This window comes from Pan troglodytes, chromosome 6 (genome assembly GCF_028858775.2).
Source record: "Pan troglodytes isolate AG18354 chromosome 6, NHGRI_mPanTro3-v2.0_pri, whole genome shotgun sequence".
NCBI classification, from domain to species: Eukaryota; Metazoa; Chordata; class Mammalia; order Primates; family Hominidae; genus Pan; species Pan troglodytes.
In genome coordinates, this window is record NC_072404.2 from 147,379,608 (window position 1) to 147,451,696 (window position 72,089).

Sequence of the window (72,089 nt, forward strand, 5' to 3'; positions counted from 1 at the left end):
GTACTTACTGGACTTTGTGTACTACCTGCACAAAGTGATCCCCCACCATGGCTGTGTGGACAGTGGGTCTGGCAGGAGCAAGGCTGAGAGCCAGAAGAGGAAGCTCCAGAGCTTCAGGTTATTAAGGTCCAGGGAGTAGCCCAGGAAGAGGAAGTTGAAGCCTTGGTGACCAGAAGTAGAGCATTAAGTCAGAGACTATCAGGAGGGAGATGCAATGGGCAATGGAGAAGCTTCAGGCCTAGGGAGCTCTGTGTTTCCCTGACCCTGGTGGGGATCAGGGTTGGCCCAGGGCTTTGGGAGGGCTTCAGCCTGAAATGAGGATTTAATTTTGCCATTTATTTTTACCATAAAATGATACATGTTCACTGTGGGAAAAAGCAGGCAAGGCAAAGGAAGTTAGCCTTATCTCACTGCCCAGAGAATAACACTGCTAATGTTTTCAGATGTTTTCAAAGTAAATCTATTTAATTTTTTCCACTAATAATATAACATTTTGTTACATATGATGACTCAATCTGTAGGCATGAGTATTGAGTCACTGGAAAGACCTATTCCATTTATTATATTCATAAATTAAAACCCAGTTTAAAAATTTATTTTCTAGAAATTAAGAACCATGGGGTAAAACAGAGTTCCTTTTATATGCAGTTGGCCCTGCATGTCTGTAGATTCTACATCCGTGGATTCAACCAACCTTAGATTGAAATAGTTGGAAAAAATAATTAAAAATACATTTTGAAAAATAATACAATTAAAATAATTATGAAATAACTACTTAGTATTAACATTGTATTATGTATGTAAGTAATCTAGAGATTACTTAAAGTATATGGGAGGATGTGTATAGGTTATACACAAATACTATGACCTTTTATATAAGAGTAAATTTTGGTATTGATGGGTGTAAATTTTGGTATTGATGAGCATCCTAGAACCAATTCCCTTTGGATACTGAGAAAGGACTGCATAAGAAAAATAATGAAAATTGAGTCATAGATTTCTTGTGCAGTAAAAAACCAATTTAAACAAAGGAGAAAATGACCGAAGGGCATAAATGATGCATGAATAATCAGAAATACCTTATTCTTGAATAGAAAAATATAATATTACAAAAATATCAAGAAAAAGAAAAACTGAAAAAAATGGATATTTTAAAAAAGAAAAATATTAAAGTTTAAATGACCAAACTGAAAAGAGAAAGAAATAACTCTACAAAACCAACACAAGAACAATTTATCATTATGGTTTATTTCCTTCTATTTTTTTGTGTGTGTATTTTTAAATTAATTTAAAAAATTGATACATAATGATTGTATGTCTTTCTGGGGTACTTGTGATATTTTGATACATGCATACAATGTGAGTGTAGTGATCAAATCAGGGTAATTGGAATATCCATGACCTTAAACATTTGTTGTTTATTTGTGTTGGGAACATATATGTATATATTTATAGGAATGTAAAAGATTACAGTATAAATATGTCCTCAGCTTGTTATATAATCTTCATACATATAATTTTAATGGCTTAAATATATTCTATAAAGTAGATTTATCACGTTTTGTTTATTATCCAATGTTAGATTTTAATGTAGTTTTATCATCATTGATTTCTTTTGCTTGTTCCTAGACTTCATATGAAAGGAATCCAATAAACACATTCTTTTTGTCTAGATTTTATTTTTGTATGACACAATGTTATTAAGATTGATCCGTATTTTTATATGTATCACTGGTTTATTCCTTTCTTTGGCTGAGTAGTTTTCTGTTTTATAAATATACCAGTTTATCCATTCTCCTGTTGATGAACATTTGAGTTGTTTCAAATTTTAGGCTCTTACAAATAAAGCTGTTATAAACATCCATATACAATTGACAAATATTTTCTATTTTTTTTGTGACATACGTTTTCATTTTTCTGGGGTAAATACCTAGACATGTAATATCTGGGACAGAGGATAGATGTATGTTAGTTTTATATGAATATCCAGACTTGTGCATTTTACATGTCAATCAGAGATATATAAGAGTTTCAGTTGCTTCATATCTTTGCCAAAAGTTGAAATTGCCAATATGTTTTATTTTAGTCATTCTAGTAGGAGGGAAATCATATCATATATATATGTGTTTTTTCCGGATGGCCAATAATGTTGAACCCCTTTTAAACTTGCTTTTTATATACTTATTGGATATTCCCTTTAAAAAATTATAAAACATGCTTTAAAATTGAGTTGTGTTTGTCTTTTTGCTATAAACTTTCAAGAGTTTATATATTCTGGATACAATTTCTTTTTCAGATATGTGGAGAATATTATTTCCCAGCTGGTGGCTTGCCTATTCACTTTATCAATATTGTCTTTGATGAGAAGAAATTTTTAACTTTTATGTACTCTCATTTACCAATTTTTCAATCTTAAGATTATTCCTTTTTGTGTCCTAGGGAATCTTTGCAGCCCTAAAGTTGGAAAGATGTTTTTCTGTGCTTTCTTTTAGAGGCTTTATATTTCTAGCTTCTATATTTAGGTTTTCGTCAAATCTCAAATTGATTTTCATGTGGAGAGTGAGGTAAGGATCGAAGATCTTTTTATCTTTGTGAATATTCAGCAGTTTCAGCACAATTTGTTCAAAAGATAATTCTTTCCCCTTCAAATTGACCTGGCAACTTGATTGAAAATTAACTGACTGAATATATCTTGCTCCAGTTTTGAACTTTCTGTTCTATTCAGTTTATCTATTTGTCTATCATTATGCCAATACCACACACAGTACCATTGTTTCTTTGTTGACTTTCTGTCTTGATGACCTGTCTAGTGCTGCCAGTGGAGTATTAAAGACCCCCGACATTATTGTGTTGCTGTCTATCTCATTTCTTAGGTCTAATAGTAATTGTTTTATAAATTTGGGAGCTCCAGTGTTAGGTGCATATATATTTAGGATTGTGATATTTTCCTGTTGGACTAGTCCTTTTATCATTATATAATGTCCCTGTTTGTCTTTTTGAACTGCTGTTGCTTTAAAGTTTGTTTTGTCTGATAAAAGAATAGCTACTCCTGCTCACTTTTGGTGTCCGTTTGCATGGAATATCTTTTTCCACCCCTTTACCTTAAATTTATGTGAGTCTTTATGTGTTGGGTGAGTCTCCTGAAGACAGCAGAAATGTGGTTGGTGAATTCTTATCCATTCTGCCATTCTGTATCTTTTAAGTGGAGCATTTAGGCTATTTACATTCAATGTTAGTATTGAAATGTGAAGTATTATTCTATTCATTGTGCTATTTGTTGCCTTAATACCTTTTTTTCATTGTGTTATTGTAATATAGGTCCTGTGAGATTTATGCTTTAAGGAGGTTCTATTTTGTTGTATTTTGAGGATTTGTTTTAAGATTTTGAGGATTTGTTTTAAGATTTAGAGCTCATTTTAGCAGTTCCTATAGTGCTGGCTTGGTAGTGGCAAATTCTCTCAGCATTTGTTTGTCTGGAAAAGTCTGTATCTTTCCTTCATTTATGAAGCTTAGTTTTGTTGGATACAAAATTCTTGGTGGATAATTATTTTGTTTAAGGAGGCTAAAAGTCAGACCCCAATCCCTTCTAAGCTTGTAGGGTTTCTGCTGAGAAATCTGCTGTTAATCTAATAGGTTTTCCTTCATAGATTACCTGATGCTTTTGCCTCACAGCTCTTAAGATTCTTTCCTTGTCTTGACTTTAGATAACCTGATGACTATGTGCCTATGCAATGTTGTTTTTGTGATGAATTTCCCAGGTGTTCTTTGAGCTTCTTGTATTTGGATGTCTAGATCTCTGGCAAGGCTGGGGAAGTTTTCCTTGATTATTCCCTCAATATGTTTTCCAAACTTTTAGATTTCTCTTCTTCTTTGGAAACATCAATTATTCTTAGATTTGGGCATTTAACATAGTCCCAAACTTCTTGGCGGCTTTGTTCATTTTTTAAGATTCTTTTTTCTTTGCCTTTGACGGATTAGGTTAATTCAAAAGCCTTGTCTTTGAGCTCTGAAGTTCTTTCCTCTCCTTGTTTGATTCTGTTGCTGAGACTTTCCAGTACATTTTGCATTTATCTAAGTGTGTTCTTGCTTTCCAGAAGTTGTGATTGTTTTTTATTTATGCTATCTATTTCACTGAAGATTTTTCCTTTTATATCCTGTATCATGTTTTTTATTTCTTTAAGTTGGAGTTCACCTTTCTCTGGCGCATCCTTGATTAGCTTAATAATTGACCTTCTGAATTCTTTTTTTGGCAATTCAGAGATTTCATCTTGGTTTGGATCCATCGCTGGTGAGCTAGTGTGATGTTTTGAGGGTGTTAAGGACCTTATTTTGTCATATTACCAGAATCGTTTCTCTGGTTCCATCTCATTCGGGTATACTAGGTCAGAGGGAAGATCTGGGACTCAAGGGCTGCTGTTCAGATTCTTTTGTCCCATGGGGGTGGTGCCTTGATGTGGTGTTCTTCCCCTACCTCTGGGAATGGGGCTTCCTGAGAGCAAAACTGGAATGATTGTTTTTGCTCTTCTGGATCTAGCCACCCAGTGGAGCTACTGGGCTCTTGGCTGGTACTGGGTAGTATGCATAAAGAGGCCTGCGTTGTGATCCATCTTCAGGTCTTTCAGCCACGGATACCAGCACCTACTCCAGTGGAGGTAGCATGGAAGTGAAGTGGATTCTTTGAGGGTCATTGGTTGTATTTTTGTTCAGTGCACTGGTTTTGTGTTGGTTGGCCTCCAGCCAGGAGGTGGCACTTTTAAGAGCACATCAGCTGCAGTACTACAGGGAGAATGCAAACTTTCCCTAGGAATGCCTGGTTAAGTATTCAGGTTTATTAGGCAGTAGACAGGGCCATAGAGCTCCCAAGAGATTATGACCTTTGTTCTTGGCTACCACGGTGGGTAGACAAAGACCAACAGGTGGGGGCAGTGATAGGTGTGTCTAAGCTCACACTCTCCTTGGGCAGGGCTTGCTGCAGCTGCTGTGGGGGATGTGAGTATGGTTCCCAGGCCAATAGAATGATGTTCCCAGGGGAATTATGGCTGCCTCTGCTGAGTCATACACGTCACCAGGAAAATGAGGGAAAGTTGGCAGTCACAAGCCTCACCCAACTCCCATGCAGCCCACAGTCTTAAAGGCCAGTCTCACTCCCACCGTGCCCCCACAACAGCACCAAGTCTATTTCCAGGCAGCCGGTGACCAGGGTTGAGAACTTGTCCCAGACCACAATCCTCCCTACTGAGAAAGCAAGCCAACTCAGTTTTCTGGTGTCTCAGGGAGCCTGCAGTGGTAATCCAGTTCCTTCAAAGGGTCTGTGGATTCTCTCAGCTTTCCTGGTATATTCCTGAGGTAGTTCTTGGAGTGAAAGTTTACAATGTGAGTCTCTGCATGCTGCTCTATCCATCTGAGCAGGAGCAGCTGGCCTTTTACAGTGAGCTTAAACACTTTATAAATGTGATTACATAGTGCCAATTACACTAGTTTTATGATAAATCTTGAAATAAGGTAATGTAATTCCTCCACCTTGTTTATCTTGGTCAATATTGTTTGGCTATTCTAAACTCTTTGCATATCCACACAAATATTGAAACTAACTTGTCAATTTCTACAAAAATGCTTGCTGATATTTGGATTAGGATTGTTGTAAATTTATAGATCAGTTTTGGAAAAATAAACATTTAACAACATTGAGTCATTCAATCAATAAACATGATGTATCTTGCCATTTAGTTATTAACAGATCTTTAACTTCTTTTAGCAATGTTTTTTACTTTCAGTGTAGAGGTCTGGCCCATCTTTCATTAGATTGATTCCTAAGTATTTGATATTATAAATAATATTGTAATTATTTGCTATTTTAAATAATATTTTAAATTATATTTTCTAATAATTCACTGACAGTATTCATTGACAGTATAAAAATACAGCTAATTTTTGTATATTGATATCTTATCCTGTAATCTTAATACATTTACCATTAATTACTTATAATATTTTTATAGATTTCTGAAGGTTCTCTACATACAAATCATGTGGTTTGTAAATAAAGATAGCTTTACTTCTTCCTTTCCAATTTGTCTGATTTTCTTCCTTTTTCTTATCTTATTGTATTGGCTAGGAGCTCAATATAATGTTTTGTAGAAGTAGTAAGAGTGGATATTGGTGCCTTGCTCCTAATCTTACTTCATTATTAAGTAGGATATTTGTTGTTAGCTTTTTTGTTGTCTTTTATGAGAGTGAGGAAGTGGTGTTCTTGGGAACCACTTCCTAGAAAAAATCCTAGATATTGAAAACAATGCTCAAAAATATTACATTTTGTCAGATGCTTTTTCTGCATCTATTGATATAAATACATAAATTTTCTTTTATATTCTGTTAATTTTGTGAATTACATCGATTATATTTTGTATGTCTAAAAAAACCTTGCATTCTCGGGACAAATCTTAGTTGTTCATGATGTATTATTCTTTTATACATATATGGATTTGATGCAGAAATATTTTGTTAAGGACCATCAGGTTTATGCTTATGAAAGACATTGTTCTGTAATCTTTTATCGTAATATCTTTTTTAGGATTCGGTTTCAAGGTTCAGATTGCCTTATAAAACAAATAGGGAAGTGTTTCCTCTGCCTCTATTTGAAAAAGTGCCACATGAAACAAGTGGAGTGCATTCTCCTCCTCTATTTTTAAAAAAGTTTGTTTTAGAGAGTGACATTATTATTCTTTAAATGCTTGATATAATTCATTAGCAAAGCTATTTGGGAGTGAACTTTTCTTTGGTGTAAATTTTTTCAGAATTACAAATTCAATTTATAAAAATAAGTTTGAGACTATTTAGATTTTCTATTTTATCTTGTTTCAATTTTGAAAAGTTTTAATTTTTTCAAGAAATTTGTCCACTTTATATCAGTTGTGAAATTTATTGACTTTGAAGTGTTCATAATTATTTCTTATTTTCCTTTTAATATTGAAAGGATTTGCAGTGAAAGTATTTTTTTTTCCATTCCTGAGCCTTCATGTTCTCTCTTTTTATTTATTGATTAGATTTTGGTATAGGTTTATTCATTAATTTTTTCAGACACTAATTATGACTCTACTAATTTACTCTGTCATTTGTTCATTTACTCATACTTTGATTTCTACTCTTATTTTTATTATTTGCTTTTTTCTACTTTGGATTCATTTTGTTCTCCTTTATCAATCTTCTCAAGGTAGAAGCTTAGATAATTGAATTTTTTTATTTTTTATTTTTTTGCTTTTCTAGTATAGGTATTAAATGCTATAAATTTCCATTAAAATATTGTTTAAATTGCATTTTACAAATTTTAATGTGTTGTGTTTGTATTACCATTCAATTAAGTATATTTCTAATTTCTTTTGTGATCTTTTATAGGCCCATGAATATTTTAGAAATGTGTTTTTTAACTTCAAAATATTTTGAGATTTTCTAAATATCCTAGTGTTATTGATTTTAAACTTTATATTTTTGTGGTCACATAATATACTTTGTGTGTTTATATTATTTGAAGTGTATTCAGAGTTGTTTATGGCCCAGAATATGATTTATCTGTGTGTTTATTTCATAGGCAATTGAACAAAATCTTTCTGAAATGTTTGGGTGCAGTGTTCTATAAACATCAAATTGTTTTAAAGTCTGCATCCTTACTGACATTTCTGTGTACTCATTCTATAAATTACTGAGACAGATGTTAAAGTCTCTGTTGCTGTGGATTTCCTCTGTTTCTCCTTTAACTAGTCTCATTTTCTGCTTCTGTTATTTTGATGCTCCGTTATTAGGTGTATAGACATTCTTGATTGTTATCTTGATGAATTTAGCCTTGTATTGTAACAAGATGTCCCAATTATCTTCAATAATACTACCCTTCGTTTTGAAAACTACTTTCTGTATTATCAGTATAGTCACATTATGTTTAGCATTTGTGTGGTATATTTTTTCCATCCTTTTTTTTTTAATCTCTTCTGCATCTTTATGTTTAAAGTATCTTTCTTATAAATGGTTATAGTTGGGTTTTGTTTCTGTATACAGCCAGATAATCTCTGCCTTTAAATTAGAACAGTTTATTTACATTTAATATGATTATTAATATGATTGGATTTAGTTCTACCATCTTGATTTTGGTTTTCTATGTATCCCATCTATTTTTTTTCCTCCCTCCTTTTCTGTATCCTTGTAAGTGATTAAGTATTTCATTAGCTTTTTTTTTTTTTTTTTTTTTGGATGGAGTCTTGCTCTGTCTCACAGGCTGGAGTGCAATGGTACAATCATGGCTCACTGCAGCCTTGACTGCCAGGGCTCAAGCGATCCTCCCACTCAGCATCCTGAGTAGCTGGAACCACAGGTACTCCACCATGCCTGGCTAATTTAAAAAAAATATTATTTGTAGAGACAAGGTCTCACTACATTGCCCAGGCTGGTCTCAAACTCCTGGGCTCAAGCAATTCTTTTGCCTCAGCCTCTGAAAGTGTTGGGATTACAGGACGAGCCACTGCACCCAACAGCCTTTTAACTATACCTATTTTTGTTATGAAATTTCTCTATAGATGATTCTGTGAATCATTTGTTTAGCAACGTGTTTTAAAATAATAACTACTTCACGAACAAGGTAAGAACACTACAATAGTATCATTATATTTATCTCACTCCCCTCCTCTATGCTCCTGTTGTCATATATTTTATTGCTACATATGCTCCAAACTCTATAATTCATTGTTATAATTGTTTTAAACAATTAATGTTTTTTAAAAAATTAATAACATGGCCATTTAATGTTTTAAATAGTTTCCATCTCTGTTAAAACTCCCCATTTTCCACACATATTGTACGTCTTTTCCCCAGACTCTTATGCATTTAAAAAATGGACAATTATCTTCTTTTGAGAATTGTCTATTCATGTCCTTACCCAATTTTTGATGAGTTTGTTTTTTTCTTGCTAATTTGTTCTGAATTTGTTTTAGATTCTGGATATTAGTCCTTTGTCAGATGTGTAGATTGTGAAGATTTTCTCTCACTCTGTGGGTTGTCTGTTTACTCTGTTGACTGTTCCTTTTGCCATGCAAAAACTCTTTAGTTTAATTAAGTCCCACTTATCTTTGTTTTTATTGCATTTGCTTCTGGGTTCTTGGTCATGAAATCCTTGCCTAAGCCAACGTCTGGAAGGGTTTTTCAGATGTTATCTTCTAGAATTTTTATAGTATCAGGTCTTAGACTTAAGTCCTTGATCCATCTTGAGTTGATTTTTACATAAGGTGAGAGATGAGGATCCAGTTTCATTCTCCTACATGTAGCTAGCCAATTATCCCAGCACCAGTTGTTGAATAGGGTGTCCTTTCCCCACTTTATGTTTTTGTTTGCTTTGTGGAAGATCAGTTGGCTGTAAGCACTTGGGTTTATTTCTGAGTTCTCTATTCTGTTACATTGGTGTATGTGCCTATTTTTATACCAGTACCATGCTGTTTTGGTGACAATGGCCTCATAGTATAGTTTGAAATCAGGTAATGTGATGCCTCCAGATTTGTTGTTTTTGCTTAGTCTCACCCCTTTGGCTATGTGGGCTCTTTTTTGGTTCCATATGAATTTTAGGATTGTTTTTCCTAGTTCTGTGAAGAATGATGGTATTTTGATGGGAATTGCATTGAATTTGTAGATTGCTCTTGGCAGTATGGCCATTTTCACAATATTGATTCCACCCATCCATGACCACGAGATGTGTTTCTATTTGTTTGTGTCATCTATGATTTCTTTCAGCAGTGTTTTGTAATTTTCCTTGTAGAAGTCTTTCACCTTTTTGGTTAGGTATATTCCTAAGTATTTTATTTTATTTGCAGCTATTGTAAAAGTGCTTGAGTTCTTGATTCGATTCTCAGCTTGGTCACTGTTGGTGTATAGCAGAGCTGCTGATTTGTGTACATTAATTTTGTATCCTGAAGCTTTGCTGAATTCATTTGTCAGTTCTGGGAGCTTTTTGGAGGAGTCTTTAGGGTTTTCTGGTTGTACAATTATATCATCAGCAAACAGCAACAATTTGACTTCCTCTTTTCTTACTCTTGTCTGATTGCTCTGGCTAGCATTCCCAGTACTATGTTGAATAGAAGTGGTGAGAGTGGGCATCCTTGTCTTGTTCCAGTTCTCAGACAGAATGCTTTCAACTTTTTCCCATTCAGTATTATGTTGGCTGTGGGTTTGTCATAGATGGCTTTTATTACCTTATGTCCCTTGTATGCTGATTTTGCTGAGGGTTTTAACCATAAAGGGATGCTGGATTTTGTCAAATGCTTTTTCTGCATCTATTGAGATGATCATGTGATTTTTACTTTTAATTGTGTTTATGTGGTGTATCACGTTTGTTGACTTGCATACGTTAAAACATCCCTGCATCTCTGCTATGAAACCCACTTGATTATGGTGGATTATCTTTTTGATATGTTGTTGGATTCGGTTAGCTAGTATTTTGTTAAGGATTTTTGCATCTATGTTCATCAGGGATATTAGTCTGTAGTTTTCTTGTTTGTTAGAAGATATGCAAATGGCCAAAAAACATGTGATAAAATGCTCGACATCACTAATGATCAAGGAAATGCAAATCAAAACCACAATGTGATACCACCTTACTCCTACAAGAATGGCCATAATACAAAAAAAAAAAAAAAAAAAGATGTTGGTGTGGATACAGTGAAAAGGGAACATTTCTACACTGCTGGTGGGAATGTAAACTAGTACAACAACAGTGCGGATATCCCTTAAAGAACTAAAAGTAGAACTACCATTTATCCAGCAATCCCACTACTAGGTATCTACCCAGAGGAAAAGAAGTCATTATACAAAAAGATGCTTGCACATGCATGTTTATAGCAGCACAATTTGCAATTGCAAAAATGTGGAACCAACCCAAATGCCCATCAAACATTGAGTGGATAAAGAAAGTGTGCTATGTATATACTATGGAATACTACTCAGCCATAAAAAGGAATGAATTAATGGCATTTGCAGCAACCTGGATGGGATTGGAGACTATTATTCTAAGTGAAATAACTTAGGAATGGAAAACCAAACATTATATTTTCTCACTCATAAGTGGGAGCTAAGCTATGAGGATGCAAAGGCGTACATAGTGGACTTTGGGGACTCAGAGGGAAATGGTAGGAAGGGAGTGAGGGATAAAAGGCTACAAATTGGGTTCAGTGTATACTGCTCAGGTGATGGGTGCACCAAAATTTCACAAATCACCACTAGAGAACTTACTCATGTAACCAAATACCACCTGTGTCCCAAAAACCTGTGGAAATAAAAAAAATTTTTAAAATAAAAATGGACAACTAAAAATGGTGTGTATATATACACACACATACATATGGTGTACAATATGATGTTTTGAAATATGTATACATTTGTGAAATGGCTAAATCAAGCTAATTAACATATGGATTATTTCATACGCGTACCCTATCTTATGGTGAAAACACTTAAAATCTACTTTCTTAACAATTTTCAAAAATACAGTACACTGTTATTAACTATAGTTACCATCTTGTACAATAGATCTCAAACTTATTCCTCCTGCCTCACTAGAATTTTGTGTCTTTTGACTAACATCACCTTAAATCCCCCTAACTCTCACCAACTTCCACCACAGCCTCTGGTCACCACCATTCTACTATATTAATATGAGTTTGACTTTTTTAGATTCTTCATATAAGTGAATTCTTTAATATATTTAATGTATTCTATTTATCATATAGTTGCTGTCTAGATAAAGCTAACATCTGGGTCTCTATTTACTGTTCCTCTCTTGACCATGTGCCACATTTTTTCTTGCTATCTTATGATGTTTTAATTCTTTATGTTGGGCAATGTGTGTAAAAGTACAGTAGTGTCTGAAGTAAATAATGTTTGCCCACAGAAAAGGTTATGTTGGCCAGGAGTGGTGGCTCATGCCTGTAATGCCAGCATTTTGGGAGGCTGAGGTGGGTGGATCACCTGAGGTCAGAAGTTAGAGACCAGCCTGTCCAACATGGGGAAACCCTGCCTCTACTAAAAATACAAAAAATTAGCTGAGTGTGGTGGCACATGCCTGTAGTCTCAGCTACTCAGGAGGCTGAGATGAGAGAATTGCTTGAACCTGGGAGGTGGAGGTTGCAGGGTTGCAGTGAGATGAAATCGCGCCACTGCATTCCAGCCTGGGTGACAGAGTTAGACTCCACCTCAAAAAAAAAAAAAAAAAAAAAGTTATGTCCCTTTGATCAGACTACTAGCATAAAAGACTGACACCAGGTGTTGTGGCTCATAACTGTAATCCTACCACTTCGGGAGGCCGAGGCAAGCAGATCACCTGAGGCCATGAGTTCAAGACCAGCCTGGCCAACATGGTGAAACCCCGTCTCTACTGAAAATACAAAAATTAGCTGGGCATGGTGGCATGTGCCTGTAATCCCAGCTACCTGGAAGGCAGAGGCTGCAGTGAGCTGAGATCCTACCATTGCACTCCAGCCTGGGCGACAGAGCGAGACAGTCTCAAAAAAAAAAAAAAAAAAAGAATCTGAGTCAATGAAAGGTTATATTTGAGCAAGGTTTGATCCAGTTTGATCCAATTCACCACTGGCTTCGAATGTTTTGAGAATGGTATCAGGACTATCCTTTCATCAGGTCTTGGGATCTGAGCATTAGTGAGACTTAAAAAAACAAAACAAAAATCCTTTTGATACTTTATAGCCCTGTTGCCAGCTTTCTGAACCATGGGAGGGTTTTCTTTCTTTCTGCTTTGCAGACAACTGCCAGCTTGGGTTTGGGGTCCTGCTCCTGGGTTTTTGCAACTTGGGAGACCTCTCTCCACCCTTGGGCCCTGGTTTCAGTCTTAGGAAGGCCACTGTGCTGCACTTATGTCCCTTAAGGGATTTTTCTCAGCTCTCCTTTCCTGTACCCAGCCTTTGGCAAACCACTGTCTCTCACTTGGGGAAGGTCCTCTGTACCCCCAAGATGATTTTCTCAGTTCTCCTGCCTTGCCTTTAGACTTTGGCCTATTGCCCCTTTGCACTTGAGGAAGAACTGTGAGAAAGCATTGGCATGTAGCAGGAGTAGACTGGCTCTGTTGCTAGGGCTTTTGGGGATTCTAATCGGTTCCTTTCCTTCCTTCCTTTCCCTCCCTCCCTCCTTTATTTCTGTCTTTCCTTCTGTCTTTCTTCCTTTTCTTTTCTTTCTCTTCTTTCTTTCCTGATGGAGTCTTGCTCTATTGCCCAGGCTGGAGTGCAGTGGTGTAATCTTGACTCACTGCAACTTCCGCCTCCTGGATTCAAGTGATTACCCTGCCTCAGCCTCCCCAGTAGCTGGGACTACAGGTGCGTGCCACCATGCCCAGCTAATTTTGTATTTTTAGTAGAGATGGGGTTTCGCCATGTTGGCCAGGCTGGTCTTGAACTCCTGACCTCCAGTGATCCACCTGCCTCAGCCTCCCATAGTGCTGGGATTACAGACATGAGCCACCATGCCTGGCCTTTACCTGTGGCTTTCTACATCCTAAGCAGAAACAGAAGCCCCAGAGGTGTTATTTTTAAGTTTATGGCAATGTATTAGGTTGGTGCAAAAGTAACTGTGGTTTTTGCCATTTAAAAGTAATGGCAAAACTGCAATTACTTTTGCACCAACCTAATAATGGAGGAAAATGATACCTTGGTGTTTTAATTTACGTTCTTATTCTCTGGGAACCAAACATCGCAAATCTTTTTTTGCTAGTTACAGCACTTCTTTTGTAGGTATATTTTGCCCATTGATATTTTAGAGTCCTAACTTTTTTTCTGAGCAATATATATTAGATGTTAAATATTAAACATAGTGCCTATTTGTTATGTTTGCAGAAACTTTTTTTATTTGCTGTTTGGTTCTGTATTTTACTTTTTTTGTAGTCAAACCTATAGAATTTACTCTTTCTTTTTATGCCTTGCATTTTTTCTAAACTTGTAAAGTTCCTTTTTTTTTTTTTTGAGATGAAGTCTTCCTCTGTCTCCCAGGCTGGAGTGCAGTGGTGTGATCTTGGCTCACCGCAACCTCTGTCTCCCAGGTTCAAGTGATTCTCCTGTCTCAGCCTCCTGAGTAGCTGGGACTACAGGCTGGCGCCACATGCCCGACTAATTTTTGTGTTTTTTGGTGGAGACGGGTTTACACCATGTTGTCCAGGCTGGTCTCAAACTCTTGACCTCAAGTGATCCGCCCATCTCGGCCTCCCAGAGTGCTGGGATTACAGGCATGAGCCACTGTGCCCGGCCTAAAGTTCTTTTTCCTCTAAAGGTTGGGAGAATATCCAATTCTATTTCTTTCTGAGATTTTGATGTTTCGAAAGAAAACATTTAACTTCCACCCAACTGGAATTTATTTCAGTGCATACATGAAGTGAGATTTTGAAATTACTGTTTCTTCAAATTGGTAGTTAATTGTCCTAACACCATTTATTGGGTAATCCTTTCCTTCCCTCATTGAGCTGTAATGAATCCTACATCTTTGTACATAATCAGGTCCACTTCAGTGCCATCTGTTCTATTACAGTGATCTCTGGTCCTGGACAGATACAGATGTATTTTTGAAACTGCAAAACCACAGAGCTAAATGTAGACTTGACACAGCCTCCTCTGGGCCCAGGAGTCATTGTGAAAGCATCTTAAAGCAGTTATTTAACTTTTATTTATTATTGATTCTATTATTTGATGGTTTAATTCATAAATCTCCCCTCTCCCAGTTAAAGCTCTTTGAGGGCTGTAATTGTCCTTGACAGTGTTAAACTCTTCCTGAGCCCCATCCTCCTTGAAAACAGCAATGGCTAAGTCCCCTCTTCCCTTTGTGTTCTGGAAATGGCTTACTGAAAAGAACAAACATTCCCAATGTTTCTCAGTTCTCCTGCCTTGCCTTTAGACTTTGGCCTATTGCCCCTTTGCACTTGAGGAAGAACTGTGAGAAAGCATTGGCATGTAGCAGGAGTAGACTGGCTCTGTTGCTAGGGCTTTTGGGGATTCTAATCGGTTCCTTTCCTTCCTTCCTTTCCCTCCCTCCCTCCTTTATTTCTGTCTTTCCTTCTGTCTTTCTTCCTTTTCTTTTCTTTCTCTTCTTTCTTTCCTGATGGAGTCTTGCTCTATTGCCCAGGCTGGAGTGCAGTGGTGTAATCAAGATCCAAGTATCCATGTATCCAAGATTCATGGATAACCCCCTCACTTACCTATGAACGGCCCAGACACAGACCCTGGTCTCAACATGAACAGCTGGACTATTGATTCCTACTGATAAATCTGAACAAAATACCCACTAACTTGTCTTGGTCAAACTTTAGTTATGTTTCTCCTCTCCCCACAGGCCACTGAACCTTGACCCAGAGAAATAGCCCCACTTCAGGATCCCTCCTGAAAATAGGGCAACAACAAAGAAAAAGTCTTACTTCAACTGTCTGATAATGCCATCATACCCGTTCTTGTTTACTCCTCCTTATAAAAGTTAAACCTCGGCCAAGGTGGGCAGATCACAAGGTCAGGAGTTCAAGACCAGTCTGGCCAATATGGTGAAACCCTGTCTCTATTAAAAATAAAAAATACAAAATTTAGCTGGGCGTGGTGGTGTGCACCTGTGTAGTCCCAGCTACTCGGGAGGCTGAGGCAGGAGAATCGCTTGAACCCAGGAGGTGGAAGTTGCAGTGAGCTGAGATAGTGCCACTGCCCTCCAGCCTGGGCAACAGAGCAAGACTTCATCTCAAAAAAAAAAAAAAAAAAAAGCTAAGCCTCTTTCTGCCTGAAGCTTTTAAGGTCAGACAGTTCTCCCTGTGACCATAGTCTCCTTCCCTCTATCGTAAGAGTCTTTTCATTTCATGTTATTATTTACCGCTTGAGAAAAGATAGTGTCTTCCTGCTCACCACTATGTCCTCAGCATCTAAGCAATTCCTGGAACAGTCAGTGATTAATAATGGCTCAATGAATGGTTCATGCTAGTGTTTTTAAAAATTGTATTGAAAGAAAAAAATGAAATAGTTCAGAATGGTGTGAAATAAAGTATAAAATCTCCCTTACCCTTAAGTTGTATTCTTTGGAAGTCACCACTATTCATATTTCTTTCATATCCTCTAAGAAGTTTTCTATGCTTATGTGGAAAAAGATATGTGTGTGTGTGTGTGTGTGTGTGTGTATTGCAGATGCAATTATTTACACTTAAATATTCTTTAACTTTGTCTTTTATTTATCAATCATATGTATTCATATATGTTGAATGATGCCTTCTCTATCAGTATATATACAGTTAGCTCATTCTGCCTAATAACAGCATAGTATTCCATTGTGTGGGTGTGCCATAATTTATTTAAGTTATTTTGTTCCAGGTTTTTGATATTATAAACAACACTGCTGTAAATATCCTATGTATATATTTTAATCCACCTGTGTAAATATGAGTACAAGGATACATTCCTATAGTAGAAATATTTAAGAATTTCACATTTTGGTAGATTATCAACTTATCTTTTAAAGAGAGTGCATCAAATTATATTTCTACCAAAAAATGAAGAGAACAAATTTTTCTCTAAATTCTGGTCATAATTGGATACTAATTTGCCTTTATTATAGATGAAAAATGGAATGTAGCTACTAACATAGTTTACATTTCTTTAATTGTGTAAGATTGAGCATCTTGGTTATTGGCCAATACTTATTAGATTTTTTTCTTATTGATTTTAAAGAGCTCTTTTTATATCAAATAAATTAGTTTGCCTGTCATATATGTTGCAAATATTTTACTCATTTGTCTTCTGATTTTGTAAATGCTATTTTTTGCCATAATTTTTTTTGTATTTTTATACAGTAAATTCTATTAATCTTTTCTTGTATATCTTCTACATTACTTTCAATTCAATGTATTGGCAGAGCATACTTTACTTAAGATCAACATTTATACATATTTAAGTTGTTTTAAATTTTTAAATTATTTTAAATAATACTGGCAGGTACGTATTCATATTCATGGCTGATTATTTCTTTTGGGCAAATTCTTGAGAGTATTGATTTGGAGTCAAAAGGTATGAAGGTTTTAAACATTTGATAGGTATTGCCAAATCAAGGCCACCAATTTTTATCCCCATCTGGGTCCACTTATCTACTAGGTCAGTAGAAATACCTTAAAAAAAAATTCCAGAAGAGTTAAATGCAGGAGCTGGAAAAGGGATGGGGAGCAGGAATATGGGGAGCCCATGGCAGAAGGGCACTTTAAGAAGATTTATGGTAGCATTTTTATCACTTAGCTTTTACTCCTTCTGGCATAGTTTGCTGGAGGGGTTTATCTGGTATCCTTGAAGCTTTGGAAGTTGGGGTGGGGATTAATTAGAACCTTACCTTATAGTTGGGTTTGTACACAACTGTGGAGACTCTCATATCAGGCAGCAATGAGAGACCCTTTTTACTCCATTTTCCCTTCCCTCCCCTTCCCTCCCTTCCCTTCCTTCCCCTCCCTTCCCTCCCTCCCTTCCCTCAATTCCCTTCCGTTCCCCTCCTGTCCCCTCCCTTCCCCTCCCTTCCCCTCCGTTCCCCTCACCTCCTCTCCCTTCCCCTCCCCCTTCCCCTCCCCCTTCCCCTCCCCCTTCCCCTCCCCCTTCCCCTCCCTCCCTTCCCCTCCCCCTTCCCCTCCCTCCCTTCCCCTCCCCCTCCCTCCCTTCCCCTCCCCTTCCCCTCCCTTTCTTCCCCTCCCCCCTCCCTCCCTCCCCCTCCTTCCCTCCCTCCCTCCCTCCCTCCCCCTCCCTCCCCCTCCCTCCCCCTCCCTCCCCTCCCTCCCTCTCCCTCCCCCTCCCTCCCCTCCCTCCCCCCTCCCTCCCTCCCCTCCCTCCCCCTCCCTCCCCCTCCCTCCCCCCTCCCTCCCTCCCCTCCCTCCCTCCCCCTCCCTCCCCCCTCCCCTCCCTCCCCTCCCTCCCTCCCCCTCCCCCCTCCCCCCTCCTCCTTCCTCCCCCCTCCCTCCTCCCCCTCCCTTCCTCCCCCTCCCTCCTCCCTCCCTCCTTCCTCCTCCCTCCCCCCTTCCTCCTCCCTCCCCCTTCCTCCCCCTCCCTCCTTCCTCCCCCCTCACTCCCATCCTCCCCCCTCCTTCCTCCCCCCTCCCTCCTTCCTCCCCCTTCCTTCCTTCCTCCCCCTTCCTTCCTTTCCCCCTCCCTCCCTTCCTCCCCCTCTCCTCCTTCCCCCTCCCTCCCTCCCTTCCCCTCCCCTCCTTCCCCCTCCCTCCCCCTCCTTCCCTCCCCCTCCCTCCCCTCCTTCCTTCCTCCCCTCTCCCTCCCTCCTTCCTTCCCCCCTCCCCCTCCTTCCTTCCTTCTTTCCTTCCTTCCCTCCTCCCTCCCCCTCTTTCCTTCCTTCCTTCCTTCTTTCCTTTCTTCCCTCCTCCCTCCCCCTTCTTCCTCCCTCCCTTCCCCTTCTTCCTCCCTCCCTTCCCCTTCTTCTTCCCTCCCTCCCCCTTCTTTCTTCCTCCCTCCCCCTTCTTTCTTCCTCCCTCCCTATTCTTTCTTCCTCCCTCCCCTTTCTTTCTTCCTCCCTCCCCCTTCTGTCTTCCTCTCTCTCCTTCCTTCCTGTCTCTTCTTCCTCCCCCCTCTTCTTCCTCCCTCTTCTTCCTCCCTCCCTCCCTCTCTCTTTCTTTCTTTGACAGACTCTCACTTGGTCCCTTAGGCTGGAGTGCAGTGGTTTGATCATAGCTCACTTCAGCCTCGAACTCCTGGGGTCAAGTGATTCCCCCTGCCCCATCCCTCCCAGCTGAGACTACACGCATGTACCACCATGCCTCGCTAGTTTTTAAATTTTTGTTTTTTTTTTTGGTAGAGGCAGGGTCTTGCTTTGGTATCTAAGCTAGTCTCAAATTCCTGGGCTCAAGCAATCCTCCTGCCTCGGCTTGCCAAAGTGTTGGGATTATGGGTGTGAGCCACCACATTCAGCCCCAAATTTCTTTAGTGAACACATATTGCTTTCATTATTTTAAAAAAAAAAAGGGCTGGCATGGTGGCTCACGCCCGTAATCCTAGTACTTTGGGAGGCCAAGGTGGGCAGATCACTTGAGGTCAGGAGTTTGAGATCAGCCTGGCCAACATGGCGAAACCCCATCTCTACAAAAAATACAAAAATTAGTCAGTTGTGGTGGCGCACCTGTAATTCCAGCTACTCAGGAGGCTAAGGCTCAAGAATCACTTGAATCTGGTGGGTGGAAGTTGCAGTGAGCTGAGATTGCACCACTGCGCTCCAGCCTGGGTGATGGAATGAGACTTTCTCAAACAAAAACAAAAACAACAACAAAAAACAGTTATTTAAAAAATTTCAAAAGGTTAGAACAAAGAATACAAATCAAGAAGGAGACAGTTTCTATCCAGATTTGAAGACATATATGGTGCACAGATAAGGCAAGCACAGCTCCACGAAAGTCCAAGATAAGTCAACCGTCTGAAGTAGATGATTTTTTAAAAATGCTTTCTTAGATGCACTTAGGGATTATAGTATCCAAATTAAGATGGGTTAACATTCTACCAAATTAAAGCCAACGGGTAGAAATTTAAAATGTAGCAGATTCAGGTTCACAATGATAAGAAAATTGCTGATATTTAATTAACTATCTTAACTCTGTCTTTAGAGAAATCAGTGGTTCCTCATAAAGGCCCAGCTGCCCTGTCCAGTGCCCTGAGAACTCACCAGACATTTTGTCTCTGGTTTTCCTAAAGTTCCAGTTCTCAGTTGTCTGTGGGATCAATAGGTGTCCCCACTCCAGCCCTCCCTTTCTCAATAGAGACTAGCCAGTCTTGTTTTGGAGACAGTGTGGGGTGTGGACAGTCTGTTGCCAAGACAGCAGGACAGAAGGCTGATGTGGTGGGGAGGTGGGAGAGAAGTAGGCATTCATGACTGGAATGAATTCTGTTTTGGCTCTCAGACAGCTGGGCACAACACAGTCTTCTCTGGCCAGCTGGAGAGTGAAAGCAGTCCCTGATCAGGCAGAGGCTAGTAGGGGACCCCAGGTAGGAATGGACATAGTCTTGCCAAAAAGATAGTTTGGTAGGGGCCAGGTTCTGTGCCCATTCCCATCTGCCCTGCCATGTTCCGTGCCTGCATTGCCGATGGTCAGAACTTCTGGGCAAAGAGTTGGCCTTTAAAATTCCTGACCCTCCTAAGCATCTGGCTGAGAGGCCAACAGACTGGGGTTTAGGATTTCTTATTTCTGGTTCCCATTGTCAGAGCTGCCCCAGACTTCCTGAGTGATGTGGCTGGGTCCCTTGGCAAGGCTAGCCTCAGTTTCCCTGAAGTGAATGAACAGATGAGAAGGTGAAAGATCTGAGGTGAGTTAACATCTGGGAAGGATCAGATGTGGCAGATTAAAAATGGGCACTGAGCGGGGAGAAAGCCAGAAAGCACAAAATTAGAGTTAGTGCATGAGAGAAGGAGATTAAACAGAAAAGGAAAAATCGCCAGCAGCTTTGGATTTACCCAGCCGGAGTTTCTCCGCTGGGCAAGGAAAGCTTAAGTAATCCAAATTAATTTCTAGTTAAAGGCAGAGCTCAGAGAGCAATCAAACAGGTGACCACAGCTGGCACCAAATTTCGCTGGGAGATAAACCACTAATGCTAAAAATAAGCCGTGTGTGCTGAGGAAGGGACTGTTTGAAATCTGCCAACTGTCAGTGCAAGCGAAGGTTAGAACACTTCAGTCATTCAACACACTTACAGCAAGTACCTCCTCTATGCTAGGCACTGGGCTTCCAGTTTGAGTCAGAGGAATGGTCCCTGCCTTAGAGTTACTCACAGTATAGTGCAGAAGATGCAGAGACAGAGGATATTGCAGGATCATGGGATAAGGAATCTGATAACAATATCCAAGAGGGTAGTGAAGGAAGCAGGGTAAAAGAAGAGTTAGTATGGGAAGTTAGGAAAGACTTTCTGCAGAATCAGACCCTTTAGCTAAACTCGAAGGACCAGGAAGAGTTATCAAGCTGATGAAGAGAGGAGGAAGGGGACTCTGGAGGCAGTTGCAATAGCATCTGTGATAACATGAAGTGAAAGGGAGCTTGCACATGCTCTGAGGAAATACCAGCAGTCCTGTGTGGCTGTGGCATGGGACACACTTGGGCTAAGGTTGTCGGTGGGGATGGAGGAAAGGAGATGGATTTGAAGGAAACCAAGCAATGAAAACCATAGACTTGGGGATTGACTGTTTCAGTGTGGTGTGTCACATGCCCGACATGGTGATCAAGTGGGGCCGTCCTCAGAGATGAGGAGTAGAGGAGGAAAAATTAGGGCTTAGGCTGCATGGAAGGGACAATTTAACACCTGTAGGGATTGACATCCAGATACCAGGCAGGGTAGAGCCTCTCCCTTTTCTCTCTTGCTGGTAACTCCCGTCTCCATGAGTGGGCACCATCTGTGTCCGGCCAAGACTCCCATTTGGGGCTCTACTCACCTCTATTCTAAGCGGTAGCATCCCTCCTGTTGGACTTACAGGATGGGCTGCCTGGTGGTATTTGAAGAAATCTGATTTCATGCTGTAAGGAGTCTTGTTTCTAGTGGCCTGGCCTTTTAAATTTTTCAAAATTTTAATTTAATTTTATTTTGTTATTTTTTAGAGACAGGGTCTTGCTCTGCCTCCCAAGCTACAGTGCAGTGGTACAATCGTGGCTCACTGCAACCTCAAACTCCTGGGCTCAAGCAATCCTCCTGCCTCAGTCTCTCAAGTAGCTGGGACTACAGGTGCACACTGCTACAACTGACTGATTTTTTTTTTTTTGGAGAGACAGAGTGTCATTACATTGCGTAGGCTGGTCTCAAACTTCTAGCATCAAGCCATCCTCCTGCTTTGGCCTGGATTACAGGTGTGAGGGGATTACAGGTATGAGCCACCGCACCTGGCCCACTGGTATGATCTGTGACAGCTATTTTCAAGTGCTAGTCTTTAGGTGGATGAATGGTACAGCAGTTTTCAAACTGTGTTCCTCAGCGACCTGGGTTTCTGGGTTTAGAGAGTGCTCAGAAGAGGACTGAGGGTAGAGAAAGATGAGGATGGAGGAGGTGGGGGCAGAGTGGAGATGCAGGATAGGCTCTGGCCCTTCAGAGAACCCACTGCTAAGGCTCTTTTAAAAAGTTGTTTTAAAGAAAAAGACATTTGTGGATAAGTGATGACTAGGCCTAAGAGATCTTTATAACCTGGTAAGGAATCTAGCATGAAATTTTCAGCAGAGGGGGCTGGGAAGGGAGGGACAAGTTGGGATGAATCCACTGAGAAACGAGTTAAGGAGCTTAACGCACTGCAAACCAGCAGCCAGAGCGGGTCTGGTTTATGTGAAGTACTCGGAGGGGCAGAAGAGGAATTAACTATAGGGCTGTGTAGAGCTGGGGTAGGGAAAATAGAGAAATAACTTAATGTAGAGATGGCAAACCAAAGTCTGCATATGGAAACTGGAACCACAGATATGTTTTATTTGACTATCACATTTTTTTTTTAATTTTGAATTATTTGCCAGCATTTAAAATGCAGGAGACATAACCAAGAATTTTGATTTCAGACTTCTGAAAAAATAAATCCAGACCTGACCACACGGGACTGATGTTCCCACAAGGCAGCAGTCAGCTGGAGCTGACTTTCAGGCAGGCACGAGCTTTCTGGGGTGCCCCTCTCATTTCCCCTGCACCTGCTTTGCTCACCGATGGTACTTAACTGGGTGCTGGCAGCTTCTGAGTCAAGGCACCTCCCATGAGTCAAGCAAACCAGGGGTCTGGGGCTCACTCCTTTCCTAACCCTGAAAACTTTTGCAGCACAAAATGATTGTTTTCTTTCCCTTTCCTGCCCCAAACACTTTTACTTAAACTGAATTCCTAACTATTCCTTCTACCATCCTCCTTGCTACCAGATGCATGGATGTAGTTGGCCATTCTGGGTTAGGAAGCCAGCCATGGGCCACTATACAGGTGACTGTAAAACTGCAGCTATGACTAATGTCATGAAAGTGAAGTTAGCTAGAGCTCATGGCAGACAGCCTTGCCCTAGTCAAGAAGACGAGGGCAGGTTTCTCTGCGATCTGATGGATGAGAAAGTGTTAGCAATGTAAAGACGGAAATAAGGAGTGATGCAGGTAGAGGCAAAGACAAGGTAGAGAGATACTAGGGAGAGAGGATGAAGATAGATGAGTGGGATGCAATGGAATTAGCCCAGGAGAAAGATACTAGTAGGGATTAGAACAATGGCAGGGGCTGGATTTAAGGGAATTTCAGGAAGTGAATAGATAGCACCAAGGGATGGAAGAGTGAGAAGGAATGGGGAGAGGGCTGTGAAGTCATGTGCCCTTGGTTTCTGGCTTCTGTCACTGGGCCGAGTTGGTGGCATTCATGGAGATGTGCAGACCTAGGAAAGCATGTGCAAGGAGTGATCATGAGTCCATCCTTTCTGAGTTTGAGGAGACTTGGCAGCAGCTAAGAGGAGTTGACAAATAGACAGTTGGATACACAAGTCTAGAGCTCAGAGAAGACAGCTCTCTAAAAAGAGCTGTCTGCTAAAAATTCACTGGTCTGATGGTTGGCCACATACTGAGTACTTTGTACTCTCTGGTCTGAACAACTGCATCATCAATTCTTTCATTGATTAATTCAACAATTATTGATTAGACACCAGCGACCATGGCAGCAGATCCAGGTAGTCTGCTAGGTGCTGGCTCTATAGCAGTGAATAAACAGGTGCTATTCCTCCCGTCAAGGAACCAAGACAATGAGCTTTGCAGAAAGCGGGGACGTGATTTGATTCTCTCATCTCTACCTTCCTGCTTTATTGAATGGGTTATTAAAGGTGGGTTGGGTCTTTTACCTATTTCCCCCTCCCATGGATTGTGGTAAACAATTTAGAGCAGATTTACTTGTGTTTTCAGACTTCACAGCTACCTTTAGATAAGATTTCAAAACTGTCTGCTGTTACTACTTTGATAGTGATCCACTTAGTATATTCATCTCTAGACTTTGAATCTGGAGCTCTAAATTCTCTGAGACCAGGAACCAGACCTTGAATGCCTTCCTGCTTAAAGTGTTAGAGCTGATCTCTTAGGCCCTGAATGAAGTATTTCAAATACTCTGAAACTTATCCTTTGTCAATACTCATAGCCAGAAGAAAGTAAATTAATCATGAACATCGATTTGCTCATCTGTCTCTTTCTCTATACTTTAAATATCTTGAGGGAGAGACCATTTATTCAACCTTGTATCTTCAGTTTCTAGTAAAGTGCATGGCACACAATAGGAAATTAATGAATATATATGCCGAACGAATAAATGAACATGGGGCATCTTTTAATGATTTTCTTGTTCTCTAGTTAATTCTTATTTAACCTTGTGTGTTTTTTTTTCTCATCTCCTCAACTCTGAATTAAGTTGCTATAGGTAAGAACTTTGGTGGTTCCGTGATGTTGGGCTCGCACTGGATGCTCACTACATATTTGTTGATTGATTGCTTAGAGTTAGAAAGACTTTGACCCTCTACTCTGTCTTCTTCTGCTGTAATGACATCATCAGTTAGTTTTTACCATTTTCCCAGCTTGCAGTAGCAAACCAAGTCACTTAAATACTACATCTAGGGACTATAGTGAAACTTTGGATTGGAGGGCTCTGAAGCAGAGATGCTTAGAACACTTTTGCTCCCACAGATAAGCACTTTCTCTCTCTCTTTTCAGCATCTTAGGAGCTAGGTACTATTATTATTCTTAATTTACAATATGAGATAACTGAAGCACAAGAGGTTGGGCAACTTGCCCAATCAGAATCGCCTGGAACCTAGGACTTTTCCTGAACTCTGTTGCAGATTGCATTGTGATTTAGAGATGGGCTGTGGCCCCACAGTCTGCTTTAGCAAGCCCTCAAGGAGATTCTGATGCAGGTGGCACCATGAGTCACTGTGCCATCATTGACATGGAAAACAATTACCTGGAGACTTAGACTGACTGTGTCTCATCTCATCGCCATGTTCCTTTCACTACCCCTGAGGGATGAGGGATATGACACTTTCCCACTCAATGTCTCTCAAGTCCTATAAACCTAGAACAAAGCTATACTGAGGGTACCTCCAACAGGTTTTGACACGAGTCCCTCTGATAAATTGGGAAACTGCTAAAAACCTCATAAACAAGGGCTTCAATCACCCTGCATCAGCCTAGTGAATGAGATTATCTTTTCCTCTCCATATAACCACCTTAGAAATAAAATAAATGAAATTGAAAGAGGAAATTGTGGCCAAGTGCTGAGGCAGGTGGAACACCTGACATCAGGAGTTCAAGACCAGCCTGACCAACATGGTGAAACCCTGTCTCTACTAAAAAATACAAAAATTAGCTGAGCATGGTGTTGGGCGCCTGTAATCCCAGCTACTCGGGAGGCTGAGGCAGGAGAATCGCTTGAACCTGGGAGGCAGAGGTTGCGGTGAGCTCGGATTGCACCATTGCACTCCAGCCTGGGCAACAGAGCAAGACTCCATCTCAAAAAAAAAAAAAAAAAGGAAATCGTGAAAGGAGCCCACTTCCACTCAGATAGGGTGGTGTGCAGAGGTTAGAATTCATGAGGACCGTATGATGATATGCTGGTCCAGGTGACCAGGAAAGAGGGTTGGAGGAAAGGCATCTCAGTCCTATTAGAGGTCTAGGGTCCTGTCCCAGTGGGAGAAATCACAGGGCCTTTGGAGAGAAAGAGCTCAGACCCCAGTGCTAAATAGACCTGGCTCAAGTTCTGGCTCATTGGCCGTATGGCCCTAGGCCAGTGACTTAACACCTCTAGCCTCAGTTTCTTTATCTCTAAAATGAGAATAATAATACTTACTCTGCTGTATAGTGTATGGATTAGAGACAACAAGGTCACCTTGCTCAACATAGAGTCAGCCCTGAACCTATTAGCAAGGTCTGAGGTTTCCAAGGGTTTTCAAGGGCATGGCTGGGAAGAAGTTGGCATTCAGCCTTCCCATCACCTAGCATCGAAAATCCTCCTTGGGAAGCCCAGGGGAGAGTTCTGGCTCAAACACTGACTCACCAAGTGGGAATAAATACTTATGAGAGTCAGGCAATCTCCCCAGATTTCTTCCCTACCCTTTGGCTCTACTCCCCTCTTTTCATAGTTGACATTTAACGATATTCTGCGGAGAGGGGCTCAGCATTTAAAAAGATTCAATGGAAGGATCCAGAAGCGGGGAACCTGGGAGAACTTTTTAGCTGATGTTAAAAGTGCAAGATGAAAAGTGCTTTAGAGCCTGAAATTGAGTAACTATTGAGATTTGCTTCTGAGCCTGTGATTTGGTGTTGGCATATTTATAGGAGACCCTGGACTATTGAAGGGTGTGCAGGCTGGGCCACTTGCCAAGAAAACCCTGGCTCAGTTCCTTCTGGAGCCTGCCAAGTTTTTCTGCCCTAGGTTGTAGCCTTGAAGCTGAGGGACATTCAGAGGCCCCAAGATATCCCTAGGAAAAGAATGTCAAAAGCAATAGCAACGACTATCTAGCAAAGCATTGTGATAAGTGCATTATCTTATCTTCACAGCCATCCTATGAATTAGATAGTATGGTGGTATCTTATATTAATTAAACAGCACTGGGAAGCAGAGTGCATAATAATGAGTCCTGATTTTTACTCACTGTGTAAACTTGGCAAGTTATTACCCTCTCAAAGCCTCGGTTTCCTCACCTGAAAAATGGGGATAGATGTATCTATCTCATAAAATTATTTATTTGAGATTTTCCAGATAAAGCAGGTAGCCAATATCAAGCATATGGTATAACACTCAGTAAATATTAGGCATTGTTATCTCTATTTTATAGATGCAGACACTGAAGCTTTAATGAAGTCAGTGGTGTGCCCAAAGTCACCTAGGCAGGGAGAGCAGGAGCCAGAACTCAAACTCAAGTATGTTTGACTGTGATGCCTTTGTTCTTAATCACTGGGTATGCTGCCTGAGCTGAAAAATTTCTGCAGGAGGTTTTGCTCAGTGGGAATTATAGCAGAGGTTTGGATTATGGTCTCTTTTTAAATTCTTAAAGAAGCAAGAACATCTAGACTAGAAGCATGGAGGAGAGAGGGTGCTGGGGCAGCCAGGCTGTGCTAGGAGAGTGGCTGTCCATGAGGATGTGTTTTCAGTGTTGGGCATGGCTGTTCTCTGCTCTGGGTTGTTCTAGGTGGGCAGCCACCCAGAGAGGATGTGTTGTCAGTGTACTCCCTTCATTTTGACTTGCTCCATAACCATAATCTTAGGAAAGGGTGTCAGAAAGGACTAGATTTAGTATCACTGTATTGGAATGTGGAATTTCCAGTTTCAGGTGAAAGAGGCTATACCGGAAGGAGGTACTTTTTCTCTGTCCATCAGCCTGCCTTGCTCTTTCTCCTTTCCCTCTTCTACTCTCTCTCTCTTTCTCTCTCTTCCTGCCTCTTATTCTTGCTGTTTCTCAGAATGCCTATGAAAAAACCAGCTAGTCCACAGCCTGGTGTTAGATGCCAATTCTTGGAGCAGTGGATTGCAACTAGATCTGTGCTTCTCAAACTCTCTTGGATGATGGGACATAGTTTTTCTTTTTTTTTTTTTTATTACTATTATACTTTAAGTTTTAGGGTACATGTGCACAATGTGCAGATTAGTTACATATGTATACGTGTGCCATGCTGGTGTGCTGCACCCATTAACTCATCAATTAGCATTAGGTATATCTCCTAAAGCTATCCCTCCCCCCTCCCCCCACCCCACAACAGTCCCCAGAGTGTGATGTTCCCCTTCCTGTGTCCATGTGTTCTCATTGTTCAATTCCTACCTATGAGTGAGAATATGCAGTGTTTGGTTTTTTGTCCTTGTGATAGTTTACTGAGAATGATGATTTCCAATTTCATCCATGTCCCTACAAAGAACATGAACTCATTATTTTTTATGGCTGCATAGTATTCCATCGTATATATGTGCCACATTTTCTTAATCCAGTCTATCATTGTTGGACATTTGGGTTGGTTCCAAGTCTTTGCTATTGTGAATAGTGCCACAATAAACATATGTGTGCATGTGTCTTTATAGCAGCATGATTTATAGTCCTTTGGGTATATACCCAGTAATGGGATGGCTGGGTCAAATGGTATTTCTAGTTCTAGATCCCTGAGGAATCGCCACACTGACTTCCACAATGGTTGAACTAGTTTACAGTCCCACCAACAGTGTAAAAGTGTTCCTATTTCTCCACATCCTCTCCAGCACCTGTTGTTTCCTGACTTTTTAATGATTGCCATTTTAACTGGTGTGAGATGGTATCTCATTGTGGTTTTGATTTGCATTTCTCTGATGGCCAGTGATGATGAGCATTTTTTCATGTGTTTTTTGGCTGCATAAATGCCTTCTTTTGAGAAGTGTCTGTTCATGTCCTTTGCCCACTTTTTGATGGGGTTGTTTGTTTTTTTCTTGTAAATTTGTTTGAGTTCATTGTAGATTCTGGATATTAGCCCTTTGTCAGATGAGTAGATTGCAAAAATTTTCTCCCATTTTGTAGGTAGCCTGTTCACTCTGATGGTAGTTTCTTTTGCTGTGCAGAAGCTCTTTAGTTTAATTAGATCCCATTTGTCAATTTTGGCTTTTGTTGCCATTGTTTTTGGTGTTTTAGACATGAAGTCCTTGCCCATGCCTATGTCCTGAATGGTATTGCCTAGGTTTTCTTCTAGGGTTTTTATGGTTTTAGGTCTAACATTTAAGTCTTTAATCCATCTCGAATTAATTTTTGTATAAAGTGTAAGGAAGGGATCCAGTTTCAGCTTTCTACATATGGCTAGCCAGTTTTCCCAGCACCATTTATTAAATAGGGAATCCTTTCCCCATTTCTTGTTTTTCTCAGTTTTGTCAAAGATCAGATAGTTGTAGATATGCGGCGTTATTTCTGAGGACTCTGTTCTGTTCTGTTCCATTGATCTGTATCTCTGTTTTGGTACCAGTGCCATGCTGTTTTGGTTACTGTAGCCTTGTAGTATAGTTTGAAGTCAGGTAGCGTGATGCCTCCAGCTTTGTTCTTCTGGCTTAGGATTGACTTGGTGATGCGGGCTCTTTTTTGGTTCCATATAAACTTTAAAGTAGTTTTTTCCAATACTGTGAAGAAAGTCATTGGTAGCTTGATGGGGATGGCATTGAATCTATAAATTACCTTGGGCAGTATGGCCATTTTCACGATATTGATTATTCCTACCCATGAGCATGGAATGTTCTTCCATTTCTTTGTATCCTCTTTTATTTCATTGAGCAGTGGTTTGTAGTTCTCCTTAAATAGGTCCTTCACATCCCTTGTAAGTTGGATTCCTAGGTATTTTATTCTCTTTGAAGCAATTGTGAATGGGAGTTCACTCATGATTTGGCTCTCTGTTTGTCTGTTATTGGTGTATAAGAATGCTTGTGATTTTTGTACATCGATTTTGTATCCTGAGACTTTGCTGAAGTTGCTTATCAGCTTAAGGAGATTTTGGGCTGAGACAATGGGGTTTTCTAGATATACAATCATGTCATCTGCAAACAGGGACAATTTGACTTCTTCTTTTCCTAATTGAATACCCTTTATTTCCTTCTCCTGCCTAATTGCCCTGGCTAGAATTTCCAACACTATGTTGAATAGGAGTGGTGAGAGAGGGCATCCCTGTCTTGTGCCAGTTTTCAAAGGGAATGTTTCCAGTTTTTGCCCATTCAGTATGATATTGGCTGTGGGTTTGTCATAGATAGCTCTTATTATTTTGAGATAAGTCCCATCAATACCTGATTTATTGAGAGTTTTTAGCATGAAGGGTTGTTGAATTTTGTCAAAGGCCTTTTCTGCATCTATTGAGGGAGGAAAACAAAAAAAGGCAGGGGTTGCAATCCTAGTCTCTGATAAAACAGACTTTAAACCAACAAAGATCAAAAGAGACAAAGAAGGCCATTACATAATGGTAAAGGGATCAATTCAACAAGAAGAGCTAACTATCCTAAATATATATGCACCCAATACAGGAGCACCCAGATTCATAAAGCAAGTCCTGAGTGACCTACAAAGAGACTTAGACTCCCACACAATAATAATGGGAGACTTTAACACCCCACTGTCAACATTAGATAGATCAACGAGACAGAAAGTTAACAAGGATACCCAGGAATTGAACTCAGCTCTGCACCAAGCGGACCTAATAGACATCTACAGAACTCTCCACCCCAAATCAACAGAATATACATTTTTTCAGCACCACACCACACCTATTCCAAAATTGACCACATTGTTTGAAGTAAAGCTCTCCTCAGCAAATGTAAAAGAACAGAAATTATAACAAACTGTCTCTCAGACCACTGTGCAATCAAACTAGAACTCAGGATTAAGAAACTCACTCAAAACTGCTCAACTACATGGAAACTGAACAACCTGCTCCTGAATGACTACTGGGTACATAACGAAATAAAGGCAGAAATAAAGATGTTCTTTGAAACGAACGAGAACAAAGACACAACATACCAGAATCTCTGGGACACATTCAAAGCAGTGTGTAGAGGGAAATTTATAGCACTAGATGCCCACAAGAATTTTTCTTTTACAATTTGTTGTTGAATGAGTTTTAAAATAAAATATCTGTTTATGTGTTATAGAATATTTTAATAAAATACATATTTCTGTTAAAAATGTATTCTTTAGAATATATTTGTGGGGAAATAAAAATATAAGCATGCAAAGCCCCTTTTTTATTATTAGGATAAACACATTTGATTGCCCTGTCAGATTACTATACAAGTTTCAAAATGCTTACTATTAATTTCATCACTGACCTCACTGTGGACCAGTAACAGGCAATTTGCAAATGGGCTCTGATACACACATTGAGTAGCACTGGTCCTGATAATCTGGGGTGGGAGTGGCAGTGTGGACCCTTTAGCTCGAGGAGATCAAGAGCCCCCCATCCACAGACTCACACACAGCAGTTTCAGCAAAGGACATGACCCTTTTAATGGCCATGCCTTGTCAATGATGGGAATGACGTGACTGACATGGCGCAGAGGGTATGTGTAAGAGCTACCCCAACCCCACCTGGCTCTGCAGAGTGCATTCCATGCTGCAGTGGCAGCTTCCATGTGGTTCTACTGCAAGCCCTAGACTGGAGTTTGACAGACACCCAAGAGCTCCCATAAATAATTGCCTTTGAAGCTTAGGCTCTGGGAAGAGGACTCGGAGTCAGCTTCTTATCTCTGTCTCTGATTGGCAGAACTGTCTGAGGCACACTGGGGGGTTATTTGGAAAGGGAAGCAGAGGAAAGCCGTGGGCCCACTCCACGCAAGCCTGCCTGTAATGGACCTGGGAAGTATGATAGCATATCAGATCTTCTCTCCCCTTAACCTTGTCAGCCTGCCTTCTAGCACAGACAGTGCCAGCCGTTGACAAGAGGAGGGGAGGATGATGGGAAATTCCTCTCTGGCAACAGCAAATCTGTTATGGGGGCCCTGAGGGACCGGAGCTTGCTCTGCCATCATATTTCTCAGCACCTTGAATCAAAATTGCCCAGCATGGGTCTCTACCCATCCACCCGTCCTGCACCCACTCCCAGGTGCATTGACCATGCTCATTCTTTTACCGTAATCACCATGTTTAAAATAGCTTTGGCCTGATTTCTGAAAAATCTGGTGCAAGGAGAGAGAGAGCGAGCGAGCGAGAGCAAGAGAGTGCCTTGTGGCAATGGGTGGTTGTGTCTGCCTCCCTGGAGGCCACATATGCACCTGCCACTCGGCCTGCACCTTTCTCTCTTCTGTCTCAATGCCCTGCATCCACTTTGCATAGCCCATTATTTTCCTGGGAAGCTTCATCCAGCTCACAGTGTATTTCTGGCATAACTGATGACTGACAGGTCCTAACTCAATTAGTAAAACACAGCTTATGACTCACTCCTGAGTTGCCCCAGGTAGGGCCATTCAGAGTCCTGAATGAGTCCAAAATGCTTTACGCTCTAAGCTTTTGGGAACAAAAGATACATCTCCCACTGAGAGGAAAGGGTCTTTTATAAGTGGGATGCTTACTATCTGCTTCACATTCCAGCCAATGCTGGAAAGCAGGTGGGGCCAGGGAGGGAAGAGCGACAGGCTCCTGACACCAGGGAAGGGCTGCTTCTGGCCCCCATGTAGCTCTTCTGAGTATCTTTTCTGTTTCCCACTTTTATTCACAAACAACATCCCTTGTGACTCTTTTCCCTGAAACCGAGAAATGACAAGGATTGAGCAAGTGGGAGTCAACAGTCTCGAGTAGAGATGGAACAGGAAGGGACATTTTGTCCTTTCAAAGTATTCAAAGCTGAAAAAGTCAAGGCTGTGGCTGCAATGCAGTCATGCCAGCTGGAGTCCCCTAGGACCTGTCAGCAGGCTCAATCTGGAAACCACTTTTTTTCCCAAGGTAGTACGGTGCATCTACAAGAGCACTGCTTTGCAATCCGATGGAATTGGGCCTAAAACCTCTCTGTGCTTTCAAATACCTCTTTTTAGGAGGTTTTCAAGTCTTTCCCGATAATCTCATTCATTTATTACCTGTAGTCTTGTGATTTTGGCAAGTCAGGAAATATCACTATTTTTTGTTTTATAGACAGGGGAGAGAGGCTTCCTATTAATCTCTTAGCATCAACCCAAATCACAGTTCTTTAGGAACATCATTGAGTCAGGGGTTAATCACCTAGAAAATCTTCTTCACAAAGCCATCCTGGAGTTTGCAAATACCCAGGAATAGGCTGAGGAATAATTGCAGGTAGCTGGCTCCACAAATAGTTTTTAAATGTGATTGGAAGGCACTCTGTGGTTGTAGCCATGCAATATAAATGCTAAGTAACAATGATGGGGTCCATGGAAATGACGAGAACTCTTTGCCCCCCCATGGCCTCTGGACTAAAACAACCAAACCCTGAAAACTACTTCTGCATGCCATTTATGTGTGGGTGGCCCCCACCTCTCTGTGCTCATGAAAAATGTTATTTCCTTGGGGGATGAGAGGGTGGATCTAGTGAAAGGAAAGAAGGCCACTTGACTTCATTTCAGGGGTCCCCAGACCCATCTTCTTTTTCCTTTGCCCAAGGGAAAGGATGTGCCTCCACTCCTCTTTTTGCCTTTTTTTTTTTTTTTTTAAAACTCCTAAGACTGGTCTGGCCTGACTTGGAAGGGGACCTGGCTAGCAAATTGCTTGTCCTGCCTGGGACCTTCCTTTATGGTAAACTGGGGCCAAGTTGCCTCCAAGGGGAATTCTAGTCTCTTTGCTCTGCCCGGGGAGATCCAATAGTCAAGAGACACACATCAAAACTTTACACAGTGGGGAAATGGTGGACCCTGGGCAAGTTGGACAAAAAACAGCAGCAGCCAAAGAGGAAGACAAGGTCCAGGGGAAGGAAGTTGGAATGGGATATGTAAAGAAAGGGGACCACTGAGAGCCACTTCCTCCCTGGCCCCCAGTCCCTTGTACTCTCTTTCCTTTGCCTACATTCACACTGTAAGTGGTACCCACAGACTCAGGTGAGGTCCCTCAGGATGTCTCACAGGGTGGGGAACCTGCTGTCCTTTGGAATGGGGGGTTTCTTAGGCTATTTCCTTCCATGAAGGGGATGAGGCAGGGACACTTTGCTGGGAATTTTGTAGGACACCATTCTCCATCTCCATTTTCTACAGCATCTTTATAGATAAAAACAATTATTGTTGCATATTTATCATGAACAATTATAATTAACCTAGACAGCAACGAAAGTCATGTTATTGATGGCACTCTCTTTCCACCTCCCTACTTTTAAGGAAAAATTGGCAAATATAGAAAAACCCAAATAATAAAACAAAAATCCCCTATAACTCCATCAGTCAGAAATAACTATGGTTAGCATTTTGATGTAAAAATTATTTCACCTTTTTTCCCCTCTGAAAAATATATTTTTTAGCAAAAATGGATATCCTGCAGTAATATAACCTCCTTGCACATAACAATATCCATAAACATTTTCCAGTGTCATTAGTTTTCTACAGCATCCTTTTTATGTTTGCAATGAATTTCATCATGATTATAGCATAATTTATTTAATAATAGAAAACACTTATAAAACACTTCCTATGGGCTACATTTTACACACATCATCTAATTTATTCCTAGCCACATTTCTATGAGGTAAATACTGTTATTATCATCCACTTTCTATAGGTAAGAAAACAGGTTTGGAGGCAATGTTTTGCTCAAGGTCACATAGACAGTGAGTAGAGGAGCTGGAATTTGAAACTGACCCTGCTGTTTCTGGCTCTGGAGCCCCTGAGATTCCGTGCTGTGCAGCCACCTCAGCCAAGTGCCCATTGCTGTCATTTAGGTGGCTGCCAGTGTTTAAATAGTACAAACAGAGCTGTGAAGAACATCATTATAGCTATATGTTTTGCATACCCCATTGTTACTTTCAAGGATAAATTTCTAGAAATGAGGCCGTGAGGTCAATGCAAATGCACATTTTTTTCTGGATCAAGAGGATTTGTTTGGGGCAGAGCAGACAGACCTGGGTGGAGCCAGTTCAGAGGCACTGAGGGCCAGGCAGACCCTGCTGTACCATCCCCTCCCCACTGCACCCACTTTTCCTGCCCAGCCACAGGGTTTCATCAATTTGAATTCTCACCTCCAATCTTGAGAGTGATCATTTCCCACACCCTCACAAACACTGAGAACCCTCATTTTAAAAATCATTGACTCATTCTTAGGTGGAAAAATGACATTTTTATTTGCAAATTTTACATTGCTAATAATTTTAATAAATTTAAAATTGCTAATTTTAAATTTGTTAACAGGCCAGCTATATTTCTTCTTTGCTGACTTTCCCGTCCATGTCCTTGGGATAGGGCATGGTTTTAACATGCCAGAGCTCTTCTTGCTTCCATTCCCTTGCTGGAATGAAGGAATGTGTGGATGGATTACATTTCCTGCAGTCTCTCCTGCGAGGTCTTCAATAAAGAAACTGATGATAGCTTTCCCTTCTGCCTTACTGACCAGGCAAGACTTTTGTTAACTGAAGTTCTAATTTGACTTATTCTGGAATGTAATCCTTGCTAGGATTGGTCTGTGCTAAAGCTCTGGCTAGAAATGGCAGACACAGGAGCTGTCTATGCGATCTTGAGTTCCCAGGAAAAATAACGCTAGCTAGCATTTATTGAGTACTTGCTATATGCACATTGTTTTTGTCCTCACCACATGGTTTTCCTCATCTTCATTTTAGAAAGGAGTAGAATGAGGCTCAGGGAAGCTAGGCCACTTGTACCAGGTCACACAGCTAGTAGGTGGCAGGAGAAGAGTATCTTTTATACCATGCTGTCCATCAAGGTAAATTTTTAAGGGGTTTATGAACCTTATTTTTTCTCTCTTCTTCATTGACAATTCTTGTTTATTTCATGACCATAAAAAATTAGTTGAAACTTAGGAAATTGTCACGCCAGATTTTATATTGAGGAAGTGTTGGAATAATGATTTCTAACCTGTCTTCCAGTTGCTTGCTTCTGTGATTCAAATGTTCCTCCTTTAGGAACCAAAAGAAGTCCATGTTGGACTCAGGCTGTCTCTAGCCAGTCCTCATTGCTGAGAGAATGACTGGGTCTACTTCCCCAGCCAGCCTGGTTTGAACACCCGCTTCTCTACTAAGATCCATGGATTCAAGAAGACTGCTGGTGGGCTGTCTGGTGTCATGTCAGGCACCATTCTCCAGAGAACAGCAAGCAGGAATGGAGAGAAGAGACAGATTGTTTATGATGAGGGAAAATAGAGATCCTCAGCAGGATTGCCTAGGGCGGGAACAAAAGAAAATGAGAACGAATCAGAATACCTTAACCCTTCAACAAAGATGAGAAGTGTGGGAGTGAAGATTTCACAGCAGGGTAGCATCATAAAAACTCTTTTGTGAGAGTCTAAAGGAAAGATTTAGTAATTCCCAGGTTTAGGACAAGCCCCTGCAGGTTTCTAGACTGTCTTTGGATCCTTGGGATGTCAAAGTGACATGGTGGCACCTCCTGGGGACCTTTGTAAATACATGGGAGCATCTTGATTTCCAGATGACTTAAAGGGTGCATCTGGTTTTTAGTGAGTGGCAGCCGGGCTTGCTAGCCCTGCTATACTATGTGGGGTAAACAATACTCTTCCTAGCTCCAAATGCCAATGGTGTCCCATTAAGAACACTGGATGATATTTCAGGATTCTTCCATTGCTAAAAATCTAATATTCTATTATTCCATTCTGGCTGTGATAGTCTATTTTCTTTAGAAACATTGTGAGAAAAAAAATGTATTATCTCAATAGATGCAGAAAAATGGTTGGATAAAACTCAATACTCAGTCATAATTAAAAAAATCTTTTAGCAAATTAAGAATAAGCCCTCAACCTAATAATGGCCATCTATTACTTATAGCAAATATTATAATTAATTATAAAATATTGAAAACATTCACTTAAAGGAAGAAAGACAAGAATGCCCACTATCAATCATGCCACATGTCAACATTGTGCTTAAGGTTCTAACAAATGCAATTGAACACAAAAATACATAAGAAAGCTAAAGATGCAATTATTATTTGTACAATACTTGATTTTCAATTAAAAAATGACTTGTGGAAAAGCTATCAATATTTTTAAAATTTAGTTTTGTGAGATAGAAGATCAACATATCTAGACTTATAACACTCCACACATCAGTATTAACCATATTAGAAAGCTTAAATTAAAAGAGATGTGTTAACAATAGCCAAAAAATCCCTAAATGTTACCTGTGAATAATTAGAATAAAGTAAGTATAAGAGTTTAATGTAATAAGAATTGAATAACTAGAGGGTTAGACCATATTTGTGGATGGCAAGATCTTATTATAAATACATTAATTCTCCCAAAATTAGGTTATAAATTCAATGTCAATATACTAAAAATTGCCACACAATTTTCATACTTGACAAATTGATTCTAAAATTCATATAAATGTACCGTCAAAATAATTCTGAAAAATAAGATAGATTTGCCTTCCTGAATATAAAGGCATATTATTAAGCCATAATAATTAAATCAATGTAGTATTGCTGTAGGAATAAACAATTAGATCCATAGAACATAATAGAGGGTCCAAATACAGATCCAAGCATATGTGGGTCTTTGATATTTGATAAAGGAGGCATTACAAAATGGTAGGGAAGAAAGTTATCCAGTTCTTCTGTGGCAGCAGAACTCAAATTTCTGGTGTCCAGGCCAAAGAGTCTTGGTTTCTAAGCAGCAACTTTGGTGTTTCTATGAGAACAATCCTGTCATGTATTGAAGTATTTTTCTAATCAAAACATCCCTGACAATGTTGTTCCAGCCTACTTCTCTGGCCTTCCCAGAATTTTTATAGGCCGTCTTTATTAGTCTGTTCTCTCACTACTATAAGGAAATACCTGAGACTGTGTAATTTATAAGGAAAGAGATTTAATTGACTCACAGTTCAACATGGCTACAGAGGCCTCAGGAAACATACTACCAATGTACATACATACAATGTTTTCTTTCACAGTGCGGCAGAAAGGAGAAGAAATGAGAGCTGAGTGAAGGGGAAAGCCCTGTGTAAAGCCATCAGATCTCATGAGAACTTATTCACTATCACGAGAATAGCACGGAGGAAACTGCCCTCATGATTCAAGCAGCTTCTACCTTCCTTCCACCAGGTCCCTCCCATGACACATGGGAATTATGGGAACTGTAATTCAAGATGAGATTTGAGTGGGGACACAGCCAAACCAAATAACCATCCAAGATCATTTAATTAAGCCTTTTTTTTTTTTTTTTTTTTTGCTTAAACAAGCTGTAGTGGATTCTGTTGTCTGCAATCTAAAGGAATTTAAAATGGACATATGATTCCATGTCCAGATATTAATGCTAACATGTGTTCAAACTGCCAGATACAAGAATATCCATAGTAAACTTGATTGCAATGCTGAAAAACGAGAAATAAACATGTCCAGTAAATAATGAAATGAATTGTGAAATAGTCATATAATTGAATATTATTCAGCAAGTAAAATGAATTAACTAGATCTGTGTGTATCATCATGAATAGAAGCATAATATTGAGTGAAAAATGTAAGTTGCAGGATGCTGTGCTCAATACTATCCCATTCATGGAAATAACACACAACTTAATACTATTATATGTGTATATGTATTGTATTTTATATAATATAAAAAATAAGATTTTAAAAAAATGCACACTGAATTAATGATAGTAGTAGTACCTTGGAAGAGAGGATAGAAAATGGAATTGAAAATGATAAGAGAAGAAGCTTCCATTTTATCTAGAGATTCTATTTATTTTATATTACAAAATAAGGCACAAATTAGTTTGGGGTGTTGAGTGCATAACATTTATTATTCTTCGTACTTTTCTATATTTTTAAACCAAAGAAGGAGGAGGAGGAGGAGGAGGAAGAAACAAAAGAAAAGAGTGAAGGAAAGAGGGAAGAAAGAATAATACCTAAAGTTTCTATTGTTTCTTACAGATAAATAAGCTCAAGGTACATTTCTCCTTGAAATCAGTCACACACACACACACACACACACACCAAGAGACACTCATAACATGATTTTAAAAGCTAATTAATTATTTAAAAATTATTATCATTAGATAATGAGAACTGTGTTTCCTTTTTATGCATTACCTGCTAGGAAATGCAGCTAAATTTTAGCCTTGGCAGTGATAATTAACTCATTTCAAGTGCTTGATAATCTCTATTTGTCTGATCCTTTTGTATGTGCTTTTTTCCCCTCCATTATCCTATTTCATACACTATCTCATTTCATAGCCATTTCAAATGAACTTGGGAAGTAATCAGGGAACAAATCCTTAACTTAAAATAGCTACTTTATTCTCTAATTCTAACGTTTCTGAACTTGAATAGTAAAACAGGAGGGTGTCATTGGTATAATCTTAAAAACTGGGTTCTGGCACGTAGTTTGGTATACCTGCTCTTAAAACATCTTTGCTTTGTACCTTGGAGCTTGCTTGGGCATTAGAAGAGAGTAGGTGCAGGGTGGGGAAACAGTGGGAGGCAGGTAGATGCTTGCCCTCCACTATTGGGCACTGTGGATTTTATTTGGGTGGCAGCATGTTTTGTTTGCAATAAGATGCTATTATGCACAATAGCTTGCCCAATAGAGCTCAGAATTAGGTATCAAGGCTCTTAGCAGAACCTGCTTCTGGGCCTGATTCCACCACTGATTTGTTCTATGACATTGGTCAATGAACACAATAACGTCCATTAAAAAAAATGGGCTTTGAGGTCATATATATTTGGCAGGATGTCTTAGTCCATTTTGTGATGCTATAACAGAATACCACAGATGGGGTAATTTACAATGAACAGAAATTTATTGGGTCAGATTTCTAGAGGCTGGGAAGTCCAAGATCAACAGTCTGGAACCTGATGATGGGGAGGAACCCATCATTTTACAAGGAACCCACTCCTGTGATAAGGACCACACTCCCACAATAATGGCTTTAATTCATTCATGGGCAGAGCCATCATGGCCTAATTGCCTCTCATTAGGCCCCACCTCAAACCCTGTTGTACCAGAATTAAGTTTCAAATGCATATTTTTATTTTTTTTAGGCTGAGTCTCTGTCGCCAGGCTGAAGTGCAGTGGCGCGATCTCAGCTCACTGCAACCTCTGCCTCCTGGGTTCAAGCGATTCCCTGCCCCAGCCTCCTGAGTAGCTGAGACCACAGGTACGTCCACCACATCCAGCTAAGTTTTGTATTTTTAGTAGAGCTGGGTTTCACTATGCTGACCAGGCTGGTCTTGAACTCCTGACCTTGTGATCCACCCTTTTCAGCCTCCCAAAGTGCTGGGATTACAGGCATGAGCCACCGCACCGGGTCATCGAATGGATACATTTTGGGGAACACATTAAAACCATGACAGTTAGAATCTGAGTATTGCCATGACGACTTAGGTGACAGTGGACAAGTTATCCTTTCTAACCCCTAATTTCTTAATTTACAACTAGAGATACTATTTCTCATAAAATGTATGTGAGGATTAAATGACATTGCTTGTCCTGTGCACAGTGCCTGGCAATATTGGAGACCGGGTAAATACTAGCTCCTATTTTGCCTTTCACTTTTACTATGCCTACCAGATAGCATAGCTGTAAGGATAAGATATAATAAAGGCATGCAAACAATCTTTGAAGGAAAGGCAGATAACTATTTTAAAATGCAAAGCATTATTATTATGGTGAATAGTTTCTGCTTCCAAAGCAAATTTTATCAGTAATTTTAGTTTATTTGTGTTATGGATGCTGACTTCTTCTTTGACCTCAGAAACGACTGCACAGAAAATATGGTGTGATTATCTGTTGTTCTTTCAGAATTTTCTTCCAGAAATTCTGAATTTGCCAACATAGACTTGGGTTCAAACTCTGGGAAGCTTCTACTTTCTTGCATCCTATCTATCCTGGCCCCACCCTACCTGTTGAGCCAGGCATTCTTCCTCTCTTGACTTTGAAACCCACTCACTGCTGATATGACTACCTAACTAGAGATTTGCCAAATTTTATTTATTTATTTATTTATTTTTGCCCAGAAACTAAGAAGAGAACTTAAATAGGATCCACGCACATTTTCCAGAATGTCAGTGAGGTGCTAAGAGAGTTTCCACTGGAGGATGTTCAAATCAGGCTTGTGAAGAGTCTTGATGCTCTTCTTTTTCTCACAGCTGCAAGTTGAGGGGAACCAACATGTTTTTTCTCCCTGCGGTAGGACTGTCCCCAAAAGAAAGCCATACAATGAGTCAGCCCCCAAGGAAAAGCTGATTCCCTCTGACATAGCTCATTCTCAGGCCTACCTGGCAACATCAGATTCCTGAGAGTGGTTTGTGAGTCAGTGCTACAATATTACTACCGCATTTCCCAAATAAAGAACCAATACTCTTTCTCACATATACACACCACCACTCCCACTGCCAACACCACTATCACCACCACCAAGACCAGCCAGCTCCAACCAAGTCTTAAAATCTAATTCGTTTCCTGAACAGGTGGGCTTATGACATTGTTTCCCAGGGACTGTCTCCAGATGATAGTTATGTAGAGTAGGAGAGAAACATATTTAGAGCAAAAAAGGGAAAGAGGGGAAGATTTTAGGGTATCTATTTCCCAAGTTTTTGTCTGGTTCCTAGAGAGGGTATAAGCAAAGTTAAGGGAACCTTGCATTAGATTGCACTAAGTTATATTGTGGGGAAAAAAATCTCAGTGGTTTGCACATAACAGTTTATTTTCTCTAAGTCAACGACTGCCCATTTCCAAGGCTACTTCCTTCTGTAAGGTGACTTGAGAATGCTGGTCACTTGAAACTTGCCCAGCCCCTGGGACACGTGTCACCCACATCTTTATAGAAAGAGAATCAAGTGTGGAGAACTCACAGTCTCTCCTTGATGATTTGGCCCAGAAGTTACACACACCTAATTTCCCTCATAGACCAATGGTCACGACTAGTCATATGGCTCCAACTTAATTCCAAAGAAGCTTGGAAATGCAGTCTTCCCATGTTCCCAGGACAGTGAAAGGGGCATGGTGAACCCAGGACATGGTCTCTGCAATGAAATATTCCCAGGAAGGATACAAACAGTGCTACACCAGGGCCCAGGTGACAAGAGCAGCAAGGGCTAGTCTTGCTGTTCTGGGCAGAAATAATGTCTCCGTCAGGCTGAGGGGAGGTAGCCCTGCTGGCACTTTCAGGGTTTTGGAGCTATAGGAGCACAGGGAGATGGCCCCTGGCCAGGAAAGTAATATCTTCTGAATATACCAACATCAGTAGCTACTGGAACAGTTTCCTAAAGCCTGGGGCAAAGAACTTTTTCCTGGGAAATGAAGAAGCCATAATTTAGTTTTGTCTGAGGCCCATGTTTCTGCCTAACTGATCTGATTAAGTATCTGAAATGGAACAGGTCACCTGCATTTTCTCTCCCATCTCTCTTCCCTTACTTTGGCCTTGGGAGGGGTCTGTGAAGCACTGTGACTCAGCTGCGGCTTCTATAGGCTGATGACAGAGGACCCCAAAAATGAATTTTGAATGTTGCAGAGAGCCTACAAGGGGTCCCTAAGTAGCTCAGAACCCACCACAACCCTGGGAACACAGATTCTTTCCTGACTTGTAAGGTCTCCTGACTTGGGGTCATGGATTTTAGTTAAAATCCTAGAGAGGGTCTAATTGCTGGCTCTCCTCTCCTTGGTTCTGGGGTTATAACTTTGCTCCATCTATTGTAAATATTTGGTGAGAACTTGAGCTTAGGATTTAAGTTTGGAAGACCCAGGTTTACTCAGACTTGTCAGCAATGTGCTACTACCCTATTCTATAATCTCTCAGTGCTACCATAACCCCTACTGAAAAAATCAAAAAATGAAGAAAGCATCACTTATTTTACATGTTAGGAGAATTAAATGGCATAAACACGTGGGAGCCCTTGGAATGGTGCCAAGAAATGCCAACTTACCATTCTCCTCTTGTTTTGGATTTTTTAAAAAACAACATGTACAGAAGAGTGCATAATGTACAACTCAATGAATTTTTCACATACTGAGTGCACCCAAGCAACCAGCTCTCAGATTAAGAAAAGAACATTGCCAGCATCCCCAAGGCCCCTGGGGTCCCCTCCAGGCACCACCACTGGCCCTCCCTTGAAAGATAACCATTATCATGACTTCAAACCCCCATAAATTAGTTTGCTTGCCTTAAAATTTTATATAAATGGATTCATACAGAGCTCTTTTGTGTCTGGCTTTTTTCATTCAATATTATGTTTATAAGGCCATGTACTTCTTCATTTATATTTTGATGCTTAATTATATCAATTTTAATAGTTTGTAACATCTTGTACTGTCCACTCTCTGCCTCATATTTTATGTCCACAAAATACTTATTTGTGTCCTGCAAAGCTAGACATCTGATGGACTATGGAGATTATCACCTACTATGATGCTTTCTCCATCTACCCATGCCTTTAAATGAAATGAGAACTGTGGGTGTTCAGAGGACAGTAGCCAGACTGCTTAGGTGGCTGGATACTCACTGAGCCAATGTCCTCAGATACACTGTTCCTCAGCCCTAGAGGAGACAATACTTCTGCTGTCCTGTTCTAGGCCACTGCTTATTCCCAAGGAAATCCAGCCCAAAGAGGACTGCTTCAAAGCTCTTCCTCTCTTCTTAGCAAGACTGGAACACCTTCTCTCCAAAAGCCATGGGATAAATAATAGATAAAATCATTGCATTTAAATAGGATAGCCCTCAGGACCTTGGAATATTTTACTGAGGCATTAAAGGAAAATTCTCTTCTCCATACCCTATGGTGGTGAATAGGGGACAGAGCATATCTTTGCTCAGTGCTTTGGTGTCTGCAGAAGCAGAATGAAAATGAGACACAGGATCCTGGACCACTTTTTTTCTTGTTGGTTAGGGGAAATATATCCTTGTGCCGCAGGGAACCCTGAGTCACACCTAAAAGGTTTAGCAAAAATGAGGGCTGTGTGGGCACCCATTAAATTTCTGTTTCTTTATATCCTGCGTTCCAGCTGTAGCCCTGCACTCACTAGCTCATAGGCAAAGGAAAAGTGAACCACAGCTTCTGCAGTTTCAGAAACCAATGACTCTGCTATTTTGCCTTAGGGACCTCTCAATACTGACTCTTCACTGGCTAGGGCTTGATGTTAATGAAGTTATGACATTGATTTTTTAGGATAGCAAGATCATAGATGCCAGGATTTTAGAGTTTGAATGTCCCTCAAGTAGCCTAGTTCGTTACTTGTTGCACATGTCCTCTTCATTGCATCCTTGAAAAATTAGTTACCTGTTTTTTTAAATTTTCCAGCAAAGAGAAGCCTGCTCCTACCCCCCACCCTCCTTCAAGACAGCCTGTTTTCTTGCTAAACAACTGTAGTCGTTAGAAAAGCTCTTTAATAAGCCACAATTTTCCTCTAGTAATTTCCACCCATTTTCCCTAGTTGTATCCTCTAGAGTCACTCAGATCTATTCCAATCCATATAATAGATCTTTAACTATTTGAAAAATAGCTGTGATATATCCCTTTAGGTTACTTATTGAATTCCTACTTTTGACAAGAATTGAGTCCTCTCTTCTCAAAGTTAAACATTCTTAGTTTTAAAAATATTTATTACATGAAGTGGTTTTCTAGCTCCACTTTTGAGTGCTTTCTGGTTTGTCAATGTTCTTGAAATGTAATGTCCCACATTAGAATGTATTATTCAATTATAAAAATTAGAGGATTGCAATAGTAACATATTAGTTGGACAGATCAATGAATTTCAATAAACACCCAGAAATAGTCCCATATATATATATATATGATTCTAGTATGTGATAAGAGTTCTATCTTGGATAATTTATCATGATAAATTCTAGATGAATTAAAGATTCCAATGTAAATATCCTAAAAGAAAAATTATTATAGTTACATAATCTTAGGGTGTAGCATGACTATGTAAGTATAATTCAAAAGGCATCAACCATGAAGAAAAAGATAAATTTGATGACATTAATGCATTGTGTATGTGAAAATATCAGCAAATAAAGAGGCAAATAATGAGCTGGAAAACATTTTTGTAACGTTCATATCAAACAAAAGATGAATATATTTACTATAGAAAGAGCTCCTAAATTAATTTTTAAATAAAAGATGAATTATTTTAATAGAACAAAGCAAAGGAAATAAACAGGCAATTTAAAAGGAAATTTAACATGGTTACTATATGAAAAATGTTCAACTCCATGCGTAGAGGAGGATATTCTCATTAAACCAAAATATTGTTATTCATCTATAAAACTTTTAAATATGGGATTAAAAACTCCACTAACTATAGTCAGTGTTAGCAGATTATGGATGTGAGAGTATACGCTCACATTCTGCAGCTTTGAGGGTGCATTGGTACAGCCCTTCTGGAGAATTAGTTGAAATATTGATGCTATGAATCAGAAATTTTAAAAATATATGCATATTTTGATCTAGCAATTCTACTTCTGAGTAAATTTCTTGAGTAAATAATAAGTATTATGCCAAATATATATATACTCATTAAAGCATTATTCATAATAGTACCCTCCAGACTTTAAAGTCATATATCCCTTCAGTAAAAAACAACTAAGTAAAATTAAGCATGTACGCTAATCTATCTATATATTTTTAATAAATTACTTACGCGTAGCATCATAATAATATAGAACTTGTAAACATATGAAATAGATATGTTAAAAGTTGGGTTAAGTAGAAACAAAAAGACGTACTAATATGTATGTTTCCCAGCAAACAAAAGGAATTATCTTGTGTAATTCCTGCAGTGGAAACTCCTGACTCTGGAAACCACAAATTTTATTATATCAAAAGCTGGAAACATCTTAAATGTCTACCAATAGTTAAGTGTTACATAAGTTTTGTTTGATATAATGGCCAATATGATGGAATAATGTATAGCACTTTAACAGTACAGTGTAGAAAGAAATGGATTCGAAAGCACTATAAGGAATGATTCCACTTCCCTGTAGTGGTAAAACCGCTTTTAGTAGGCTAACTCGTGTACGAGTTAAAATATTAAAAAAACAACAATTTGAAGGAGCTGGAGAAGGATCAAAGACAGGCATGGTTAGAGGGGAATTGACTCTTGAAAGTAGGGAACTGTGCAGGGAGAGATTCACGTTTATGGCTTAGTCCCTAGGCCACTCCCAGGCACTCAACCTGACATAGAGCTGGAGTCCTGGCAGAAGCTGAGAAGCACCGCTTGCAGCATCAGGAGACAGAGTTCACGGTAGCCAGAACAACTACAAAGTCATGGTGGAAATCTCAGAGAAGGGGTCCAGAGAAGAAGGAGCCCCAAAATCTACATATAAACTTTGACCAAATTCTTGGAGGACCCCTGAATTTGGCACCAAGGACCCCAGCAAAAAGTGCAACTGGAAGGTTGAAAGAACTGAGCAGAGATTTCGGGTGCTGCCCCCTGCAGGAGAGACAGGATTTGGAGTTTGAGTCCAGTCAATTGAAGTCACTGCTGGAATGAAAATAACACTCTTCAGAGAAAGAAGAATCCAAGATTCTGCAACGTATCACTCTCAATGCCCGGCACAGAATAAAAAACTATCAGACATGGAAGAAACAGGAAAATATAACCCATAGCCAAGAGAAAAAGAAGTCCATAGAGAAATAACCCAACACAGTAAATGCAAAATGTGTAAGAACTTGAAGTCAAATATGATTCTAATGAACAGATGAGGAATTGCTGCAGAGAAATGAAAAAGGAAAAAAAAAAAGAACAAAATAGAAATGCTAGAAATAAAAAAGCAGATCTGATTTAGAGAATTCACTGGATGGGCTTAGCAGTCGATTGGAATGAGAAAAGAAAAAGTTATTGAACTTGAAGATAAATAAACAGAAATGATGTAATCTGAAGAATGAAGAGAAAAGATATTGGAAAAAAATCAATACAGCCCCAGTGGTCCGTGGGGCCATATCAAGTGATGTAGTGTAGATGCTCTATGATCAAATGCAACACTTGAAAGGTTTATCTGACCTATCCTTCCTGGTGAGCATAATTGTTACTGTATTGTCTGGTTATAGACACCAAGGGGAACCACTGCACCTATAAGCGTACGTTTGATTTTTATATTCATATACCCAGCCCAGTGATATTTTAGCTTCTGTCTGCTCATACTGTCAGTTCCCCAATATTACTTATTGACATTACTGGTAGTAGAAGTTTTCACTGAAGCCATGCACTGTGTAACCATTATTGGGAGATGGTTCTCATCTGATGTCTTGTTTTTCTGTACATCTTGTGCGCAGAGGTACTGATTACTTTTGTCCTGAAATATCTTTTGAGTGATTTTTATATAGGAAACACCTTTGGAAGATATAGTTTTTCTTTGCACTGCAAAGGGGGAGGCTGATTTACTGTCCAGTATAACGATTATGTCTCCCTCTAGGACAAAGGTCAGGCAGGTTTAGAATGGATTACAATTGGCTAATAATTGCCCAATAGAAATTGATTCGAGTTTCCCAGTTGTCAGGGCTTTCCTCTGTGACTCAATCCACTGATTGTGTGGGTGTCACATAGCCCTCTTTATTCCTGTGGAAATTGAGCCTTGGGGACCTGGTGCAAATGGTGACATCCTGGCTATTGCTATTAATAAGAGAGACCTTTGTCCCTCACCTAGAATACCTTGAGTCTTCTGCCAGCACCCATGAAATTGTGGCAGGTTAACTGGTTAGCTTGCAGGGAGGGTAAAACCTCATACGCTTCAATCTTCAATTTTTAATTTTTTTCCTCAAAGACAAGGTCTTTCTCTGTCACCCAGGCTGGAGTGCAGTGGTGCCATCATAGCTCACTGCAGCCTCAATCTCCTGGGCTCAACCAATCCTTTCACTTCAGTTTCCTTAGTAGCTGAGACTACAGGCATGCACCACCATGCTCAGCTGACCCCTCCTGTCCTATGGGCATCTGCCAGCTTCAGCTCCTTATTCTGTGGCTTTGCTCTTTTCAGCAGCTGGAGTTCTGATCGCTCGGCTTGACCCTAAGATGTAAACAAGAAGAGCACAGTGGGGCAGGTCCAGGCCCAGATGGGTGGGAAGAGCTGGGCGGCACAGCTAGTATTTAAATCTGACAGTGGGACAGAGCCAGGCTGCTGCCTATTTCCCTTCATTCCCACCATTATTCATCCAGGCTCCATTCTTGCCAAAGGACGAAAGCAGAAACAGACCCTGGCTGTTGTATTAAAAAAAGAAGAATACTATTTCTGACATTTGAGTCCAGTTCCCTTCACAAAATGAGATGTGAACTCCATCATAGAGAAAGTGAAATTTCCTGACACTTGGAAATTAAGATTTGGTAAAGACGAGCAGCAAGTGATGGATTTTCTGGCTCTGGACATAAGGGCATGGACTGCTGGAGGGAGATCAAGGACAGCGTGGCTGTGAGGGGCTCCAGGGAGGCAAGAGGACAGACGGTGGCAATTGTCCTGGTGCTGACCTACTCAGACTTTCTCTCTGTGATCTCTGCAGGGGCCCAGGATAAGGATGCCCTTCCTGGTCCCAGGCCCAGGAGCAGCAGGAGTGACTTAGCCTGGTGCATGACCTGCATGAACCCACTCCCCTGTGCTGGAGGGCTTTCTCTTGTTTTTGGCCTGCAAAGGCTTCTGAGGGTCAGATGGCATAGTATAAGTGGCAGGAGGCTGTGCCATTTCTCAGTGGAGAAAATTAGGATCAGAACTCAATACCAGGGTTCACGAAAGCTTTTCCTGGATGCTTAGAAAATCATTGTGTGTCACAGGGAAACTCAGAGACGAGGGCTTTTAGAGACCCCATAATCAGAAGCAGAAAAGAGTTTGCTTTTTGTTACTGAGGTTTTTTTGGGGAGGGAGTGGGGGAGATTCAGCAAATCAGGATTCTGAATCTTTCATATCCATCTGAAGGTGTTATCATCCTTGTACTTTCAAGCAAATTGACAAATGCAGATTCCACCCACTACCCCTGCCTACTATCATCCTTCATTAGGATCAAACTGCCCACAAACAACGTACAAAGGACTTTCTGCCCCTTTCCAATGTCCTTTCCAACAAGTAACATCAGGGGATTATAGCAGAATGGGAAACAGAGGGAGATACTTTCTCCCATTGAGGGAGAGAAATGGGAGATTCTCTCATTCTGTCCCTGAATTGACTGCTTGGATCCCATTAGTAGTCCAGGCCCCATTCAGAGTTTCCTCTCATAGGATGTCTGTCACTGCATGATCAGTCAGAGCCCAGAACAAGGAGGGGGTGGCCAGTCCACACCAAACCCCTACTCAGAGGAACTGAGCCTGAATTGGTGAAGCCTGGCCACCAGCTAGGCTCAGCAGCTAGACTTCTCTCTTGGTACTTTAAACTAAGAGAAGCAGAACTTTCTAGTTGGAGGTTGTTTGTGTTGAAAGATTGTCAAAGTGTAGGGTGGAGGCACCCATGCTGAACTGTGGGCATATCAGCAGGAGTGGACCCTATGAGTTTATCCAAGGTCCATATGGCTCTGCAGGGTCCAGTCCCACGAACTCCTGGTTTCGCTTCCCACCATCCATCCTTTGCCCTCTTTTTGTCAGTTGCTCTTGTCTCCTGACTCTTCCTTAAACATGCAGCATTAGCCACTTGATATGGTTTGGCTGCGTCCCCACACAAATCTCATCTTGAATTGTGGGAGGAAACTGATAAGAGGTAATTGAATCATGGGGAAGGGTCTTCCCCATGCTGTTCTCATGATAGTGAATAACTCTCGAGATCTGATGGTTTTTATAAGGGAGAGTTTCCCTGCACAAGTTCTCTCTTTGCCCACTGCCATCCATGTAAGACATTACTTGCTCCCCCTTGCCTTCTGCCATGATTGTAAGGCCTCCCCAGCCATGTGGAACTGTGAGTCCATTAAACCTCTTTCCTGTACGAATTACCCAGTCTTGGATATGTCTTTATTAGCAGCGTGAAAATCTACTAACATCACTTCTTCCCACTAGAGAGGAAATGTGTTCAATGCAGATATTTGTTTATTCATTACTGGATTGCCCCAGCACCCAACACCCAGTAGGCATCCAAGGAATATTGGTTGAAATGATCTGAACAAGTGTTAGCCACCATTGCCTGCTCTCCTTTTGCTTTCTTCTAGTTTGGGCTGGGACCTAGGTAGGGTGGAGTGGGATGGATGGGTCTTTAGGTATGTTTGAAGCCATAAAGCTGTTAGAGTGACTTGACAACATGAAATCACTGTCTAGTTATTGTACCCCATGAAAAATGATCTAGAGTCTGTCCTGCCTTGTTCTAGGTAATGCCTTATGCAGATCCTAAAAGCTTTCCAGTTTGAGCCCATCTCTTTCATGGGCGGGAGTGGGATGGGGCTTATAACAACTGACTGCTCCCCCAAAGGGGCAAGAAGCCAGTGGGCTGCATAAGAGAGCAGGGAGTGGGTGCCGAGCGGGTGCAACAGGCTCCTGGCTGCTCTTCTTGGCGACCTCTTCATTCCTTCTGCTGACATGTGAGACTGTGACCAGGCTCCAGGACCTCTGCAGCTCAGCTGCAGCCAAATTGCCTTCTTGAGAATAAACAATAAGAAAATTACCAGGCCGTCTGATGATGGTGCTTGTGGTTCCCATGTCTGGCCAGAGATTGCCTGGCAGGGCCTGAATCTTGCTGAATGTTGAAGTGAAGGTCAGGCTGACTGGAGACCACAGACAGGGGTGGCAAAGGGGAGAGGAATTCCAGTGAGAGGAGGGGGAAGAAGAGGGGAGGGAGGCAGGGAAGGAAAGCAGTATTCAGGGGAAGAGGAGGCAAAGAGATAGAATGAGGAAGGGGTGGGGAGTGATGAAGGAGAGGAAGAGCAGGCAGGAGAGGTGGGAATAGGCACAGACCAGGACGAGGAGAAGGAATATGTGTTATAGTAGGGATTCTCCACATTTCTGAGAATTTGGTGAAAGCTGCGGATCCCCTCCACACACACTTACACACACCAACATGCACAAATATGATGGTGGCATACATTTCAGTGGGTTCACGGAATCCCTAAAGCCCTATCTATGGACCAGAGAACACAGGCTAAAGACCCCCAAATTAACAGGGAAAATGGTGTGGAACAGTGAAGAGTAACAGTGGTGAGATGAAGGAATCTAAATGGAAAAGGACTCCTTGAGCTTGTCTCCTTACCAACTCTTCTCCCCAGTGTGTGCTGGAGAGGAGGCAACATGCATGTTCTGTAGGGGTTCGCTCCAATGTAAGGACCAGCTAGTATCTGTTCCTATAATATCCCTCATTCAAGAGCCTATTACTGTTATACCCACTATCCTTATCTCTATGTTTGTGGAAAAGCTAAAATGTACAATGCAACACAATTTTGATGATACATTGAGTTCCTGAACTAATGGAACATTAGTTACCAGCTAATTAACCAGTGTGAAAAATTCAGCTTTGTGTCTGAGTGATGTTCATCATCAATTGTTCAGACAACAGCAGCAGATGTCTGAACTATTGTAAGCATTGCCTTGTTGATATTCAGAAGTGAGCTTTTCCCTGTGTCTCTTTGATTCTTTAGCCTGGCCCTTTCAATATGAACTTAGCTATACAAGAAGAAGCAACCCATCCATGAGAGATACATGGACACTATCTGTCACCCCAGTACACAGCCTGGTGGCAGACGTACCTGGGTTGAGATCTCACTTTGCCAGTTTCCACTTGTGTCATCTTGGATAAGCTCATTAACTTCCCTGGGACTCAGTTTATTCATCTGTACAAGGGATACAACCTATCTCACAGGATGTTTGATGCCAAATCAAACAACAGACATAAAGATCTACCCTAGATTCTGCCACATGATAGGTTCTGGGCATACCAGTCTGTATGCTTTGTTCTTTTATGAAAGTGTGTTGCACTTGTCTATGTTTTTAACTAGCTTTTAAAAATCAGACAATATCTGCACATGTTAAAAACATGAAAAGTCCAGAAAAATATAAAGAAGGAAAAAAAATCATCCATAATCCTAACATCCAGAAGCAACCGCTGTTGGCCCTCTGGTATATGTTTCCTTCTGTGCTATTTTTAAAATTTGGCAGCAGCTCCATTTCGGTATGTTGATCCCATGTTGAAGTTCAGCCATTGTGCCTCCTGTAGCTGAGAAATAATTTAAACGTGAGCGTGAGGAGCTTCGTGAGTGCATCCTCTAGAGAGGGGGGAGACTGTATTGATGGTTTCCTATTGTTTTCATCTTTGCAAGTTGGGAAAAGCAAAAGCTTCCTGAGAGAATAACATTTTACTTTTAAAAGAAAATAAACATAGATATCATTGTGCAGAGATGGGCAACCGAGTCCCTCAGCCTCCCTTCCCCAGCTCCCCGACTGGCTGCTGTCCCTTATTTCTTATCGTTGGAAAGTTCTCTGGCTGAAATCACCAACCCTGTTGCTTAGCAGTTCATCTGCTCCTGCCTGTTCCCCTCCTGTCCCCAGGAACTCGGGGCCATGTGTTCCCTTGGCCCATATGCTGACAAGCATCCTCCCACCCAACCTGCCACCAACCCAGGCACCAGCCAGGGCCACCTGCTCCATGGCTGCCCCTCCCTGACTTCACAAGAGTTGGGGGTGGAAGGGGAATGGAGAGAGGTGGAGAAAAAGACAAAAGGGCTCCAGGGCCTTCTACAGACTTCCTTCCCCAGTCCCTCCTGTGTTCCTTGCCCCTACTTTTAATTGATCTCTGCTTGGAGGATGCTTCAGGAAACAAAAACAGCCAAAAGTGGAGCTAGGCAAAGAAGGACATTGCTGCAGGGAGAATCTAAACTACCAATCCTTCATTGACCAGGCAGGTGATGCTGGAGGCTGGGCCACACCTCAACACCACCTGGCTTCTCTCCTAGGTATGGCTCTTATATATAGGGGGTATATATACATATGAGAAATGCTGTCTTTCTTAGCCTAGCATAGGGCTACCTGAGCTACCCTCTAAATTGGGCAATTTTATACACGGTAGAAAGCCACTTTTATGTAGTCAGGGTATAAAAATACCTCTTACAACCCAAGCAAATATGCCTTTACTGGAATTGGAAAAGCTAGTCACTGATGAACTTGACTTGGTTTTCCAAAGAAGCACAGAGGACCTTCTGGGTAGGGAGGACAGACACCCCAATCCCTACTTCCTGAAATTCAAAGCCAGAAAGGCCTGTCAAGAATAGAATAGAGAGTTTCCCATCAAGTCCTGGTGTCAGTAAGGTTAACGAGGGTCCAGAAATAGACTAGAGGAAAAAAGGAACATAGGCTAATGAGGAAGAGCCCAGAGCAGTGGAGGGGAAGGCTTGTGTATAGTGTGTGGCTGATGCCAGAATCCCATTAGACCCAGCAGCATGGCACAGCACTTGGGCCCCAAGAGCATGTAGGGCGCTAACTAGGGTAGGGGTGGAAACTGAAGAGGGATTCTAGACAGGGAGTGCCCTCGGATCATACTCCCTTGATGGCTACTGTGAGAACATGGATCAAGCAGGCACCATGACAAGGGACCCATGGGCAACTGCCAGCCCGGGCAGGCCCAGTGCTGAAGAGCATTCTTGGAAGACGAAGAGAAGTGGGGCAGCTTCAGACTACTCAGAAAGCAGTAACCTTTCCATCTGGGTGTGGATGTCAAATGGATGTTCCTTTGAGATAGTGTAAGCCCACCAAGTTTCTGAGAAGGAAGAAAATCGAAAGAGCATCATAGATTTTCTACTTATTTGGCATTTGGGATTTTACCAAGTTTTAACTTACTTGGAATATTGATATGGTTTGGCGGCGTCCCTACCCAAATCACATCTTGAAATTCCCACATGTTGTGGGAGTGACCTGGTGGGAGGTAATTGAATCACAGGGGCGGATCTTTCCTGTGCTATTCTCATCATAGTGAGTAAATCTCATGGGATCTGATGGTTATTAAAAGGGGATGTTTTCCTGTACAAGCTCTCTTCTCTTGTCTGCCACCATGTGAGATGTGCCTTTCACCTTCTGCCATGATTGTGAGACTTCCCCAGCCATGTGGAACTGTGAGTTCTCCATTGAACTTCTTTCCTTTGTAAATTGCCCAGTCTCAGGTATGTCTTTATCAGCAGTGTGAAAACAGACTAATACAGTAAATTGGTACCAGTAGAGTGGGTGCTGCTGGAAAGATACCCAAAAATGTGGAAACAACTTTGGAACTGGGTAACAGGTGGGGGTTGGAACAGTTTGGAGAGCTCAGAAGAAGACAGGGAAAATTGGGAAAGTTCGGAACATCCTAGAGACTTGTTGAATGGCTTTGCCCAAAATGCTGATAGTGAAATGGACAATAAAGTCCAGGCTGAAACGGTCTCAGATGGAAATGAGGAACTTGTTGGGAACGGGAGCAGAGGTGACTCTCATTATATTTTAGCAAAGAGACTGGCAGCATTTTTGCCCCTGCCCTGGAGATCTGTGGAACTTTGAACTCGAGAGAGATGATTTAGGGTATCTGGCAGAAGAAATTTCTAAGCAGCAAAGCATTCAAGAGGTGACTTGAGTGCTGTTAAAGGCTTTCAGTTTTATAAGCAGAACATAAAAGTTAGGAAAAGTTGTAGCCTGACAATGCAGTAGAAAAGAAAATCCCATTTTCTGAGGAGAAAGTCAAGCCGGCTGCAGAAATTTGTATAAGTAATGAGGAGCCAAATGTTAATCCCCAAGACAATGGGGAAAATTACTCCAGAATATATCAGGGGTCTTCATAGCAGCCCCTCCCATCATAGGCCTGGAGGCCTAGGAGAAAAAAGTGGTTTTGTGGGCTGGGCCCAGGGTCCCCGTGCTGTGTACAGCCTAGGGACTTGGTGCCTTGCGTCCCAGCCACTCCAGCCATGGCTGAAAGCGGCCAATGTAGAGCTCAGGCGTGGTTTCAGAGGGTGCAATCCTCAAGCCTTGGCAACTTCCACATGGTGGTGAAGCCAGCAAGTGCACAGAAGTCAAGAATTGAGGTTTGGGAATCTCCGCCTAGATTTCAGAAGATGTATGGAAACACCTGGATGCCCAGGCAGAAGTTTGCTGCAGGGGTGGGGTCCTCATGCAGAAACTCTGCTAGGGCAATGTGGAAGGGAAATGAGGGGTTGGAGACCTCACACAGAGCTCCTACTGGGACACTGCCTAGTGGAGCTCTGAGAAGAGGGCCACCATCCTCCAGGCCCAAGAATGATAGATCCACCAAAGCTTGCACCATGCACCTGGAAAAGACGCAGACAGTCAATGCCAGCCCACAAAACCAGCGAGAAGGCAGGATTTACCCTGCAAAGCCACAGGGGAGGAGCTACCCAAGACCATGGGACCCACCTCTTGCATCAACATGACTTGGATGTGAGACATAGAGTCAAAGGGGATCATTTTGGAGCTTTAAGATTTGACTGCCCTGCTGGATTTTGGATTTGCATGGGGCCTGTAGACGCTTTGTTTTGGCCAATTTCTCCTATTTGGAATGGCTGTATTTTTCCAATGCCTGTACCCCCATTGTATCTAGGAAGTATCTAACTTGCTTTTGATTTTATAGGCGTATAGGCAGAAGGGACTTGCCTTGTCTTGGATCAGACTTTGGACTATGGACTTGTGAGTTAATGCTGAAATGACTTACAGCTTTGGGGGGACTGTTGGGAAGGCATGATTGATTTTGAAATGTGAGGACATGAGATTTGGGAAGGGCCGGAGTGGAATGATATGGTTTGACTATGTTCCCACCCGAATCTCATCTTGAATACCCACGTGTTGTGGGAGGGACCCAGTGGGAGGTAATTGAATCATGAGGGCAGGTCTTTCTCATGCAATTCTCATGATAGTAAGTCTCATGAGATCTGAGAGTTATTATAAGGGGAACTTTTCCTGCACAAGCTCTCTTCTCGTCTGCTGCCATGTGAGACATGCCTTTCACCTTCCACCACGATTGTGGGGCTTCCCCAACCACATGAAACTGTGAGCTCTCCTTTAAACCTCTTTTCTTTGTAAACTGCCCAGTCTAGGTATGTCTTTATCAGCAGTGTGAAAATGGACTAATACAAATATCAAAAGAGATGTGTCACCTTGAGTGTCATAGGACACTCGGGACACAGGACTTGCACCCTGAGTGTTGTGGTGAACTTTATATTCATCACATATATTATACAAGAAATAACGTTAGCTCTAGGAAATACAAATCAAAACAAGAAAATAAGAATGGCCCATACTTTCCTTTTCAGGGATTTAATGGTTTTAACATTTTAGTGTATATTTCTTCTAGTCTGTTTTCTATATAATAGGACAGTGCATACTATTTTCTAACCTGTCTTTTACACTTAAAAGTGATATTGACATTTCTCTGTATAAGTTACAAATTTCCCACAATATCTTTTAAAATGGCTGCACCCCATTCCACTGCGTTGTTGTACCACGGTCTAGTTAACAAAGCCCTTACCTCAAGACCCTGGGATTGTGGCCGACTCTTTTTGAGCTCCGATTTTGTGTATGACTCTGAGCCAGGCTCTAGAGTGCAGGCATACACTACATGAAGGATGAGAATGAGACATGGTTCCTGTCCTTAGTTTACAATTTGAGGACTTCCAGTTCAATATGGCAGACTGCATGGATATGGAAAAATGTTCCTTCCCTCCAAATGTATATAAATCTGCATGCAATATAACAAAAATAAATTCAAGGACACACAGAGCTCTGAGGAAAGAGAGAGAATGTCCCAGCATCAGTGATGAAGCAGGAACTCAAGCCCGGGTGTTGGTGGGAGCTGAGACCATAACAGCCTAAAGAGGGTTTCACACTCAGACACAGGCTGAATTTCTCATATTGGGATGTTCATGTCCACCCAAGGATAGAACTTAAGCCCTCAAATCTAGGTGAGTTGAGAGGCAGGGATAAATGCACACTTGGCATAGTTGGGAGCCTCTGAGGGGATTAAAAAAGCTCAGCAAATCTGCTTGGGGAAGTTTCAAGAAAGTTCACTGTCCATGTAGGCCTTGGGTGGGAAAGAGTCATATAGCAGAAATTTGAAATCTAAGCCTGCACTACCTGCACAAATTCATACTACATAGGTAATGCCTAGAAACTAACATACTGGTCCAGATCTGGTAAAACTAGTGGGGTGTTAGCGAGGCGAAAAAAAGTCTTATAAAGAGAGATGTCGCCACCATTCATAGAGAGGAAATGAGTTTCTCAAAGGAAATTAACTTCACTGAAGAACTCCCAGTAAAAATTAGAAACTATGACAAATACAAGGTATGATGAGAGACACTTAGAAGCAGCAGCAAATAGGATAATTAGCATTCCAAGATCTAGGGAAAATAAAACAATCCTAGACAGATTATAATTAAACTATTTTTAAAATGTTTAAAAATTTAAAAGCATGAATAAGAATGACAAAGGGCGGAATAACACAGAAATGAATTTGGAAATTTAGGCAAATACTGCTAGAAATAAAAATGATATTACAAAAAATTGTTGTATGTGTAAAGTAGTACATTGGACATGGTCAAAGACAAAATTAATGGCCTGGAAGATATATTGATACTGTCACTCAGAAATTGGAATAGAAAATATGAAAGAGAGCTTCACAAATATATGCTTAAAATACTAAGGTCAAAATATGTCTAATCAAGTACCAGGAGAAGATAACAGAGTATATATTAAAGGGGCAAAATTTGAAAAGATATTGGCTGAGAGCTTTCTAGAATTGGACATTTAAATTTTTAAATGGAAAAATATCAGCTTCCAAGAAGAAGTAAAAGTAAACGCACACCTAGGCATTTTGTAGATACACTGCAGGAAAAAACTTGTAAAAAGTTCCACAGATAAAAGTCAGATTACCTCAAAGGAATGACAATTCAACTAAAAGCAAATTTATCATCAGGAAAAATATATAATGATAGGAAATACACCTTCAAATTGCTGTAGGACAACAACTAACACCTTAAAATTTGAATTCTAACTCAACAATTATTTAAAAATGAGGAGAAAAGCATTTTAATACAAACATATTCCAAGGGAATTTATTACTTACAGCTCTTACTAGTTGAAAGACTGACTAGAGAATACATTTTGGTGAGGTGGACACTGCACTGGGTGGAAGGTGTAGAATGTCAGAAGCAATTATGAGAAGCATAACAGTGAAAAGATGAACCTTTTGATAAATCTAAATATGCAGTGACTGTAACAATAACAAGAACAACAAAAGTAGATTAAAAGCAATGTTAAAATGTTGAATAATAATAAGTAACATGGAAGATGAGCATGAGGGTGGGGAATGGGGAAGCAGTTTTCTTGTCTGGAAAAGGGATGGAGATATTAATTAACTTCAAACTTTTTAGAGTCAGATGTGCTTAATTTAGTGTTAACCATTAAAATAAAAGAAATATGATGCAACACTTTTAAAATAGGAGAGGCTGAAAATAATCACTCTGATCATCAGAGGCATGATATGAGGAAATAAGGAGAAAACAACCATGGTCATTATTGTTGAGTCTGTGAAGCTGAAGTTTGATTTTACCCTACTTCCAAGCTAATAAATTAGCCTGTTACTGTTTCATGGATGCTGTCAGAAGGCATGAGATGCCTGGGTCAAAGGACTTTAATATACACAGCAACCACCATAAGCCTCACATGTGCTCCAGTTCCCCTTGCTTGCTAAGTTTCACGGGCGTGACACATGCAATGAATGTTGCATGTGTAATGGGTTTGTGTTGCTGCCAATGAAGACTGAACTTGGGAAATCCACCTCTTTCTTAGCAGACAGTGAGCCTTCTCTAGGACTCAAAGGGAGACATCACCTCAGTTTGCAAGGGTTTTTGGTGCAAATGCAACCCTGAGAAATGACCCAGGTGAGCAGTCAGATCCTTGCCTTGTTGGCATGCCCAGCAAGAGACAAAGCAGCATGAGAAACCCACCAAAGAGTTTCCCTTCAAACAATTATAAAACACAAAACAAGATGATAGAAATGAATCAAAACACATCAGCAATCATAATAAACAGAATAGATTAAACTTGCCTTTTTAAAGATAGAAACTCCAAGTTTAGGCATAAGAAATGCAATTTATAAGAAACATGTAAAATAGAGCTTGTTCTTTTGGCCTTAGTGATTTGGCTATGTTATATTTTGGCACATGTCTGGCTGCCTGTAAAATACAAATTTGTGTGTCTGTGTGTGTGTGTGTGTTGATTGTGATATGGTAGCATCAGGGCACAGCTAATTCCTCTCATTTTCCCCTCCTTCCTTATCCTCTGTCAAATCCATTCACACCTTTGCAAGACAGACACAGAAAGTTTGAAAGTAGAAGGAATGAAGAATGGCATACTCTGCAAGTACCACCAAAACAAAACTGATGCATCAAAACAAATATTAGAAAAAATATACTTAAGGCAAAAAAACCCATCAACCTCCCCATTAATTCTGAATAAAGCACATCATTGCTTTGTGACAAACAGAACAATCTAGCTGAGAGGAAACATAAAAAATTAAATACCAACATAAGGCAGCATGAGATGAATGTTAAGTGAGAAGTTCAAACAACAAATGCTGTGGATTCAGAGGAGGAGGACGTGGATCTGACCTGAAGCCATCCAGAAATCGATTCTGGATAAAGAACATGCTGCTTCAGGTAGATGTCACACGAGGGTGGGCCATGAAGCAAGCGACAAGTAAATTGCAGCTTGTTTGAGACACTGAAATATGAATTTTGGGACTTTATAAACAAAGAGCAGAAACAAATGCTGGGTAGACCCCGGTGGTTGGGCAGCTCTTGATCTTGGTGCTGGTGGGCCAAGGGCAGCAATCTCATCCCTGTAAAGCCTATGTGTCTGCCTCTGCTCCCCACATCTATTAATATAATAAATCCCATCTCTAGCCAGCCTCCTGTGAATGAATAGCCTAGGATGGGCCTGAGTGTTTAGTTATAGGTGGCCTGCAACAGCCATTGTGTTCTTCTGGAAAACTATGGATGACTAACCCTGGGAAGAAGGACTCTCAAGTTCAGAGAAATGAAGTACCTGACCTAATGTCAGCTAGCTCGGTACAGAATTGGGACCAGAAGCCCAATCTCTTGATCCTTTCTAGGCATCACAAATCACAGGGGGCGTGCTTTTGCCTGGCTTGTTCTTTTGACCTTAGTGGTTGGCTGCCCGTATGAGAGTAAGAATTTGTGTGTTAGGGGTGGGGATTGGGCAGGGAGAGTGGTAACAGTGATGTGATACTAGGGGGTACAGTTAATTTCTCTCCTTTTTCTCTCCTTCCTTGTCCTCTGTCAAATCCATTCACACCTTTGCAAGACAGATGGAAAAAGAAACTTAGGGTGGGGGCTGTGCTTTAAAACCTGGCTCCCTGGACATGGGGCCTGGGGAGTTTGGTGCCCATGTGATAGGGACTGCTAGAGAGGCCCCAGAGCATCTGTCTGGGGACACTGTGGACACATGTCCTGAGAATACCCCCTCGGGGGCTGAGGCGGGGCATCATACCATCTTGGGAGCCCAAAGCCATGTGCTAACAAGCTGTTGGCAGAGGACTAGAGAAAGACATTTTCAAAAACAACAGCAACAACAATTGCAAGCCACTCCATCCGGGCTGCAGACCCCTCCCTGCATCTCATTAGCGCCTGGGGTGGGAGGAGAGGGGGCTGGCAGGCACTGCCTACACCTACGTGTCCTGAAAACCAATGCATGCCCACAGAGGTGGGCGGGTGGGAGGCGCGGAGTGGCCCAGCTCCCAGCCTAGGAAAGATCTTTCCGATGCTCTGCTTGTCATTTGTTCCCTTGTGTGTGAATTTTTAGAACAGGTATCAGATTCTTTCTGTGTAGGACACTTGTTGTTTGTTTTTGGAGTCAATGCTCTAAGGTCTCTTCCGTGTCTTTAAAACTTGGGTTTTGAATATGATTTCTACGAAGAAAAGCGAGTCATCAGAGTCCTGTCTTTGTGGACTGTTGACATCATAGCTGAGACTGCCACAGTTGGTGCTGCAGACTCAAAGTCAAGTGCTCCCATAGACGCCCCACTCGCTGCCATAGTGAAGACCCCCATTTGCCTCCAGAGGTCAAACTTCCTTGTCCAAGTTGGAAAGTAGACAAGAAAATCCTCAGCCACTTCCCCCATTTCTTTTCTCACTTGCTCCTCATCCCTTCATGTTTGTATTCCCAAGATCTCAGGCTTCTAAGAAAGCTCATCTTAGCCTTCTAAGAAAGCTCATCAAGTTGGGAGTGAGACCTGCCATGGCTGTGGTCATGTCTGTCCTGTCACTCAGGAGGAGCAGAGGCTTCTACTCCTGGGGACACTCTGCCCTCCCAGGCTCTCCCAGACTTCCCCTACCCACTTGTTTTACAATAGCAGTAACTATCGCACATCATCCTACTCTACTTGAGTCTCAGAATCAGACACACGTCTGTCTCTATAAAATGGGAATGGCGGTGGAGGTGGGACTTTCACAGACAGAGGGGATGGCAGCCCCTAAGAAAGAAGTACAGGTGGCTTCTCTTAATGACTCTTATTCCCAGCAAAGACAAACAGTGATGCCATCATTTGCAGTTGGATTCTGAGGCCCCGCCTACCTGGGAGGCAGGACACATTGGGGACCAGCCATCCTAGTGTGACAAATAATTGAGTTTCATAATGACCTTGTAGAGCCAGATTCCTGGAAATGGCATAAATCTACCTGTGATTGTTGTCAAACTCTAAGATGCTTTGTTACCATTGCTCACTCCAGGAGGGGAAGCCATGGTTCATGAAGTTCATTAGGTGGGTGGTAAACAGGATTTTGGTAGTTGTTGAAGGTTGGGGCTCAAGACCCTCTCTGGAGGCCCAGGCTGGCTGGTTAAAGACATTCTGACCTCCCAACATTAGAGCAACACATCAGAAGGCATTCGAGGCTGTGGGGCTTCTAGAGCCAGAATTCTCAGGTCATCGCCCTCAGCACCAGAGCTGTAGGGTTCCACCTGCCTGCAGCTTGGGGAAGAAGAAAGGCTGGCTGCCCAGAGTCATGGCCTAGCTTGGCTGGGAGGAAGATAGAGGAGCTGTCTCCTCTTCCTCACTTGTCTTCCCTGTGCCTGCTCCTGGTCCAGCTGGGTGAGATGGAAACTATCTCACATGGAGAGATGTTAAGGCAATTCTGGCAAAGCAAGCGCTAATAAAGCGCTGGGAACTTCCCCATCTCTGCCTCTTGAGGGAACTGAGCATGCTCTGAAGGGCATGGCCAGGTTTGCCTTTGGTGGAGGAACCAGAGGCTTGGTTTGGTCTTGGGGCAGGCTGGGCAAAATCCCTGAGTATGAGTGTTTCCTCCTGAGCATCCTCGGGGAGGGGAGCCCCTCCCTTCTCTACATCCTCCCCCACTGGCTCCTTCATTTCCGGGCACTTTGCCTTCTTATTTCTGTTCTCTCCTCTGAACCAGAGAAAGAAAGATGATTAAACGCTTCTGCTATGTGGATGCCCATGACTCACTGGCAGGAATGGCCTCTCCAGGCAGGCTGTGCTTTCTGTCTCCTTCCCTCATTTCACCCTCCACTTTCCCCTCCCCTGCCTTGCCCCTTGCATCAAAATGAAGTCATGTAAGACCAATTCAAATTGATTTCTCTTTTCCTTCTATTAGAATATCAGCTCCATAAAATCAGGATAAGAATTTGTGGTCTGCAGTCTGAAGACAGGGATTGGAGTCCTGGCTTTTCTGCCCACTAGGTGTGGTTTTGAGTGGTTATTTACCTTCCATAAGTCTTCGTTTATTTGGTCATAAAATAGGGAAAATGATAGAGCCAGCCTTTCAGGGTTATTGTGGGGATCAGCGGAAATAATATTAAGTGTGAACTGGTATTGTCTGTAACACATAGTGCATGCCATGAGCCAGGCACCATGGGGATCAGACTGGAATTCGCTCCAGTGTGTAACAGGCAGATCCAGTGACAAAGAAGGAGAGAAATAAGCCAGCCTTGGTACCATCAAAGGAGCACCCAGCCTTCCCCCTGCGCCCCACTGAGCAAATGGCTAATACCACATAGCACAGGCCAGGGGGACAGATGCCTTTGTATGGAAGAGCTAGTACTGGTAGCCAGGGACCTGGCCACACGGGGAGGCACAATTGAATTTTTCCCTTCCATCTGACAGTTCAGGACTGGATGTTACTTTCCAAATGAAAGCGGTTCTGGAAGGTCGTTGGGAACAGTGAATTGTGATTATGCTGGCACATTTTTAATTCTGTCTCATTACAGCTGCTGTTAAGGCTGCATTATAATAATTGCTTTAGTTCTGCTTTGGTATTTGCAGGCTCCTTTAATGTAGCTGTAATCTATGTGTATATTAAAGTAAGCAGAGCCAAAGAGCAGGGGCAGCCTTATTAGACTGGAGAAATGAATGTTGAGGGTGGCGGTGAAGCAGACAGGCAGACGGGAGCAGGGTCCTGGCGGGGGAACCTCGGGACAGCATGCGGAGTGGAAGTTCTGGCCTCAGGCCCAATGCAGACTCACGCTGTGACTTTGAGCAAGTTGAAGCTGCCTGTCTCAGCTCTCCCATCCATTATATGAGTTACAAAGTCTGTCTTGGAGGTGCTTAAAAGTTCTTAGGAGAAAAACCATTACTGGCAAACAGCCCAGGGGGATGGCTGCATTGGGCCCTCAGAGCAGCCAGAGTGGAGCCCAGCAGGAGCCTCCTCGGCCGCCCACGGTGGAGCGGCCAGGCGACCCCTCGGCAAGGACAGTCATCAAATAAATGGCATGCAGACACCCCCAATTCCCAGGGAAAATTTGACTCTGGTCTTCCTGCGATCAATCCCTGTTCTGGTTTCTTCTTTAAAATTCGGTTTGTTTGAACTGTTGCCACTCCCTGCACGGTCCTGTACACACAGCATTTCAGCCACTTCATGGAGGTCTTACTGCTGTCCTTGAATACTATGGCTCTCCTTTTTCCCCTTCAAGGGCAGTGGGTGTCAGTTTCAAGGACAGAATGCAAGGGCTGTCCTGGACCAGACCACTCACCAAGTACTCACTATGAACGGCATTCACCTCCTAGCTGTTATTTTGGGATAGGAATTCATATTGTGCTCACACCAGTCATATGAGCTAAGTAGCAGTACCATCTCCTTTATTTTATTTTAGTTTTTGAGACAAAGTCTTGCTCTGTCACTCAAGCTGGAGTGCAGTGGCGTGATCTCAGCTCACTGCAACCTCCACCTCCCAGGTTCAAGCAATTCTCCTGCCTCATCCTCCCAAATAGCTGGGACTGACTATAGCTGCACCACTACACCTGGCTAATTTTTTTTGGTCTTTTTAGTAGAGACGGGGTTTCACCATGTTGGCCAGGCTGGTCTTGAACTCCAGGCCTCAAGGGATCTGCCAGCCTTGGCTTCCCAAAGTGCTAGGATTACAGGTGTGAACCACTGTGCCTGGCCTATGTTCTTTATAGATGAGTGAACTGAGGCCAGTGAGGTTCCACATACCTAGTGAGTGGCAGAGCTAGACATGGAGCCCAGACCATCCAGAGGCTGACCCACGATTTTAGCACTACCTCAGGCTGCCTCCCCCTCGTCCTCTCTCCCTCCTCAAGAATCATCCATTTTTCCGTGCTGATTCAGAGCTCGCCACTGAATTCAGATTGGTCTGGGGATCAGTGGAAGGATCAGAAGGTTCTCTCAGGACCAGAGACACAGGCCTGGGTAGATGCATGGGAAGAGACCACTTGCCCTATTGCTTCTGCAGGGAGAATACTCTTCATTGTATGCAACTGAAATGCAGCCTGCTACAGCTCAAAATCTACCAGGTTCATTGAATCCCAATGTTTAAGGGAACGTAAACATTCCTCCCACTGCAGAAATTCCTTTCAAGCACCTCTGATTGTTGCCCCATAGCCTTGGGTCTAAGATGCAGGAAGATGGGTGCCAACCCACCCCCTTCCTTCTCACCAGATAGCCTGTTTCATTTCTTGAATAGTTCTAATCATTAAAACGTTCTTCTTTATTTTGGATCAATGTCTCCCTCCTGATACCTTCCACCAATTAATCCTAGTTTGATCTCCTGGAATTAATCCATTCCGTTTTTCACGTGATAGTATTCTGAATTTATGAAGGCAGAAGTTCCTCTGGAGTCTTCTTTATCCTTCAGCATCCTTCAGTTCTTTTTCTGTTACTTCTATTCAGATATTCCTCAAAGAAAAAAAAACATATCAAAAGGTCCTAGATTGTCTCCAGCATAAATTAGTCTCATGCAAATGTTTCCTCTTCTTCATCTACTGTATTCCAGTCCAAATGTTTGGGTAACTACCAATACTACATATTCTCCTGAGAGCTGAGAAATATTAAGAAAATAAGATGTGGTCTCTGCTCTTGGTTGTATAACAGTAGCATTAACAACCAAATTCTGACTGTGGACAAACTGCCTCCTCCTTCCTATAGTACTTTATGATTGGAATGGTAAATGCACTTATGTGCAAAGTGTCCTGTTTTGACTGTAAGGAGAACTGTGGAACTCACTTCCTGCCATGCTATCTCCATCTTGTTCCTGCCTCTGTCCCACACCATCTTCTGGGTCCGCTCTCTCTGTGTCTTTATCTCTATTCTTGGTTTTTCTTAATTGGCCCATCCAAGAGCCCTCTCCAGTCCTCCCATCCTTTCCTACAGGATCAGGGAAATACTCCCCCCTAAATACTGCCCTTAATTAGTTAATAAAATCTCCCTCCACGACACAGGCAGCTCTCCCCCCAGAAAAACCAGTGACAGATACGAACACCATTTGGTCTAATTAGTTCTGATATTTCACACAACATATTTGTGAGGTTTTTTGGAAGGAGGAGAGGAAGGCAGCAAAATGCTTCTGTTAAAAGAACAGCAGGTTGGCTCGGATGACAGGAGGGACAGAGTTTGGGGTCTTCTTTTGTAGCTGCAAATAGAGCCTTGGTGAAATCAGTACCACCTGGCCTAGTGACACTTGCACTTGTAGTTCTTCTTGCACCTCTGTCTGACTGCACTGGCCTTCCTGGGTCTGAGACCATATCCTTTCCTTATTCTAGTGACACAAAGTTCCTGATTGAGTGACCTTTTCTTTTATGATGACAGAAATCTATGCAGAGTGAGGTAACGTGAGAGGAGCTTAACACTAGAGACCTGGGGATTTGGATTTGGGGCACAGCATTCTATGTCTGTCCTGCCTTTGGCTTGCTCTGTGACCTTGGAATGATTATTGAACTCTAAGGCCTTTTTTCAGTCTAAGGGCTACATAGGGGAGAGGAGGGAGGGGGTTAAACTCATATCTTATATTGCTAGAATAGATGTCTCTCAAGATATGGAATACTGGCTATTAGAGAGTATATAAATTAGGAGTAGCTGTTGACATAGAAAATCAATCCTATATTCCTCTGTCACATTTGCTGTCATCTGTTTATAACCTGCAAGTTTTAAGAGGTATGTTTACTGCTCCAGAGAGCCCAATGTGCACCTTGCATATCCAGCAACATGGGTTCAATCTCATGAACCCCATTGTAAGTCTGTAGCTGAGATTGGAAATCAACTCCAGGCTTTTCAGACACTGACATTTATTACAGTGTCTAACCCAAAGTAGATTTCCATAAAGGTTGATAGGACCAGAATCCCGAGCCTTATGATGACGCTATGGGAAGAGCCCTGGAGGGGGAGGAAGAATGCTTGGGTTTGCAGCCAGGTTCTGTCACCACATAGTTTAGTGACCTTAGGTAGTTTATTCACCTCTCTAGTCCCATTTACTCATCTCTAAGACCAGAGAGTTAAATAACTCTCTAAGCTTTATAGTTCTAATGTCTACAGTTTTATGACCAAACATAGCAAAAGGAAATGAGGGTATTTTAATAAACTTATTGGCTTAGGGAATGGGTAAAGCCAATAGAATGAGTCTGAGCTCCAAGCTGGAGGGATCCCTGAGGGGGTCCTGCAAGCTTCTCCCATGGGCTGCCTCTGTGTGACTCTCTCGGGAATCATTGCTTGGGCTTGCCTGCCCCCCGCCCACCCTCCCCTCCGCCACCCAGGCTGCTGTACATCTCACCTCTGGTTACTTGGCCAGGTGGACACCTGTCCTGGTCCTTGTTTACCCTGCTCTTGTCCCATCCCAATTTCTGCTATGATCTGAGCATTGTCCTATGGTGAGCTCCACCTATACTAGCCGTCTGTCCTAGCCATTCCTGGGAGACAGACAGACTGCCTTCTCATGAAGCAGGAGGACAGAGTGAAATCGCCCACTCTAGTGGCTGCTGCTGAAGATTGTAGGCTGTGAAGTCAGCCTGGATGTGAATCCCAGCTCTGCTATCACCAACCTTCATCCTGGTGTCTCTGTGTCAGTTTCTAATGAAATGGAAATTTAAAAAACAAAAAACAAAAAACCCAAACCATGTAAAGTACTTAGCATCATGTCTGGCCTTTGGTAAGAACTCAGTAAGTGTTAGTTGTCATTGTGTTGATGTTGTTATTTGTGAGTTCCGAATCCCTTCAGAAATAGACCAGACATGAGGTAGAGATTTTTTTTTTTTAATTAGATTAATCTTTGGCAAAGCTGGATTAGGAAAAAAAAAAGCAGACCCAAGGACATGTCTTCCAAATACTTTCCCCCAATTCTAGACCTTAAGGCAAAGATCCCGCCCTTGCCCGTCCAACTCAGAGAGGGACCCCAGTCAGGGAGAGAGGCCCGAGGTGTGCGCCATCTTAAACAAGGTAACTCTGCTGGGAGCAGATGAACCGATCCCAGGAGATGTGAAGCCTGCTTGTCCAATCATTGACCAGTCTCTTTCAGAGTAAGAGGGACTCACTGGAGGGGCAGGTTCTCCTAACAGCTCAGCAGGGCTAGAAGTTCCTAATTCCTGGGGTGAGTTAGAGAGACAAGGAGGGGCTTCCCTCTTCAGCTGCCTATTACAAACTCTCCTTTCTGGGTACAGCAACTGTTACAATGGTGCAAAATCACCAGAAACTGTTATGAATGGCCTCCTACAGAAGCTTCCAGAAGTTATTTTCCAAAAGTCCTAGATGACTTTCCATAAGACGTTCGATTTTAACATACCTTTTATTTTTTCATGTTTTTATTTTTTTATTTTTTTTGAGATGAAGTCTCACTCTGTTGCCCAGGCTGAAGTGCAGTGGCATGATCTCGGCTCACTGCAGTCTCTGCCTCCTGGGTTCAAGCGATTCTCCTGCCTTAGCCTCCCAAGTAGCTGGGATTACAGGCACCTGCCACCAAGCTAGGCTAATTTTTGTATTTTTAGTAGAGATGGGGTTTTGCCATGTTGGTCAGGCTAGTCTTGAACTGCTGACCTTAAGTGATCCACCCACCTGAGCCTCCTAAAGTGCTGGGATTACAGGCGTGAGCCATCACGCCTGGCCTAAAATACCTTTGAATCATAAAAGTAACATGGTAATTGTGAAAAATTGAAACATGAAATATATAATATACATGGTGAAGGTCTGTAATCAATGTCTTCTACCTCTCTCCCTACCAAAACTTCATAAACAGTTTTGTGTTCACAAAACATTTTAAAACAATGTCTATCAGCAAGGTTTGTGAATCAGAGGTAAGCTTATTATGTCTCACATTCTTGCTAAGTCAATGTGATGTAGAAAGACTCCGGTTCAAGTGCCCTAGGCTGGGTGGTTTGGGAAGTCATGCCCTACTTTGTCCATAGTGGGTTCCAGTATCTGTGCTCCTGCACAGTGTCAGGGCTGTTTGCCTTGGGCTAGATTTCTGCACTACTCTAGAAGTAGTACTCTAGACTACTTCTAGAGAGTCCCAGGAGCAGACCTTAAGCTATGACATTGCTGTATTTTAAGCCCACTATGACCTCTGGGAGAAGTGCTAAGACTTGAGGGTTCCACCAGTACGTCTCTGTCCCCATCTATACCAGTCCTGACCATTCTGCTGCCCTGAGTTCAGACCAAGGAGTATATACTTCCTAGGAAGGGCCCCTGCCCCACGGCCTGGGAGAGTTTGGAAACAACCTACTGCCCCATCCCTTGGGCTCCTCATGCCCTTTTCCTCCTCCTTTCTTCCCATGGCAGGGGTTGCGCCCTACCCCTGAGCCGCAGACTCCTAACCCCCTTTGCCTCATTTATTTCCCAGAGCTGGGTTCAGTTTCTGGGATTTCCCCTCATCAGCCCTACTAAGTGGCCTGAACGTCCCCTTGATGCTAGCACCATCTGTCTCCAGAAGTCTTATCATAGCATCCTGGGTTTCCACTCAGGTCAGCCTCTGGCTCATTGACAACAGTCTGGACATACCTTGACCTTGGCTCTTCTGCCCCACTCCTAGACCTTGTTCTCTGCCCTATCTAGACAGAGGGCTCTGGGCTGCAGGCAGCCTCCACAGTGAGTGGCCCATTCTCCCAGCCTTGACCTTCCCTGCCTGGCTGTCCTTGGCCTGACTGCCTCTCCCAGCAGGAGCCCCTCATATATTGTGCAATTGAGGCCACATCATTGGTGACATGTTCAGTTGTCACTGCTATTTCCCATGAGAACTTTAACTGTCATTCAAATACTGAGCTGTCCTGCTAGTCTGCAGTCCTATTTGGCAATTTATTTATTGTCACTAATACTCTGTCAGAAAAATACTATTGATCTTTTAAATATGTGATTTTTAACAGGCTTTCTCTAGGGAGTTTCTTGTATTTGAGGGCACATTTTCCCCCTAACAGACACAACCCTAATTTTATCCTGAAATCGAATAAGAAATCAGATGCATGTCATAGCAACTTATTTCATAGGCAACATCCTTAGGTCACAGAGTACACCTGCACATACATGGCAGGAGCTGGGGGCCATGAGGACACCCAAGTCACTTATAGCGTGTGAGTGTGGTTGTCCTCTTCACTCCTTTCCAGTGTTACCCATAAAGAAATGTCTGGCTGAAAAACATTCCTGCCTTTCATTTCAGGCCTCTCTCTCCCCCTCCCTTTCCCCCCTTCCCCCCTTCCCTTCCCCCCTTCCCTTCTTCCCTTCCCCCTTCCCTTCCCCCTTCCCTTCCCCCTTCCCTTCCCCCTTCCCTTCCCCCTTCCCTTCCCCGCTTCCCTTCCCCGCTTCCCTTCCCCCCTTCCCTTCCCCCTTCCCTTCCCCCTTCCCTTCCCCCTTCCCTTCCCCCTTCTCCCTTCCTCCTTCCCTTCCCCCTTCCCCCTTCCCCTCCCCCCTTCCCCCTTCCCCTCCCCCTCCCCCCTTCCCCCTTCCCCATTCCCTTCCCCCCTTCCCTTCCCCCTCCCTTCCCCCTTCCCTTCTCCCTTCCCCCCTTCCCTTTCCCCCTTCCCCCCTTCCCTTTCCCCCTTCCCTTCCCCCCTTCCCTTCCCCCTTCCCCCTTCCCCCTTCCCTTCCCCCCTTCCCTTCCCCTTCCCTTCCCCCTTCCCTTCTCCCTTCCCCCCTTCCCTTTCCCCCTTCCCCCCTTCCCTTTCCCCCTTCCCTTCCCCCCTTCCCTTCCCCCTCCCCGTCCCCCTCCCCCCCTCCCCTTCCCCACCTCCCCTTCCCCCTCCCCCTTCCCCCTCCCCCTTCCCCCTCCCCCTTCCCCCTCCCCCTTCCCCCTCCCCCCTTCCCCCTCCCTCTCCCCTTCCTTTCTTTCCCCCTCCCTCCCCCCCTCCACCCTTCCCTCCCCTCTCCTTTTTTCTTTTCTTCCTGTCACCCAGGCTGGAGTGTAACGGCATAGTCTCAGCCCACTGCAACCTCAGCCTCCTGGGCTCAGGTGATCCTCCCACCTCAGCCTCCTGAGCAGCTGGGACTACAGGCATATGCCACTATACCTAGCTATTTTTTTTTAGTATTTTTGTAGAGACAGGGTCTTCCTACATTGGCCGGGCTGGTCTCGAACTCCTGGGCTTGAGAGATCCTTCTGCCTTGGCCTCCCAAAGTGTTGGGATTACAGGTGTGAGCCACCGCACCAGGCTCAGGGCTTAATTTTCTTGGTTATATCAGACTTATTTAGTTTATTGAACACTTCTATAGCATTTTCTATGCCAGGCACTGTTCTAAACACTTCCAAATATTCATCTACCAAACTCTTAGACAGCTTTACAAGGTGTATGTTATTAATCTCTCCATTTCACAGATGGAAAACTGAGGGAGAGGTTAATGAAATTGCTCAAGGTCACACATTGAGTGAACAGCAGAAGTGAGATTTAAACCAAGGCCATGTAGTGCCTGAATCTGTGTGCCTGCCCCCCAGGCCACACCCAGACCCAGGGCCTGCTCTCTGTGCTGTGGACAATCTCCTCGGGCTCAGGCCCTCAAGAGAGTCATGTCTCACTCTCACTCTGCGGGACATTGCATGTGTCAGGATGCACACCACATCCGTGCTGCCTGCCATGCAGGAGTTTTCCTTCTGGAATCCATTTCCTCCACCTGGAAAGATGAATTGAACGGCAGAGTCAATTCCGTGTAAGTGCAGTGTCTGATTTGTCCTCGAATGAACTTGTAACAAAACCAGCATCACGCCAGTCCACTTGGCTGCGACGCGTTGTTTCCAGTTCTGGTCAAAGACCTTCATTGATTGTCCTTTTCATCCTGTCCTCCAGCCACCTCAAGGCAGTTCATGCTTCTGGGAATCCAGACAGGCGCTCTCATCAGTCCGTCTACTCCCCTGACAACCGATGACATTCCTGGTCCCCTTATTTATGCACCCTGAATTCCTTGTGTTATACTAGTCCCCACAGTTGATGTCCTTATTTCACAATTTGGCGGTGCCAAGGGACCATGTAATTTGAAAAGGGAAGAAGAAGTGGTGGAGCTGGAGGCTGAGATCAGAATACTCTGTGTACTAGCAAAGCCCAGAGCCCCATCCTGCTTCTTGTGACCAGCGTGGTAGGGCCATACCTTGGGTGGTCAGGGAAGATGACAGAGGGATCTGGGGCACCTTTGTGCTTGCATAGCTTGCATCTAAAGCAGCAGCAGGACATGGAGGAGTAAACTGGAAATAAGGAGAAGAGAGTTCTAGTACCTGGCCTCAGTTTCCTTACCTGTATAACAAGGGACTTGGGCCAGACACTTGGGCTTGGCTCCCTGGGCTTGGATTGAAGAGGTATGCATGACAGCGGTCAGTGGCATGACGGGGAGGCCGGGAAGGTGCTCCACCCCTGGAATCCCACCACATGGAGCCAATTAGTTTGCTAAGGCCAGAGGCTGCTGAGGCCTCGCCTCTGCTCAGAGGCAAGGGGAGAGATATAGGCAGGCAATTAAAGTTAGAATTGGCATTTCAGGTGGCTGGCTCTGGTTTAATTAACAAGGCTCCTGATTAATAGATCAAATGACATTTCCACATTTCCCTCCCGCCATGTTCCACTCCCTCCACTACCTGCCACCCCAACTTTCAAGGTGCTTCTTAGTGGCTTCATTCTCTAACAACAAGTGGGGCTTGATGGGGGCTCAAGGGCTGGAGAAGGAAGGTCCTCATCAGTGATGGCCAGGACAGGACTGTTCTCAGTGCCCAGCACACTGGCATTTAATTAAAAGTCACTTATTGAATGGGGCATGTCAGATTAGTGCATTCCCAGAAGATGCAAAGAAGGACTGTGGTACAGGGACCCTCAGAGCTTTTTATTTAAGAAGGCAACTAACTGCAGAGGTGATGGGGTGGTTCACAAGACCCTCTGCTGTGAAACTGAGTGA